This window comes from Rhinoraja longicauda, chromosome 5, assembly GCF_053455715.1.
Source record: "Rhinoraja longicauda isolate Sanriku21f chromosome 5, sRhiLon1.1, whole genome shotgun sequence".
Classification (NCBI taxonomy): domain Eukaryota; kingdom Metazoa; phylum Chordata; class Chondrichthyes; order Rajiformes; family Arhynchobatidae; genus Rhinoraja; species Rhinoraja longicauda.
In genome coordinates this window covers 57,364,742-57,425,689 of record NC_135957.1, presented here as the reverse complement: position 1 = coordinate 57,425,689, position 60,948 = coordinate 57,364,742, and the positions used below count along the sequence as shown (strand labels likewise).

General features: G+C 41.2%; 1 long non-coding RNA gene across 1 annotated transcript; it reads right to left on the bottom strand.

The window, feature by feature from the left end:
- Positions 1 to 972: 972 nt before the first annotated feature.
- On the bottom strand, positions 973 to 36,266 carry LOC144594019 (uncharacterized). Its single transcript, XR_013547319.1, has 3 exons — positions 36,050 to 36,266; positions 6,256 to 6,397; positions 973 to 1,583 (listed from the first exon to the last, which is right to left on the bottom strand). It is a non-coding gene; the product is annotated as an uncharacterized LOC144594019 (long non-coding RNA).
- Positions 36,267 to 60,948: the final 24,682 nt, after the last annotated feature.

Below are 60,948 nucleotides of genomic sequence, written 5' to 3'. Positions count from 1 at the left end.
TGTGATGCCTGTTTCACATCTTCATTGAAAAGTTATGCTTTGTCGCCATTGGACTTGCTACATTCAAATAATCACGATATTCCTTTCAATTAACCAGCACTGATGAGGCTTCACAGTCGGCATTCTCCCCCTTACTCCAGTCAGTCGAAAGAAGGGCCCAACCTGAATTTCCATCAGTCTATTCCTTCTACAGATGCTGCTGAGTTCCTCCAGCACTTTTTTTTTCACTCAAGACTCCAGCATTTGCAGTTTCTTGTGTTTGCCTGATCCTTTTTTCCGCGAGTGAACTCTCATGAGACATTGATTTGTGGTACGATGATGGCAACATCTGTAGAACCAATGAATGTATAGTCACGGATAAAACAGTTGTTACTGCAAATCCCTGAGTTTTGGCTTTGACTACTTAGCTGAATGAGCAAAGTGATATACAGCTCAGCTTGGCTTCCTCTGGGTTATTGGGAGGGCAAGTGTATAAAGTATGTGATTTGCTGGCGGCAAGGTCTTCTGAAATAGAGCAGCTTTATACAGCTTTAGCACCTTTCTCGGAGTCTAATCTTGAGAGATTGCCATTATACTAGGTTGTCATAACTTAAGATGAGTATTGTATTGTGGTGCCAATGACTTAATGAAGCAGAGACCTTCAGAGATATGTGGGCTCCACTGCTGAGGACACAATGCTCACTCCCTGGTATTGTTTTAGTAATTTACAGACCCAAGAGTAAAGGCAGAGAGGCTTGAAGATAAAAGCCAGTGGAAGATTGCATAGCTGGAAATTAGAAAAGAAATAATGAAATTCAAAAGGGAATTATGATGAGCAATGAAGCAAGTAATATGAATATTTTTGGTTGCGTTACAAAATGAAAGTTAAAAAATATACAATTCATTGACTACAAGATCAATCTGCTTTCAAGTAGTCTTCAATAATGGAGTATTTTCAAATTAAAGAAATGAAAACATATCGTATTTAAAGAGGTTTATTTAAAAAAGAGATAGGTGTATAAATTGTGGAAGATACAACCATCTGGACAATGAAATCTTTTAGTCAAAGAAGCTTAATCCAAGATGCAAGTAACTATAAATAAGCAATTCAATCCTCATCAAGCATTTTATGGCCATTTTATGTATTAAAAATAAAGGAGAAAAATTGAATGCCAAATTCTAAATGTATATTAATAAAATGGGTTTATGGTTATAACACAAGATTTATGGATATGCATATCTGCAACATTATATACCCATTCCATCTCTCCAGAGATGCTGCCTGTCCTGCTGAGTTACTCCAGCATTTTGTGTCTATCTTCGGTTTAAACCAGCATCTGCAGTTCCTTCCTGCTCATGTGAAATTCAGGATCAGGTTGGTAAGATGTGGAATAGGCAGAGATGGATGCTGAAATGCTGTGAAGCATTACTTCTCTTGTGCAGCTGCGTACTGTGCTTCTGATATCAGTCTGTTATTTGCTTCTTCGTTCTCTTATGGTGAAGCCATGTGTTCCTCAGCACCCAGTGTGCAATAAAGACAAATCAAGGTTCCTCTTGATGTTACATTTATTGAAAATTTTGATGAGCGTGGAAAAGAGCACGTTCTGAAAGGAAGGAATGTTGCTCAGAAAGAAATATTGATTGATAAGACGCATACAATTCAGGCTTTGAAAACTGCTAACATTTTTTCTACAGCCTGATGAATAGCAGGATTGGGGGCAGGGTAGCAAGCTGCAGCTGATAAAATCCTCGCTGGGCATTTCTTGTGTGGTCTTCAGCCCTTGCTATTTTCATTCCAGTATTTGAGGGCAGTCGAAGGACATGTGCCTTGGACAGAGGGATCCATATAGGATATGCCAGGGGAATTCCCTTGCAATTGCTTCAACTCTATTGCCACATGTTTAGTTTAGTTTAGAGATACAGCGCGGAAACAGGCTGTTCAGCCCACCGAGTCCGCTCCTCCCAGCGATCCCCGCACATTAACACTATCCTACACACACTAGTGACAATTTACATTTATAACAAGCCAATTAACCTACAAACCTGTGCGCCTTTGGAGTGTGGCAGGAAACCAAAGAGACCTAAAGGCAAATTTTACAAATTGCTTCTCTGAGCAGGCCTTTCCCTCCAGGAACTCAAGCAGAGGGATGCTTCATGGCTTCATGGCACATATCATTCAATCAGATTTAAAATATTCAGTGGGATCAGCTGGCCTGAATTTGTAACAGGCAATTTCATTGACACACCCCGTGTCTGCAGCATGAATTTTCAAGGTTACTTGCTCGTCTACTGTTATTTGGTTAAAATGTTTTGTGCAGACTTTACAGCACAGGCTCAGCCCAATAACACATTTTCGGAGTCTGGCAGTGGATTCTAACTGCATCAGTGCGATAAATAGATTGACAAAGGGCTCTATCGACTATGGTGCAGAGGAAGCCATAGTTCAGGCACAAGGCATTTCAGAAACTCGTATGAAAAGTCTTATTGTTGGATCAGTAATAGCAGAAATGAAGGAACCGAGAGAATAGAATGGAGTTGTTACATAGACTTGTGGGGTGGGATGAAACATAGTTGAGATATCTTTGAGTGTCAATAGGCTTGAAACAGATATTTGTCACTAACCTATCCTTTGAGAGAGATCCAGAAAAGTTTGTGTGAAACTTTCTGCAATGTGGAAATTATCAGACAATGTATTGAACTTTTTGTATTCTGAATGAGTGCACGAAGCTGCTTTAACATTGCTAGTGATGTATTGGAAAAAGTGTTGATGGAAGACGGCTGAGTAGGACTGAAACAAAAACTGTCCTCAGAAAAAGAGAAGCGTAGATTCCTTTTTCCTAGACAATGGCTGTCTCTCTACTATTGTATACTGAGTCCTCGATCACATCCCATCTACTTCCTACGTTGTACAGGGCCCTAGTGAGACCGCACCTGGAGTACTGTGTGCAGTTTTGGTCTCCAAATTTGAGGAAGGATATTCTTGCTATTGAGGGCGTGCAGCGTAGGTTTACTAGATTAATTCCCGGAATGGCGGGACTATCATATGTTGAAAGACTGGAGCGACTAGGCTTGTATACACTGGAATTTAGAAGGATGAGAGGAGATCTTATCGAAACGTATAAGATTATTAAGGGGTTGGACACGTTAGAGGCAGGAAACATGTTCCCAATGTTGGGGGAGTCCAGAACAAGGGGCCACAGTTTAAGAATAAGGGGTAGGCCATTTAGAACTGAGATGAGGAAAAACGTTTTCAGTCAGAGAGTTGTGATTCTGTGGAATTCTCTGTCTCAGAAGGCAGTGGAGGCCAATTCTCTGAGTGCATTCAAGAGAGAGCTGGATAGAGCTCTTAAGGATAGCTGAGTCAGGGGGTATGGGGAGAAGGCAGGAACGGGGTACTGATTGAGAATGATCAGCCATGATCACATTGAATGGCGGTGCTGGCTCGAAGGGCCGAATGGCCTCCTCCCGCACCTATTGTCTATTGTCTATTGTCTATGCCTACACCATTCCGCATGGACTATTTTCTTTAGAGGTTAATGTTCCATTGTTCCATCACTCACTCGCCATCTCACATTGCCTTCCAATGCAACCATGGGATATTCAACACCTTTCATGTCTTTGGTTCCAAATATCTCGGGACCCAAACAGGTGAAGCAGTGGTCCACTTGAAACCAAGTGTGTGCATCCAGTGCTCACAATGTGGTCTCTACACTGGAGGAACCAATGCAGACTGCAGGGCTGTTTTGTGAAACAACTTTGTTTGTCCATGGATGATCCTGAGGTTCCCATTCTGTTGGCCTACAATGTTAACTCTGTTCCTTTTTCCACCAATGTTACCAGACCTTCAGAGTGTTTCGAGCAATTTTAAAATGTTTTTTGCTTTATATGGAGATGGTCCTGGAAACAATATGCTATGATCTTATTGAATGACAGGGCAGGTGTGAAGGGCCAAAGTTTAAGAATAAGAAGTAGGCCATTTAGAATGGAGATGAGGAAAAACTTTATCAGTCAGAGAGTTGTAAATCTTTGGAATTCTCTGCCTCAGAAGGCAGTGGAGGCCAGTTCTCTGAATGCATTCAAGAGAGAGCTAGATAGATCTCTTAAGGATAGCAGAGTCAGGGGGTATGGGGCAGGGCCGTCTTAACGCATGGGCCTGATGGGCACTTGCCCGGGGCCCCACGAGCATAGGGGCCCCATGCTGATCTGTGTATGTTAAGTGACTTGCAATAAATAAATACTACTTTAAAAATGTAGGTTCAATAAGTGCTTTTTTCGCAACATTTTCGGTCCCTAAGTGTTTTTTTCGCAACATTTTCCATCCCTAAGTGCTTCTCACAGCGATCTGTTTCGCAACAATTAGCTCCCTAAGTGCTTTGCTTTTCCATCCCTAAGTGCTTCTCACAGCGATCTGTAAGTGCTTTTTGCAACAATGTAGCACCCTAAGTCCATCGCTAAGTGCTTTTTGGTAAGTGCTTTTCGCCGGCACGACAGGGGGGGGCTGGTAGGGAAAGGGGGGTGGGGGAGAGTAACGGTGGGGGCGACGGGGAGGGTGGGAGGAGGAGAGAGTGGGGGTGGGAGGAGGCAGAGTGGGACTGGGGATGGGCCCCAGTACACTGCTTTGCCCGGGGCCCATAATGCTGTAAAGACAGCCCTGGTATGGGGAGAAGGCAGGAACGGGGTACTGATTGAGAATGATCAGCCATAATCAAATTGAATCGTGGTGCTGGCTCAAAAGGCCGAATGGCCTCCTCCTGCACCTATTGTCTATTGTCGATTGTCTATTGTCGAAAAGGTCTGTTTTTTCATTCATAATGTTTGAATGTTCTTACGTACAATTTAGGCTTTCAAATGAGTTTTCTTTAATCACCTAACTTTGGCAAATTCGGTATGTTCATTAGGCTAAAGAAAGACAAGAGTAAAGCTTGGACGGAAACGTATTTGAATGGTTACATGTATTTTGCCAAAAAGCCACTGGAGAATAGAAAATGGAACAAAAAGACTGCAGCTGCAGGAAATTGGAAATACCAAAGTAAATGCTGGAAACACTCTGAGGGTCAGGTGGCAAACCCATGGATAGAGAAACAAAGTCAACATTTCAGGTCAATGACGCTGCAACAGATCTGAAACAAAACAACAAACATGATTTAAGTTGTGGAGAGAGGAAGATTGGACAGAACAGTGAGATTGTCTCTACTAAGGTGCAGTCCAAAATGGACAAAGTCTAAGCACATGGAAGTGGTGCTGGGATAAAGGAACACCCATGATCTTACTGAATGATGCAGCAGACACGAAGGATGAAGTATCCTCCTCCTGCTTCTATTTCGTGTGTTCTTCTATTCTTCACTTTTGATTCCAGTGCAACAATGATAAATTCATAGGAAATCTAATTTACAGAGAGATCTAGGTTGATAATGAATTAGATTAACGAACCTCGCTTTTCTGGGCCTGTTGTGAATTGGCTTTAAAATGAAGTTGAATCATAATCATGTAAGGTCGTGAACAAAATTACTGAATGAACAAGTTTATACAGAATTTGCCACAGACAGAATTAAAAGGAAAAAAATATATAAAGGTGTTCAGTGTGATTGTCGGATGTGACATTGGTTGTGTAAGCATGATGTTTTTGTCAAATATTTGCAGATTATCCAGCCGCTGATAGGCATAGACCTTTGTTTTCTTAAGAAACCTGAACCTTATTTGGTTTAAAGAAAGACAAGTTAAATTTACTATTTCAGCCTGTTGCCTTCTTTTCAAAATGCTTAATTCAATGCTTTGAATTAATGGGATGCGAGTGAAGTTACAGCTTCTTTATTGTTCTTTATGTTTGCCTGGCGATATCATATTAAATGATTCTGAATGTGCACTTGTGTTTAGATGCTCATGATTCACAGGGGACAGAAACTTAGCACTGTCTCTTTATTTGAAACAAAATTTATATTCCTGCAAAATAGAACAATAGTCCAAGAGGCAAAGGTTTCTGGAATGATTGACAACACTAGCAAATACCATTATAGTACAGGTCAGGTTTTGTTTCTTCTTTCCTGAAGGCACTAATTCAGAACGTGACACGGTGACTATTTTTCAGCTACAAGCATGGTCAGTGGTGGCATTTCCCCTGTGGTGCAGAAAGAAAGGAAAATCTATCACCACTCATTTTCCACTGACGCATGCAGTTTTGTGCACACACAAGCACGCACACATGCATGCAGACATGCACGCACACAACCTTAAAATATCTTCCTCCACTTTTACAAAGAATACCCTCACATCATTTACATTTGCTGATGACACTTGGGCAAAAGTTATTAGTTTCCTCAGAATCAAGCCTACACACAATGCCTCTATGTCTAGTCCATGTCGATGTCAGTCGATCCAATATACTAGACGAGTGTGTCCAACTGTGAAATGCTTATTCTCCCTAAGAAGAAAAACAAAGAAATGAGAAGACATTTTCCTTATACATTGGGAAATTATAAGCTTGGAGACATTGTGTTTGTTTCAGAGTGTTAACTAGATACTGATACAGTCAAGCATGATGAAACAACAACCCATGCTCAATCTTTGTTGTGCTGAACAGATAATGTTTACTCCCTTTTAGCTTTCTAACCTGCAGATCCACAGAAATGAAAATAACAGGCAAGCAGATGAAGAGGTTCACAATGATAAACTGAGGAAGAGTTACAGGAGATAAAGAGACAGGTGTGGCGGATCAGGCCACTCCTTGGGTCAGCCCCCTCGTTACGTGACGGACAGGCGAAAGGGGTTAAAAGCCAGACCAAGGGAAGGCGTATCTTATCCCTAGGAGAACTACGCTGTGGGCAGGAGCTCACAGCCTAATAAAAGAATCTTACTAAACACTGCCTGGCGTCTTGCCTTTTCTCTGGCCTCCGCCAGGCCACTACACAGGGCTATATAATGAGAAGGTTGAAGGTGATGAAGATGGCATGGAAGAAGGAGGGCAAGTGAAGGTAAATTGCACATTAAAATTCTGGCAGGGATGTCCTTTCCAATGGCTCTCTATTATAATGTTCCCAACCTTATTTCAAGTCATTTACTTTCATCCACTAACTTCCGTCTCCATCAGGCTCACAACATCCCTCCTCATCCAGATTCAATAGGAAACAATCGAGATATACATGATAAGAATGCTTCACTAGATGATTCATAATGCACCAAAGGAGCTGAGAGAGTGGGGGTGGGGAGGGGGGGTGGGGGGGGGGGGGGAGGGGGGGGGGGGGGTGGAGGGGTGGATTAGGTAGTGCACTTTCTCAGTGCAGACATGCACTTTTGGATCGGAAAGTCATTGGTGTTCTTATCGTTCTAAGACTGTCCCTTGGCTTCAAGAAATTTGTTTCCATTCAAGCAGTATAGGTTGTGAGGTGGCTAAACGGTGGCGCAGCGGTGGCGGAACGGTGGCGCAGCGGTAGAGTTGCTGCCTTACAGCGAATGCAGCGCCGGAGACTCAGGTTCGATTCTGACTACGGGTGCTGTACTGTACGGAGTTTGTACGTTCTCCCCGTGACCTGCGTGGGTTTTCTCCGAGACCTTCGGTTTCCTCTCACACTCCAAAGACGTACAGGTTTGCAGGTTAATTGGCTGGGCAAATGTAAAAAAGAAAATTGTCCCTAGTGGGTGTAGGATAGTGTTAATGTGCGGGGATCGCCGAAGGGCCTGTTTCTGCGCTGTATCTCTAAATCTAAATCTAAAAAAATCTAATGAGGAAAATGTGTGAACAACTTTCCACAGATGGGGCAGAGGTTTTTGAATGAATAGCAGGACATGTATTTCGTGAAGTAATGCACTCTTTCCGACATTTATGCTTGGCTTCTGCGTTCCCCTCAAGCATGCATTTGAGGTTATCAGTGCTACTCCAAATATTCCTACTCCATGAATGAGGAAACAAAGGATTGCAGGTTCTGGTTTATGTACAAAAGAACATAAAGCCCTCCCCTGTGGCCCCGCTGGTCTCCCTGCTATCCCCCCCCCCCCCCCTCCTCTCCTGTATTCCTCCCTCTGGCTTCACAATCTGCAACTCTTCAAACCTGCTTTATACCTTCTGCTCTCAGCTCTGGCCTTCGATTCAACCATTTTCCTATGAAAGAAAACACTCGTCTATGTCCACCTATTACCTTACACTTTTTGCACAGTCTCTATCCTTTTCCACCTTTCTTCTTCTCCCCCTCCTCCCCACCTCCCCACAATCAGCTTGAAAAATGGTCTTGACCTAAAAAGTCACTTATCCAATGTTCTTCAGAGATGCTGCCTGACCCATTGAGTTATTCCGGCACTTTGTGTCCTCTCTGAATGATTTTTGGTCAAGGATTTCCAGGCGTCGTTGTGAATGTTTCATTTTTTCACAGAGGCTTTGAAAATATCCTTAAAGCATTTGCTCTGTTCGTCTGCTGATCTCTTCCTGTGACAAAACTCGCAACAGTGGGTCTGCTTTGGGAATTAGATGTCAGGCACACACATATGATGACCTACCCAACAGAATTGACTGAGTGTAATTATGACCTTAATGCTACCAGACAACAGTGATCCCTGTCTCCTGAGACCTAAGCTATCTACAGTAAGCAATCAAGGCAACCAGCTTTGTCTCCACCAAATCGTCCAAATCCACTTGAAGGATAAATGAAACAATTAAGTCAAGTTGAGTATATTGTCATATGCCCAAAGTGTGATGAGGTACAGATATAACGAGAAGCTTGCTTGCAATGCATGACACCCATTGAAACTCTGGCAACACAATAAAAAAACATAAATTATACATAAATTGCACATGAATTTGACAATACAGTGTCAAGAGAAAGTCTGTGCAAAACAAAACCAGAATTTAATGTAAAAATGCATAATTAGAAAACAAGTCCATAGCTACATGTTGGACCTACACACTTGTGGCAATTTACAGGGCCCAATTAACTTACCAACTCACATGTCTTTGTGATATGAGAGGAAGTGCTTGGGGTCACAGCGAGAACATGCAAACTCCTCACAGAGAGCTACTAAAGTAACTAAGGTCAGGATTCAAACCAAATCTCTGGGCTGAGGTAGCAGCTCTATTAGCTATGCTACTATGTCCCGAAAATCCAAACATAATCTTCCAAAAGGTGAAAGAAGATGTTTACCACCAAACTAATATAATAAAAATAACCTCAGCTAGTACCAAAATGTTTTATTTTACAAATGAACTTTATTAGATATCTGAAGTCAACGTACTCCTTTTCATTACTCCAATGAACTCTTTCTAAAGATAAGATTGATGACACACAAGAATAATGTTTGCACTGATATTGAGTGTGAAATAGAGAGTGACTCAAAAATTTGGTGACAAAAACGTCAGAAAACCAAAAACTCTGTGGGTCATTCATAATAGTAGCTAAGGTTATCAATAATCATAATGATAAAACGTATAGCAGTTGAATGCAGAATCTGCAACTTTTGCATGTTAATGCCTCATCTGCATTAAAACTACAAATTTCATTACAAGAAGGCATACTTACAAATTGGGAGCAATAAGCAAGAGAGCTTGGGAGCAATTAAAAAAAAAACTAGCAGGTTTAGTAGTAGATATCATATCATATCATATCATATAAACATAGCACAAAAAGTAAGGAAATTTGTGTTTGGTAGATTATTTCTTTGTTGTAACAATGCTTCTTGGCAATAAATCTTATACCGTTGGAAAGCCTGTTTATTTCCCTTTTAAATGGTGCCACATTTCTAAGGAACATGCATTTGTGGGATGAGCAGCAGAGCTGAGTATATGGGTTGCGCCCATGAAAAATTTGCCAAATCTTCTCTGCCAATGCCAAACAGCTTATTCTGCTGTTGCTATTGACTCTTGTTTTGAGCTTCTGGTACCCCCAGGTGCTGACAAGAATGGGATGCCATCCCACAACAGTGTGTGACCAGGCTGGTGACCAGCATGAGGAGGAGGTGCCAGGCTGTTATGGCTGTGTATGGTTCTTCCACACGCTACTGTGGCTCCTGTTTATTAAATGAATAAATTGTTAAATTGCCAATATGTCTTGTTTCTTCAGACCTCAATCATCCAATCCACCAAACAACACCGAACAAGAGTCAATGGCAGAATAAGCTGTTTGGCATTGGCAGAGAAGATTTGGCAAATTTTTCATGGGCGCAACCCATATACTCAGCTCTCCTGCTCATCCCACAAATGCATGTTCCTTACAAATGTGGCACCATTTAAAAGGGAAATAAACAGGCTTCCCAACGGTATAAGATTTATTGCCAAGAAGCATTGTTACAACAAAGAAATAATCTACCAAACACAAATTTCCTTACTTTTTGTGCTATGTTTATATACAGCCGGAAACAGGCCTTTTCGGCCCACCAAGTCCGTGCCGCCCAGTGATCCCCGTACATTAACACTATCCTACACCCACTAGGGACAATTTTTTTTTTTTTACATTTACCCAGTCAATCAACCTACATACCTACTGTAGATACTGTAGGGTCAGAAGGTTTCATCCTGTGTGGAATTATTACTGATGCAAAGTGTAGAAGGTAATACAGGACATGCCTGTTGGGGTCAGGTAGTGGGGTAGTCATGAGGCGGTACACTCCTGCCACCATTTATTACAGGTTTCTGTGAGATCCTGACAAATAGACTCAAGGTTCTCAACATATCTTCTCCACTATGAGTGAATCATGGGCTAGTGATTCCCAGGAGTCAGTGAGGCAGTTGTATTTTTCAAGGAGTGTGAGAAAATCTTTACATCTTTTTCTCTGTCCACCTGTTAATATCTTCCTGTGACAGAGCTTTGAATAGAGTGATTAGATCGAGAATCTGATGTTGGCATGTGAATGATGTGGCCTGCCTGAAGGAGTTGTGTTTTCGGTCTTAATCTTTAAAAAACCATTTCCTTAGAGAGCCAAAGGCTGTGCTGACATGCTGAAGGTGATAATGGATTTCATCGTCAATATCTGCCTTTGCTGAGAGGTGGTTTCTGAAATATGGGAAGTGGTTCATATTTGCCAGGATTTCATCTTGAAACATTATAATCAGTGGGTGGTATAGTACAATGGTTGGTGTAAAATCTTTGTTTTACATGTGGCCTGTAATGGCAACTTTAGTCTTCCCAATAAAGTCCTTAAGCTTACCATTGACGAAGGAGGGGAACGATGGTTCTTGACGCAAATAATAACAACAGAAAGATCTTCACGACGTTGCAGTTAGTTAGTCATTTATTGAAGCAAAATACGAACAGATTAGTATATCTCCTGTCGTTAACTTATTTGTTTGACTGTCGTCTATCTATCTGGTAAGAACTTAGTATCTCACCGTCACTCCTTCGTATCCTGTTACAGACTTACTAAACCCAATGTTTAGTAGGCTTGGCTTGTATGGCTACTAAGACCCTATTATCTTAGCAGCTCCTGGTGTCACACTGAAGTATTACGTCAATGCTGAGCAAATTATACTCATAATCTGACTCCTCCCATGGCTCCTCCCAGTCCATATACGTAAGACTAGTATTACCTCACGACAACCCCCTGGTGTCCAAAAATAATGCAGCAGGATACAAAGTAATATAATAATATGCTAAGATAGCTAATAAACACAAAATGGCTCCAACACGGCCATATGGGTTAAGTTAAGGAACATGCCCTTTGGCACCAATTAATAAGATCATGGCTGAGCTGATGAGGTTTTACAGATGCGTAGGAAGGAACTACAGATACTGGTTTACACTGAAGATAGACACAAAGTGCTGGAGTAACTCAGCGGGTCAGGTCAGTCAGCATCTCTGGAGAAAAGGAAAAGGTGACATTTCGGGTCGAGATCCTTCTTCAGATTCGAAGGCAGTCCGATGAAATGTCTCAACCCAAAACATGACCTATTCCTTTTCTCCAGTGATGCTGCCTGACCCGCTGAGTTACTCATGGTTTTACAGATGTTTGTTTAGTTTATTATTGTCACGTATACCGAGGTACAGTAAAAAGCTTTTTGTTGCATATTATCAAGTCAACGACAAGACTAGAATGGAGGAAGAAGGAAGGGCTAGGAGAAGAAATATGGGTAAAGGAAGAGAGGGGGGCAAAAAAGACATGGAATGTTTGATCAAATGAAAATAAAAATCATTAACTAGGTAATTCATTGATCCACAATGAGTTCAGCCGATGAGGGGCTTAGACATACAGAATTCACAAAGCCTCCTTTATCCTTAAACTCATGGACTAAGATGCTCTTCAAGCCATCAATAAAAGCAATCAGTTGCAATATAAAGAAGTCTCGACTGACTGCACATCTTGCAGGTGAACATCTGAAATATAGACCTTTGAATTATTTGGCTTAAAGCAACTATTCATGTTTTCCTGAGGGCTAGATAACTGTGTGATTCAGTTGTAAAAACGATGATAATGTACAATGGACACATTCTTCTCATTAATTAATAATTAATCTCTTGGCTCATGATTGATCAAGGTGACATAATGACATGATGACATTAGAAGAATTAGATGAAAATGTCCCTCCAGATGTGTCAGGTTGTTCTTCATGTAATTTTTTTTCTGTAAGTGTTTAATCTCACAAAAGGAAAAAAAAAATTCTGACTTATAAGACCAATGTGATTGAAAAATAAAAAGGTGCTGGTCATTTCATGCCCTCAGACAGCCACACTCATGGATATCTAAGCACTCCAGCCTATTTCTAACATGAACCTGATATTGCTCTTTCTTCATTTAGCAAAGGGTATGGAGTGGCAGTGCTGTTTCTCCATGCCCACTCATCCACTCATGGCTGGGTTTACCTGTTATTCAAGATAGCGCCCATGCCAAGCTACTCTCTGCATGCTGGTCCCCGAAGTGGATCTGTAATCACCCATTACAATCGCTCCACCCTTTTAAACCTCTACTCCAACAGTTTGATGTATAACTAAAACCTTTCACCCGATTATCATGAAGCATTTTATTGTGAATATTCTGTGGGGCATTGACAATGTGACTCATTCTAAGATTGCTGGAAATACCGGAGACACAAGAGACCACAGATGCTGGAATCATAAGCAAAAAACTAACTGCTGGAGGAATTCAATGCGTGAGACAACATCCTTTTGAAGAGGGGTCCAAACCCAAACTCAGCCGGTTGGGTAGCATCTGTTTGAAAAAATATTGTTAGTCCATTTCCTTCCACATATGCTACCTGATCTGTCGAGTTCCTCCAGCAGTTTGTTGGAAATATTTCTGTGACCTGCAGCACACAGGGGGATGTGATGGAAGATTCTTCTTTTAACTATGTCATCCTGGATAGTGAAAAGATTACTCTTGATTACTGTAGTTTTCATCATCTGCAAGGTTAGTTATATGATGACTCTCCTTGTTGGACACAGCAAAATAATGCAATACATTTCACAGGGACTTAGTCAAACAAAGTTTGACAACAAGCCGTATAAGGAGATATAATGGCAGATGGCCAAAATGATGAGCTTTAAAAGAATGTAAGAGAGGTCACAAGGTGGAATGGTTTAAAGGGGGAATTCCACAGCTTAGACTCAGAGAGCATAAAATCAAAAATGCCCACGAGAGTTAAATTTGTAGTGCATAAGTCAGGGCTGGAGATTAAAAGAATGAGGGCCCATAAAATGTTTTAAAACTTGGTGTGTTAAAATTCTGTTTCAAATATGATAGAGGTGTATACATTTATGAGGGGGATAAATAGGGCAGAGAGAAAAAAATCTGTTTTTCCATGGCAAGGTTTTAAAAGACAAGAGGTCATCGGTCTAAGACATGAGGTAGAAATTGTAGAGGAGATCTGATGGGTTTTTTTGCACCAAGGGTGGTTGGAGTTTGAAATGTGCTGCTTGAAGAAATGGTAGAGGCAGATACACTCATGACATTTAAGAAACATCAAGAAAGCCACCTGAATCACCAAGACATAGAAGACTATGGACCTAACACAGGCAAATAAGGTATGTATAAGGGAGGTAAGGTGTACAACATAAACAGATAGACTAAATGGACTTTTTCTGTACTGTTCAACCTTATGACTGGCTCTTGGACTGACAATGATTGTAAATGCAATTAGGAGTTAGCTCAATGATTTTAGAATTTGTAAAATAGTCCTCTTTTGCTCAGACCCAGAAGCTTCAGTATGTGCATAGTGAATACAATTGATATGGAATATACAGTACAATAAACTGTATTCTTGCAATATTCTATAACAAATAGGGGAATTTACATGGTGTAAGGCTTGAATACAGGAGAAAGTGTTACCAAACAAGTAATGATCACTTCCTCAGGCACATTAAAGTCCCGGCTGTTGCCTCTGATGACAGATTCAAATGTGAAAACATAATTTTTGTTGTGGATGATAATAAGGTCAGCCTTTTGCAAGGTAAATCTATCTCTTATTTCTGGAGGAAAAGGCCTATGGTACCAATGATCACTGCTAGGACTGCCCTCCTCTGATAGCATGATATGTCAACAACCTTTGGAGGTATGTGGTGCCTGTATCTACTACACTTCAAGAGAGCAAACCTGTGCTAAATTAGCCTGACTACATGACAGGAGGTCACATAAGGAAGTTTGTGCTTCCAGTGTATCTTTAGGCTTAATGCATTATGTGCGCACATTTATAATGTGGAATTCAAAATCTTAGCAGGTGTCCATGCTTTGTACAACATGAATGTTTGAATATATCTCTTCTCTTGCCAGGACCAAAATTGTCAGTGGCCATCAGCAAAGAACCATCTCAATGATCAATTTCTGTCCCAATGGATGTTTTTAGGCATTAAAGAATTTGTAGCCCAGGACTTTCTGCTGTCAATGTCAGGAAAATCCAGGAACTGTACCCCTGATGTTCGTATTTGTTCTGTTTCCAGTCCAGCTGATAATCCAATTTGTTATATTCTAACATAAATTCTTCAGGATAACACCATTCATGATGTTTTGCTGTAGAAGACAACTTAATAAGATATTGCTTGGGGTAACATCTCTGTGGGCTGAGAGGGCTGACACCACCATCGTCACTGATCTTCACGAATCAACATAACAAATTCATGTAAATTATGATGATATTCTGCATGTACAAATGCCGGAGGACATGTTAGTGCCTATTTTGAAATGGGGGTGGAGAACAATTGAAATTCAAGCATTGATTATATCTGAAAAGTTCAGCCCAGAACTGCTATAATTAAAATTCAGACAACTAAATTAATCACTGGGGCAGATTTAACCTTGTTTAAAAAGTGAATAATTGTAAAATTCATAGCTTATCAATAAAGTGGTGAAGAATGAATTTAAATTTAAAAGTCATTCAATAAAATGTATTTTTTACACCTATTTGGAAGGCACAATGAAATTGCCTTTCGAACAGAAGTCAAGTTTTCATCTTCAAGAGAGCCTTCATACATTAATCATTCTATGACATTTTCAGTAAGTTCTAAATGTCAAGTGTTATTGGAGAACAAGCCTCAGTGCCTCAGTATTTGGTGATCTGTTTGTGTTTCAAGAACAAGGGTAGTCAGCTCTAACTAACTACTTTCATGTTGGGGTGGTGAACTTCAGAATACTTTCCAGCACTCACAGCATCTTATAGTAGGTTGATTATTTTGATTTCTTTCACCTATCGCAACAAAAGTAAACTATAATCAACTGATAAGAAGTTTTGGTTTGATTCATCTGGTTCGATTGACTTTCATGTCTCAAGAAGTATATCAGGACAATCCACATGGACAAAATGGCTAAGCAGTGTCGATAAATGGGTTTAATGAAAACCAGACCCTGAACGCCAACAATTCACTCAGATATTCCTGAAATCAATGTGTGTGTTCCATTAAGTTCAACCCTTAATGGCCCAAAGCACTCCAAATCATGTGGTCAATGACCCCAAATAAATATTTTCCAAACTGAAGCCAAATGAACTTGTCTCCCACATCAATAAGCTGTGATTTTTCTTTGCTTATTATGCAGGTTGGATATTAGTATATGACAGATTGTTTTAACATCTGGGTTAAATAACATCAAATGCAACCATGTTTTGACAATGCTCAAGAGACTGATAAATTTAGCACCTCCATTAAATTTCATTACATTTTTAATTGTAAGAAGAAAAAATCCTTATTATTAAAAAATATAACTTACAAAACCAGCAGGCGGGGTACCCTTAGCAGAAAAAAATACCACAAAGTAAGTGAAGTCCTGTGAGTGCTGTAGATGTGCATTTTCTTGATTCAGAAGACAGTGAACTTTTGTTAATTTATGCATTCTTCTGCATTAATTACTCCTTTTTAATTGGATAACTCTAGATATCAAACCAACAAGTCATATATCATATCATCATATATATACAGCCGGAAACAGGCCTTTTCGGCCCTCCAAGTCCGTGCCGCCCAGTGATCCCCGTATATTAACACCCACTAGGGACAATTTTTTTTAACATTTTACCCAGCCAATTAACCTACATACCTGTACGTCTTTGGAGTGTGGGAGGAAACCGAAGATCTCGGAGTAAACCCACGCAGGTCACGGGGAGAACGTACAAACTCCTTACAGTGCAGCACCCGTAGTTAGGATCGAACCTGAGTCTCCGGCGCTGCATTCGCTGTAAAGCAGCAACTCTACCGCTGCGCTACCGTGCCGCCCCAACGTAATTGAAAATTTTCAGCTGCAATGAATGCATAAACCAACTTGTGACTTATTCTTGAAGATATGTATAAACGCAAAATATAATAATCTTTAATGTTTATAAATACTGTAATTAAATATATCATGCTTCTCTAAATCACATTTTACATTCAGCAAAGTTTTTCTGTTGCAAGGTTCCATTTAAACATTCTCAATAGACAATAGGCAATAGACAATAGGTGCAGGAGGAAGCCATTCGGCCCTTCGAGCCAGTACCACCATTCAATGTGATCATGGCTGATCATTTTCAATCAGTACCCCGTTCCTGCCTTCTCCCCATACCCCCTGACTCTGCTATCCTTAAGAGCTCTATCTAGCTCTCTCTTGAATGCATTCAGAGAACTGGTCTCCACTGCCTTCTGAGGCAGAGAATTCCACAGATTTACAACTCTCTGACTAAAAAAGTTTTTCCTCATCTCCGTTCTAAATGGCCTACCCCTTATTCTTAAACTGTGGTCCCTGGTTCTGGATTCCCCCAACATTGGGAACATGTTTCCTGCCTCTAACGTGTCCAACCCCTTAATAATCTTAAATGTTTCGATAAGATCCCCTCTCATCCTTCTAAATGTAATGCTCCATTAAAAGCATCCTGCTTTTAGAAATATAAACAGAAAATGCTGAATGATGATTCATAATAAACAATGTATACTGAAAGAAACAGAATTAATGTTGTAGGTTGCAGGAATATTATCTTTAATCAGAAATGGAAGAACATAAGTCTATTAAAAAGCAGAATCAGGAGTGGTCAACTCTGTCCGTCAAGCCCACCATTCAATATGATTGTGACTGATCTGCCCTGGTTTTAGTTAAAACTAAAACTTAGTTAAAACTTAGTTTTCCAGTGTAAGCTAAATGCTCACCTACTTCAACTGGGACTCCCTTGAAACCAGATGCCAGATGCTCAGATTGACTACCCTTCACAAGATCGTCAACAAGAAGATCGACCTCGACGTTGACTTATACGTCAAAGAGACTTATACGTTCAACAACACACATCTACACCCTGCATCCAGTCCTTTTTCCCTGAAGCAATTTCCCTCTGGAATGCCCTCCCACAATCCTCTGTTGACATGCCCACCTACGCAACCTTCAAGACCTCCATCCAGGCCCACAGACGGCACAGCCCCCATGAGACCAGACCCACTCTCGTCAACTTCCAGTATAGTCCCTGGTGGACTCTTCGGAAGTGATGACCACAAGATACAAGTTATTCTGTAGTTTTAGATTTGAGAGATTCAGCGTGTAAGCTCACCAAGTCTGTGCCGATCAGTGGTCACCTGTACACCCAAGGGACAATTTACAGAAGCCAATTAACCTATAAACCTGCACGTCTTTCAAATGTGGGAGGAAACTGGGGCACTCAGAGAAAACCCATGCAGGCACAGGGAGAACGTACAAACTCCACACAGTGAGCAAATCGTACCCAGATCTCTGGTGTTGTTAGGCAGCAAATGTACCACTGCGTCAATGTGTCACCCTAGAGTGTCTCACCTCCAATTCATGCCAGTTCTACATAGCCCTTAAAACCCTATTCTTCCAAACAAAAATCTAATTCTTCTTTAAATCCCCCGATGATCAGCCCTCTCCAACCCTCCAAGATGAATATCAGTTCTCTCCAACCCTCCAAGAGAAGATGTTTTTTTTCACACCCAGTTATAAATGATTGCCCCCAATCTTGTACCCAAGTCACTTCATTCAAGATTCTCTCATTCATGGAAAAGACATCGACCCTCTTATACCCCTCAGGATCATAAGTGTTTCAATAAGATCGCCCCTCAATCTTTGAAACTCCAACGAGCATGGATATAATCTCTTAAACTGTGAAATGACAACCCTTTTATACCGGGAAGTAGCCAGATGCAACTTTTTTGAATAACCTCTACTACCGGTATTTTCTCTTAAATATAAGGATTTAAACTGCTCTGAATGTGGTGAAACAAACACTTTGCACAATGGTAATAATCAATGCTTCCCCATTTCTAACCTCCAATGTTCCTGGGAAAGGCACAATATGCTATTTGCCTTCTAACCACTTTCTTCTTCCGAATTGTGATTTATGCACTTCTTGATCCCTTTGTACTTTGCTCATCTGCAATCTTTCTCAATTTAGATAATAATCTGTCTGTAGATTTATTTTACCAAAGTACATGACCTCACATTGGCCACATCTCACATTGGACTCTATTTGTCAAGGTATTGCTCTTTCTTTTAACCTATCTATATATCTTATCGCAGAGTCCTTATAGGTACGCATCACCACTTGATCTCCTCATATGTTCCATGTCAACTTGGATACTTCACACTTTGTACCCTCCTCCAGGAGATTAATACCCAACATCTACAGTTTACACTTCATCGACACTGCTTGTTACATCTTTGAAGAGGTCTAGCAAATTTGTCAAATGTGATTTCCCTTTCATAAAACCGTGTTAACTTGGTATAATTACTTTATTTATACACTCATGTAGATATTAAGATTTAAAAGGTATATAAAAGAAAGGGTCTCGACCAGAAATGTCACCCAATCCTTCAATCCAGAGATGCTGCCTGTCCCGCTGAGTTATTCCAGCTTTTTGTGTCTATCTTCAGTTTCAACCAGCATCCTGGTTCCTTACATATAAAAGCCATTTGATGGCTTGTTCACATACTTAGAGTCATAGTCTTACAGCATGGAAATGGGCCCTTCGGCCCAAGTTGCCAACACTGGCCAACATGTCCCATCTAGTCCCACCTGCCTGCATTTGGCCCATATACCTCTAAACCTGTCCTATCCATGCACCTGTCTAAATGTTTCTTACATGTCGCAATAGTATCTGCCTCCACTACCTCCTCTGGGAGCTCGTTTGATACACCCATTACCTTCTGTGTGAAAAATGACCCCTCAGGTTCCTGTTAAATCTTTCCCCCCAATATTTCACTTCAGGCATCAAAAAGCTTCGAAAGAACAGCATTAATGGAGGCCGAGTAAGATTAATCCATGTCAGGTGTTATTTTTCAAGTATTTCACACGGAGCCTCATGTAGTTTACTGATAATGGTGGCCCACCAAGATTAAATAATACATTCCTTGATGTGGGTATTGAAAAAGTGAGCATTAGCTTTCATGGCAAGCTGTACTCCAACAGTTTTTGTTGTATATCAGTCTGAAAAAAACCCCAGCTATTGCCTTTCCTTACCATAAAGAATTAGCAACACTTCAAATCAAATCAAATCAAATTTCTTTATTGTCATTGTAATGGTACATACAAAGAAATTCAGGCGCACTGCCTGAGAGGAGCTCAAATGTACAAGATTAAAAAATAACAATAAAATAACAGTAAAAGAGTGAGGAAAATAAAAACTGTTCACACACTTCATGGGCACACTGTGACACATACACACAGATTCACACACGCATACACATTATGCCTACGTATAATGCCAGTAACTGTAGGATAAAACTGATTGCCTGGATATTCATCCTTGGTTGGTGGTGCTAATCATGCCATTTTTTGGAAAGTGGCACCTTTTTACATCCCTACTATTGCCACTGAAGCCCACATCCTGCAAAATTAATAAATAGAAAATGCACTGTGCAGCAATTTCTAGACTCATTACTCGAACCCAAATTACAAGGTATTTCAGAATTAAACTTTTAAGGATCTCTGTTGAAGTTACTCATCTTTGTATTTCAAAAGGTTTTTGAAAAAAATATTTGCCATTTTTTAAATTATCTATCTTTCGGACAAATTTACTCTCATTAAGATAAGGCATATTACTGTTGGCAAACAATTGATGAAACTCAATGTCAGAATGATGGGATGCAGAAGAGGTTTGTGAATTAGAAAGTATTAGCTACAAGGAAAGGTTGGACAAACGTGAATTGTTTTCCCTGAAACGTTGGAGGTTGAGGGGAGACATTATAGAAGTTTATGAAATTATGTGAGCCATAGATAGGGTAGGCTGACAGAGATGGTTTCCCAGATGGAAATGGCAAATGCTCAAGACCAAATCTTTAAGGCAAGAGAGGCAACATTTAAAGGTGAAGCGCAAGGAAAGATTTTTTAACACAATGGTAGGGGAGGTGATGAAATGAGATGCAATTGTGATGTTTGAGAGGCTTTTAGACAAGCCTCTAATATGCAGGAATCAGTTGTGGGCAGAAGCAATTAGTTTAATTTGGTTCATGTTCAGCAATGACACCAGGAGCCAAATGGACTGTTCCTGTGTTGTATAGTTCTATATATGTGATAGCGTCAAAGAATCAGAGGATCATACGCCACAGAAACAAGCCCTTCAGCCCATACTGACTAAGATGCCCACTCTACATTTATCCTAGCTGTCCACCTTTGGCCCATGTTAACCTTTCCTATCTATGCACCTGTCCAAATGTCTTTTAAATGTTGTTATATTACCTGTCTCAACTAACTGCGGTCCATAGAATAAAGCCCTAGTCTGCCCAACATCTCCTTATATATAGCTCAGGCCATCAAGTCCTAGTAACATCCTCGTAAATCTTTTCTGCACTTTTTTCAGTTTAACAACATTGTTCCTATAGCAGGGAGACAAAAACTGGACACATTACTCTAAATGCTGTCACACCAACATCTTGTACAACAGAAACATAACATCCCAACCTCTATACAATACCCTGATTGATGAAGACCAATGTTGTGAAAGCCCTCTTGATCACCCTATCTTCCTGTGATGCCACTTTCAAGGAATTATATACCTGCCCTCCCAGAGCTCTCTGCTCAATAACACTCCCCAGTTCCCTGCCCCCTGCCATTTACCTTGTACTTACAAGCAACACCTTGTACATATCTGCATTAAACCCCATGAATCACTCCTCAATCCAGATGCCTAACTGATCAAGACCCGTTCTAATCTTTGATAACCATCATTGCTATCCATGATACCGTCCATTTTAGTGTCATCTGCAAACTTACTAATCATGCCTTTTACATTCTCATTCTAATAAACAGCAATGGGCCCAGCACTAATCTATAAATCTGGCGAACGGGAGGTGTTAATTAAATAATTGCATGAATGAAGCTTTCATATTCAATCCTGAAAATTGCATTTCCCATTTAACAAAAGAAGCCAGTTCCATTCAATGACCTCTTGGTAGAATATTGCCCAGTAGAATTTAAATAATGCTTCCTCTACTCTGTCCAACAATGTGCTGCTATAGCCTCAAGGGAGCAGCAAACAACTTTATTGGTTTTGTGAGTGAGATTGCCAACATAAACCTATAATGCTGCTGTTGTAAAGATTGCCGGCCAACACTTGGGGGAATCCATTGTTTTGTGAGATTCATACCCAGTTTCCACATTTTAAAATTGCACTGTTGAACTTAAAGCGTGCGATAGTGCCCATAGCCAACTAAATTCCAAACCCATGAAGCAGACTTTACAGCTGAGACATATTCAAGCATGACAGAATTCAGAAGGGAACTTTCTTCAATGTTGCAGTTCATGCAAAACAAAAATCACTGTATTGGGAATTACGTACAGTATTCCTCTCTCACTTGGCACAAGAGTACAAGACTAAGAGAAACAGGAAAAGATTCTGAAGGATGTCATGAAGCTATAATGTCTTAACCCTGCATAGTAATTGAGCAATGATTCAGGCACTGTTTCAACCACTTATTCACAGTACTCTCTCGATGTTTTTTGTTACTTCCATAATTCCTGTTATGCTACTCATCACGTCTATAGATCATGGCACAGCTACAGTCATTTGGTGGTGAGTGGGGAGCAGTAATGAAGCTGTACACCATCTGCACCATCTGCTTTAGGAAGTGTGACTATGGACATATAAAAAAAAGAGATGTTGGTGTCACATGAAGCTAACAAAGATCATGGCTCGCAATCTTTTATGTTTTTCATCCAGGATAGATGTCAAGAACAGCATCCAGGAATAGAAACATAGAAACATAGAAAATAGGTGCAGGAGTAGGCCATTCGGCCCTTCGAGCCTGCACCGCCATTCAATATGATCATGGCTGATCATCCAACTCAGTATCCCATACCTGCCTTCTCTCCATACCCACTGATCCCTTTAGCCACAAGGGCCACATCTAACTCCCTCCTAAATATAGCCAATGAACTGGCCTCAACTACCTTCTGTGGCAGAGAATTCCACAGATTCACCACTCTCTGTGTGAAAAAAAATGTTCTCATCTCGGTCCTAAAAGACTTCCCCCTTATACTTAAACTGTGACCCCTTGTTCTGGACTTCCCCAACATCGGGAACAATCTTCCCGCATCTAGCCTCTCCAACCCCTTAAGAATTTTGTAAGTTTCTATAAGATCCCCCCTCAATCTTCTAAATTCCAGCGAGTACAAACCGAGTCTATCCAGTCTTTCTTCATATAAAAGTCCTGCCATCCCAGGAATCAATCTGGTGAACCTTCTCTGTACTCCCTCTATGGCAAGAATGTCTTTCCTCAGATTAGGAGACCAAAACTGTACGCAATACTCCAGGTGTGGTCTCACCGTCTCACAATGTTCTATCTAAGTTGCATCAATCAGTTTCATGTGCTCCTTTTCCACCACCATCCGCACCAACAAGATGGCAGAGATTCTGAATGTTTAACTTTTATTATTGCTTAAAACAGAAAGTGTTGGAGGAACTCAACGTTCATAAGTTCACTAGTGTTAGGAGCAGAATTAGGCCATTTGGCCCATCAAGTCTACTCCACCATTCAATCATGACTGATCTATCTCTTCCACCTAACCCTAATCTCCTGCCTTCTCCCCCTAACCTCTGACACCCCTACTAATCAAGAATCTATCTATCTCTGCCTTAACAATAACCATTGACGGCTTCCACAGCCTTCTGTGGCAAAGAATTCCACAGTTTCACCACCCAACGTGCCAGGCAACATCTGTGGAGTAAATGGATAAATAACGTTTCGGGTTGGGACCCTTCTTCAGTGGGATGGGGGGGGGGGGGAGAGAAATCTGGGGAAGGGGCAACACCTGACAAGTTATAGGTAGATACAGGTGAGGGCAATTTTAATTGGCAGATGGGTGGAGTAAGTGCAGAGATTGGAGATGAAAAAGAGACAAAAGATGTAGTGAGAGTGGGATGTAGGTGGTAGGGGACAGGGGTCAGGGGACAGGAGTCAGGGGTCAGGGGACAGGGGTCAGGGGGCAGGGGACAGGAGGGGAATATTTCATTGGTTTGGCATGTATCTGATTGTTTAACAGTAAAAACTATGAAACATAATAATCAAGCTGATTCATAAATATCCAAGTGAGGTTTTGTAGGTTAATTGGCTTTAATAAAAGTTGTAAATTATTCCCAGTGTGTAGGATAGAGTTAGCATTTGAGTATTGCTGGTTGGTGCGGACTCAGTGGGCCGAAGGGCCTGTTTCTGCACTGTATCTCTAAACTAAACTAAACTCAAGAAAGAGAATAGGTCATCCTTATACTGTTTGGCCTATGGATGAGTCCAGTCTTATCAATGTGGTTGACTCCTTACCTGCAGCAGATGGATATGGAATAATACCATTGGTAAAAGTGACCACTGCAAATTTCTATTGTGGGGAGGAGGACACAGTCATGCCATTCATACAGATACAATAGTGCAGGAGAAGCAGGACCAGGGAAAGATTGTGAGAGATATTATGGGATAATAAAGCTATAATATATTAACTTGCTGTCAAAGTGCACTCTTCATCATGCACAGCAATGCAATTTTTTACTCCCAATTCTTCTACCAATTTCCTTTATTCTATGGCCCCTAGTTACAGGTGTCCCAGTTAATTTCCACCTATCTCGATTCTATCCTACCCCCCCTGGTCAAATCCCTCCCCACCTATGTCCAAGACACCTCACATGCACTCCGTCTCCTCATTAACCTCCGGTTTCCCCCACTCCCTCATCTTTACCATGGATCCCAGTCACTCTACACCTCCATCCCCCACAAGGATGGTCTTGAAGCCCTCCGTTTCTTCCTCGACCGTAGAACCAGCCAATCTCCATCTACGAACACTCTCCTCCGCCTAGCCTCCTGCCCTCCCAGTTAAGGGAAATGCTGTTCATCATGTCGAGTTCTCGCATACCTTTTTGCACTTTAATTAAATATTTGTTCTAGAAAAAAGAATCAAATATGAGGCTCTATTTACTCCTAACTATAATTCAACAATCCTGGCATTCTCTTCATAAGTCTCTGCTGTACTTCATCCAGTGCTCTAATATCCCTGTTAATGTGGTGGTCAAAATGATACACAAAAATCTCACTTTGGTCCCACTATCATTTTACTAATTTCTGGCAAGATCTTCAGATATTTGCCTGCACATATACTCTTTTGTTTCCCTCTGATCCTTGGGAACTAAGTTGTACTGAAAACAATGTCATTGTTTGGTTTTTGATTCTCAGTTCAACAGATAATGCCTCACTTCTTGATTTTTCTAGTATCCCATCTCACTCGATAGCTGTGTTTTATTTTCCCGTCATAAAATATCTTCTATTATATCCTGAGTTACTTCACTCTGCTCGGTGTAATCTACTATTCTTACACTCTTATATGATTATCATACTTACACTTAAGTATGATTATGCTCAGGTACAGTAAGATTTTTTTACTGAAGTGTATGAATAAAAGGAATTTCACTGCTCAATAAAGTATCATTGAACCATATTTTCAACTGAAAAAAGATTGTCCAGGGATATCAAATTGTCATCCTCACATCCAGTTTTACGCCATGTTTCTGTAATGGCTATTTCCCCTGCTCGTATTTGTTCTTCTGTGCTCTGATTTTATAATATTTGCTCCCAAAGCACCATGTTTTAAAGTAAAACCATTTAGTACTACAAGCTAAGTAGGTTTGTGTCTCTTTTCAGTATCCACTTCCTTTCCTTTCAAACTCATGCCTCTGTCTTCCAGGATCGTTTTGTAAATGCCTGCTTTTCGCATCCACTTTGACTGTGTCCTGCCTGCTGTGAGATCCATTTTCCATCCCAAACTTATTTAAACATTTCCCCACAAGGAGAGGTGGTGCAGTGGTGTAGGTGGTAGAGGTGTCACTGCACAGCACCAGAGGCCTGGGTTTCATTCTAATCTTGGGTAATCTTGAGCTTCATGAGTTGACGGAGCCCACGGCCAACGGTCCCTGGCTCTGTAGAGCCCACGGATGGGACCTGGGTCGGCGCCACGGAGGCGTCCGGAGAGAACCCGGCAGTGACTGTGGAGAGGTCGGTGCAGCGGTCGATGAGGGAGCCAACCGACAGACGAGGATGGACATGTGGAAGTGAGATCGCCGCTGCCGGGGGAAAGAACAGAGGAGGGCCCGGCATGCGGGGACCGCTGTGAGGGAGGGGGAAGATCAATGGGGACTTGGCTTGGGGGATCCGGCATGCGGAGGGGAAGAGGGGGAAGAACAAATGGGGACCTGGCGCGTGGGTACTCTGTAACTTTATAAGCGCCCTTTATGGGCGACTATTTGCATACCTTGGGTATGCAAGCAAAGAATTTCACTATGAATTGGGTGCTATCTGTGTGGAATTTGCACATTCTCCCTGTGACATTAGCAAATTTGCAGATGACACAAAGCTGGGAGGCAGTGAGAACTGTGAGGAAGATGCTATGAGGTTGTAGGGTGACTTGGACAGGTTGTGTGAGTGGGCGGATGCATGGCAGATGCAGTTTAATGTGGATAAGTGTGAGGTTATCCACTTTGGAGGTAAGAATAGGAAGGCATAGTATTATCTGAATGGTGTCAAGTTAGGAAAAGGGGACGTACAACGAGATCTGGGTGTCCTAGTGCATCAGTCACTGAAAGGAAGCATGCAGGTACAGCAGGCAGTGCAGGAAGCCAATGGAATGTTGGCCTCCATAACAAGAGGAGTTGAGTATAGGAGCAAAGAGGTCCTTCTGCAGTTGTACAGGGCCCTAGTGAGACCGCACCTGGAGTACTGTGTGCAGTTTTGGTCTCCAAATTTGTGGAAGTATATTCTTGCTATTGAGGGCGTGCAGCGTAGGTTTACTAGGTTAATTCCCGGAATGGCGGGACTGTCATATGTTGAAAGACTGGAGTGACTAGGCTTGTATACATTGGAAATTAGAAGGATGAGAGGGGATCTTATCGAAACGTATAAGATTATTAAGGGGTTGGACACGTTAGAGGCAGGAAACATGTTCCCAATGTTGGGGGAGTCCAGAACAAGGGGCCACAGTTTAAGAATAAGGGGTAGGCCATTTAGAACGGAGAAGAGGACAAACTTTTTCAGTCAGAGAGTTGTGAATCTGTGGAATTCTCTGCCTCGGAAGGCAGTGGAGGCCAATTCTCTGAATGCATTCAAGAGAGAGCTAGATAGAGCTCTTAAGGATAGCGGAGCCAGGGGGTATGGGGTGAAGGCAGGAACGGGGTACTGATTGAGAATGATCAGCCATGATCACATTGAATGGCGGTGCTGGCTCGAAGGGCCGAATGGCCTACTCCTGCACCTATTGTCTATTGTCTATTGTGACGGCGTGGGTGCTCTGGGTGCATTGGTTTCCTCCCATATCCCAAAGATGTGAGGGCTTGTAGGTTAATTGGTCTCTGTAAATTGACCACAGTGTTTTGGCAGTGGATGAGAAAGTGGGATAACATAGAACTGATGTGAAAGGTGATCGCTAGTCGGCATGGATTCGGTGGGCTGCAGGGCCTGTTTCCATGCTGTATTTCTAAACTAAATTAAATGTGGGTCCTGGACTTGTTGAGCTACAAACCTGCTTCCACAAATCCCACATTCTTCACCACAAGTTCTAATATGTTTAAGTTTGGGTTTATTATTGTCATCTGTACCGAGGTACAGAGAAAAGCTTCATTTTACAAGCTATTCAATCAAACCAGATAATAGTGTACATAAATGCAATCAAGTCAAATTCAAATGCAATAGGTAGAGCAAAGGGGAAGAAGATACAAAGTGCATAGTTCTCAGCATTGTATACTTCTCAGCATCTCTGAGGGAGGGTAATAGTAAAACCCTTCCCCATGATCCATCCTTTCATCTGTGCCTTCATTAGCTCTATCCAATGTTGTAGTCACTGTTATACTAATACGAGGCATAACACAGACATTACCACCTTAGAGGTCATGCTATTTAATCTATTCCATAACTCTCTGCAGCTACCCTGCAGGACCTCATCCCATCGTTCTTTCTACTTTTATCATTGCTATTGACATTGTCCATGACCTCTGGCAGTTCATGCTTTGTGCTCAGAAGATCTGAGGTAGAGGGCAGAAACCATGGCTCCCATACTGTGTGGGTATGCAATCAACACTGGAAATCAAGATTACTAGAGGGTGTGAAAGAATGGCAATTCCTTCATAGCATGTGGCTCTGTATTTCCAGATTTCTTTAAAATCAAGTTTATCAAGCAACTGTCGGCTGTTGAACTGGCCGAGAACTTGCTGGGCAGGGAAAACATGCAGCAAAGGGCCATGGCTGAGTAGCAGGTAGGGAGTTAGTCAGGGAAAAAGTCTATGTAAATGCTGGGCAGAGATTAACGGGTCAGCTCATGGTGATAGGGTAATGGTAATATTGAGAGCCCATGATGTCATGTAGTCAGGGGCAGAAAATTAAGGCACAAAATGATATTTGGGGCAGGAACTATAATGATTGATGGTACGCCATCCCTTCCTGATGGCAAGAAGGGCCACAAAGGTTCTGACCTGATTAATATAGTCTCTTCGTCTTGTTTCATTATCTGGTTTTCAAAAGTCCAAGAAAACAGTTGAAATATGGAAATGGAAGAGGATTTTGAACAAATATTTCAATTGGTCTTCACAGTTATGTTAAAAGCACCTTGTGGGATGCTTCGGGGCAAAAATGCAAAAGGAACTTAAAATATTTATCGTCAGTAAAATAAACAATATGAGCCCACCTAATGGGACTAGCGGCCAATGAGTCCGCTGGAGATGGTGACTTGCTTACTAGATCATAAACAAAATGGTTGCTGGGTTAGTGCATGTATTGGATGTGAATTTTCTAAAACATCTAGCATTTGGAAAAGTCACAGTGTTGTAAAACTGTAACTGGAGCACACAGTGAAAGAAATGAGGAAGATAAAACATTCACGACTTTCGGTCAAGCAGACTAACACCCGCAAGTGGGACATGAATGGGACATGCATGAGTTAATTATTAAGTCATTAGTAACAGAATTGTTCGGAAATCGTAACATGGCATTATGAAAGAAAGCTTGCTTTTGAGAAAATGTATCAGGTTCTTTCAGAATGGAGTAAACAGGATAGATAAAAGACAATAAAATGCAATTAAAAGGAACAAAAGATGCTGGTTTATACAACAATGATACAAAATGCTGGAGTAATTGAACACGTCAGACAGCATCTCTGGAGAAAAATAGATAGGTGACATTTTGGGTCAGGACCCTTCTTCAGATTGGTTGTAGTGGAGCAGGGGGGGTGGGGGTTTGGGGGGAGGAGGTGAGGAAGTGGGGGGGTTGTGGAACTGGAAGCGAGAAATGAAACAGGGCAAATCGGACCCGCTTACAGATTACCTCAGGCAAGGAGAGTCACTTTTAGGCTGATTGGTGGCTAGAGATGGAGTGAACCCAAGAGAGATGCATAGCTGCGAAATGTGGAACTGCTTAACGGACTTTTAGTGAGCACTTGCTCTTGGTCCGCCAAGACCTACTGGATCTCCCGGTTGCTAAGCACCTTAACTCCCCTTCCCATTCTCACACTGATCTTTCTCTCCCACACCTTCTCCATTGCCAGAGTGAGGCCACATGCAAATTGGAGGAACAGCAGCTCACATTTCACCCAGTTGGCTACCAACCCAATGGTATGAATATTGAATTCTTCAATTTCATGTAACGTCTACAAACACCTCCTCCCTCATCCCCATCCCCTTCTCTCCTCTTCCTCCACTAAAGGTCCATTAACCAGTTCCAGAGTTTGCAACTATGTATCCCCCTTGCTCTCACACAATCTTTCGCCAACAATCAGTCTATCAGGTAATCTCCATACCTAAGGTCATCTGTTACTGGCTCCGATTTGCCCTGTTTTTTTTCTTGCTTCCAGTTCACAACCCCCCTCCCCACCCCTTCCCCACCTCCTCCCTCCCATCCCCCAATGCCCATCACTACAATCAGTCTGAAGAAGGGTCCTGACCCAAAATGTCACCTGTTCATTTCGTCCAGAGATGCTGCTTGACCCGTTGAGTTCTGCCTCCAGAGATGCTGCCTGTCCCACTGAGTTACTCCAACACTTTGTGTCTATCTTAGGTCTATACCAGCATCTTCAGTTCCTTTCTATACAAGTTGATTTTAAGCCTGGATGGAATCAGCATCATCTCATTGAATGGCAGACATCATCTTGCTTACTCTTGATTCTTTTGCTTATGTTGTAATATTCTTTGATATGAAACTGATGTTGATGTTGCTACTTTTATTGGGATCAAACGCTCATAAAATAGGTGACAAATTTAGCATGTGGAACTGGGCTTGGAATGCAACCACTTAGTACAATCAACATTATATCTCAAACATTTGTATTTGCCACCCCATTATCTGCATCAACTATGCTACGCTACATTGGGTGATTTAGGGATTGTAGGTCCAGTTTGGGATAATCTTGAACAATGGATCCATTTCTATTTGAGGTTGTATTCAGTCTATCTAAACTTCTTTAAATACTAAAGTTATGTAGGCAAAAGATTATTACCTCTCAAGAGTCTAGGCCTAATTTATCCCAAAAAGGTAACCTGTAAAATCCTCTACTATTCAATATCAAACTTTATAATGACATTAAGTGGATTAAATAACATTTTTTTCCTAACAGCAAACCAATACATTCAAAGGGACATTGAAGAAGGAACCATGGGAAAACTACTGCATTTTTTGAAAACGATGGAAAGTTGAAGAGTGCAGAACAGTTGAAGAGTAAGCTAGTGAGATATTCATAAAGGAAACAAGTCAGCAAGATTAGGTGATCAACTTGGTGGGACAGCTGCATTCAGTCCGCTGTTGCTTGCATTGTAATTCTCTGTTGTACTCGAGTTCTGTTCTATCTGTCCATGGCCTTCTGCACTGTCGCAAACGTGACAACTGAGATCAACAATCAAATAATCAAGGATGAGTCGGACCCTGGCCACTCCCTCTTTTCCTCTCTCCCATCAGGCAAAAGGTATAAAAGTGTGAAAATGCACACCACCAGATTTTGGGACAGTTCCTTCCCAGCTGTTATCGGGCAACTGAATCATCCGACAACAACCAGAGAGCAGTGTTGAACTATTAACTTCCTCTTTGATGACCCTGGATTATCCTTGATCAGACTTGACGGATCTACCTTGCAGGAAACAGTATTCCCTTATCATGATCTATACACTGGAAATGGATCGATTGTAATCATGTATTGGCTTTCTGCTGACTGGTTAGCATGCAACAAAAAGGTTTTCACTGTACATTGGTACGTGACAATAAACTAAACTGAACTGAACTGAAATCATTTTTCAAAAGCTCGGGAGTCTTGAAACTCCTGTGCAAAAGGTAAAAGGTTGCAGACATAGCTTTGAAAGGTAGTACCCTCGTCTCGGAATCAGAGGTTGTGGCTTCCACTCTGAAGGTTGAGCACATCATTTGGGGTGACATGTGAGTACAGTGCTGATTGTGTGTTATGATGTCCAGGGATGCTGCCTGAAGACGGCTTAATAAAGTGATGTTCCAGCTGCCATTATATAAAAGATCCTATGGTGTTATTCAAAAGTGAGCAGATGAAGATTGCTGATAAACAATTCTCTCTCAAAAACTGAAAACGGACTATTTATCTCACTGTTGCAAATTGGACCTGACCATACAGGAAAATAGTTACTGCATTTTTCTACATTATAGCTCATTCCAAAAGTTTCTTAATGGCTGTAAAACATTTTGGGATCTCTGGGGATTGTTAAAAATGCCATCCACTTACAAATTACATTTTAGTGGTCAAAGTAAAACGAAGGATAGGTTTTATTAAAATAAAATTGACTATAGCCTGAATCATTTGGGGGGGTTCTTGCTCTGTTTTAAGGAAGGAAAATGTGAAAAAGCAGAATTTTCCAGGCAAGCCCAGTGATAGTGTTACTGACTGCCCCATGAAATCACTTATTAAATGAAGAATGTACCAGAGGTGTCTTAAAGGCTGAATGCTTAGCAGGTATTAACTGCATGCAGATGGCTCAGTTATAACTAATGTTCAGGTTTCACAAGTACTAAGACAGTGCATATGTGTTCACATTTGGGAAAAGGACAATATTTAATGAAAAGATAACAAAGCTTGACTGACAAATCAAACATGAGCACAGTGAGAAAACACCAGGTGGGGACTTTAAAAGTCCACAATAATTAAATGCAGAAGGCAGAATGTGACAGTCCTGCAAAATATAAAATATTACATCAGAATAAAAAATAACAGTCAGAACAGTCAGATAAAATATCGCATTTATTTATATTACTTCATAACCATAAATAAATCTATTGAATAAGCTGATTCTAGATCCCACCACTGGTTGCATTTTCTCCTCCCCTCTCCTTTCCATCTTCTGCAGGAATGACTCCGTCTGTGGCTCCATGGTCTGCTAATCCATCCCCACCCATCCATCCATCCCTGACCCCTGGCCCTTTCCCATGCAACTGAACGCCTACTTTCTCATAAGCATCCAGGGGCCTAAAAAGCCCTTCCAGGTAAAGCACAGATTCGCATGCACTCACTCTAATCTTGTCTACAGCATGCGGTCCTCCCGACATGGCCTCCTCTACATTGCTGAGACCAAGACCGGATCATGCAACCAATTTAGAGAACACCTGCACCCTGTTTGCAGTGGCATTCCCGAGTTCTCAGATGCGTGTCATTTCCATTCCCTTTCTATTCCCACACCGGCCGGTATATCTCCACTGCCAGGATGTGTCCCAATGGAAAATAGAGGAACAGCACCTCATAGTCTGCCTGGAAAATCTACAACCCAATGATCTGAACATTGAATTTTCCTATTTTAGATAACCCTCGACTCAGATGTGTTGCTCCGTCTCCCAACCTTCCTTCCAATCCCCTCCCCGGATCTCCCATTTCCGTTCCCATTGCCACACTCCACTCCTCCAGCCCCCTATCACCCATTTCCATCCCTTACACACCCCGCCCCCATCTACTGGTTCCATCCACGTACTACGCACACATTTCATCCACAGGCTTTTACCCCCATCCCCATCTGCTTCTGCTCTGCCATGGAATTCATCCCCATTGCCTCCTGCCATCAACTTCCTTACTTATCAGATTCTAACATGGGCTAGAATTTGTTGATGTATTCCTGCTTATCACCTACCAGCAGCAGTCTCCACCTTCACCCTTCCCTTACCTGACTACATCTGCCCCCATTTGCAAGTGTGAGATCTTGAACTTTGTGAGAATATAAGGGGGATATACATAGTTAAAGTTAATAGGCAAGGTGATTAGGGCGGCATGGTGGCGCAGTGGTTGAGTTGCTGCCTGAGCCAGGATCAATCCTAACTCTGAGTGCTGTGTGTATGGAGTTTGTACATTCTCCCCATGACCGCATGGGTTTCCCCTGGGTTCTCCGGTCTCCTCCCACACTCCAAAGACGTACAGATTCATAGGTTAATTGGCTTCGGTAAAAATGGAAAATTGTCCCTAGTGTGTAGGATAATGCTAGTGTGTGGTGATCGCTGGTCAGCATGGACTTAGAGGGCCGAAGAGCCTGTTTCCATGCTGTATCTCTAAACTAAACTAAACTAAACTAAACTTAAAACCCGTAATAGTATTGATGTACAAATGTTCACCTAAAACCTATGTCCTCTGATCTTTTATTCCCTCGCTCTGGGTAAAAGACTGTGCCTCTACTCTATCTATTCCTTTCATGATCTTGTACACCTCTATAAGAGTATCTCTCATCCTTCCACGCTCCAAGGAATACAGTCCTATGCACAACCTCTCCATATAGCTCAGGCCCTCAAGTCCTGGCAACATCCTCGTAAATCTTCTCTGCACGCTTTCCAGTTTAGCAACATCTTTCCTACAACAGAACGACCAAAATTGAATTAGCCAACTGTGGCATCACCAGTGCTTTGAGTATAAGAGTCAAGAACTCATGTTGCAGCTTTATAGATCTTTGGTTAGGCCGCATTTGAAGTACTGTGTGCAGTTCTGTTCACCCATTACAGGAAGAATCTGGAGGTTTTGGAGAAGGTACAACAGGGGTCTACTAGAAATGAGTCTGAAAAGTGTCCTGACCTGCAACATCACCTATCTATGTCCACCAAAGATGCTGCACGACCCACTGAGTTACTCCAGCACTCTGTCTTTTTTTTTAAACCAGATTGTTGCCCTGGATTAGAGGGTATTAGGTATCAGGAGAGGTTGGACAAACTTGTATTGTTTAGACTGGAGCAATGGAGGCTGAGAGAAGACCTGATAGAAGTATAAAAATGATGAGTGGCATAGATGGGGTAGACAGTCAAACTTTTTCCCTCAGTGGAAACGTCAAAGTGTAGAGGGCCTAGCTTTAAGGGAAGAGGGGCAATGTTTAAAAGAGATGTGCGGGACAACATTTTTTACACAGAGTGGTGGATGCCTGGAACCTGCTGCCTGTGTGGTGGTGTTGGTATGTACAATAGTGGTATTTAGGTCGCTTTTAGATAGCGCATGGATATGAAGGGATTTCAATCAAGTGCAGGCAGAGGAAATTAGTTTAACTTGACATCATATGTGGCACGGACATTGGAGACCGAAGGGCTTGTTCTTGTGCTATACTGTTCTATGTTCCTTGTTCAGTCTGCCTCTATTCATCACCCACCTGCCCTTGTCTCCCAACCTCATCGCCTCCTGCTCCCCTATCTGGCTCCATATGCCCATTATTCTTCACCCCTCCTCTGTCCACTGATTACCTCGAGCTGTTTTGTCTCACCAGCCTCCTCCCCCTCCCCCTTTCATTTTTATACTGGCTATGTCCTCTCTCCACTCTAAGTCCTGATGCAGGTCTTTGACCCAAAAACTTAACCATTTCTTTCCTCCCCACAAATGCTGCTCGACCTGCAGAGTTCCTGAAGCATTTTGTTTGTTGCCCCAGATTCCAACATCTGCAGTCCCTCTTGTGTCTTCTAAACGTTGATTTTGTTCAATTAACTACTTGGGAAGCTTATAATTTAATTTCTGATTGTGCTCCTTCAAAATGCCTTCAGATATTTGACTAATAATGGTCCTATATAAATGCAAGTTGTTATTTTTGCTAATGATATGCATCTGTGGTTTATGGCTAAGTCGTTGAATATGATTAAAAAAAACAGTTGCAAATATGTTGGTAAAATAATGATTGGAATCTCAAGATGTTTTATTCATCATTTAAATTCCACAAGATAGCACATTCCTGTGAATATTTATATGTGGAGTGTGAATAGACAGTTTGCTGCTCTGTACAAAAGGGGGCAGAGGATTTCTTTGCTTCCACATTTAAGTGCTAACAGGGAGAAAACACTATTTTCAATATTACTTAGGGGCTTGTTTTATGTTTACATAAATCTCACGTTGATACCTGCAGTTGACTATATGCTTGATACAATTTATAGTAATCGTATTGATCAAAAATGGTTTCAGATAAGCCATGAAAATGTTAATGGGAATGAGTTACATGATTTCAATCAGTTAAGGCATGAAATTAAATAGCATGAGACCAATTCGAGAGAAGCTTATACAGAAAACAACCTCACAAATTCAATCAAATCAAATAGCAAGACTTAAATAATTTTACCGAGCACCAGCTACTCTTGAGTTATGAGGGTGTCTGTATTTGTCTGCACTCAGGGATGGGCTGTTTGGTGGGTGGAGATTTCTGAACATGGAAGCTTGTGCAGGAAGCACAACTCGTGGTTTGCTTTACACACCAGAATGAGGTGGATTTTAAAATTGCACAGCATCATACATATTTTCGATTGATATCAAAAGAATTCAGTAGGAAAGTTACCATGACCATTTCAAAGCCTGCATGATTTTTCTGTGGGTTATAATAGGGCTTTCTTATTTGACCCCAAGTGAATAGTTAAAAAAAAAGATCAGCATTCCAACTACATAATGCCTTTTTGCCAACATGCAATTTTAAAGATGCCTGGCCAATGCAAATGGGGCATTTCTACAGTGCAGGACTGTTACACTAAAAATCTTAATCTGCAGGATTGTAGGAAAAAAAAATGTACATTCTTCGCTCTACTGGGTGTTACCTTCAAATTAAAGGGCGAGGTTGTCTAAAAAATTCACTCTCGACGATGAAGGGATATACGTGAGAATGCACACCCCGACCCCCTCTGACTCAAGGACGCTATCTGTTGCCAAGCAGTCAGCACATTTAGCAAAGACAGGCGAAGGAATCATGCGTTGCATGTAGAAAGATGTTCAGTAAAACTGGGGGAAAAAAACAACAACAGGGTTTTCATAACCTACCTGCAAAGGTTTGCTGGTTACACTGATAAATATTACTTCTAACAGTGAACATTTCGAAGGGATTTGTTTAAAAAGGCATGGCTTTTCTTCTCATAAGCTGAAAGATAATATCGGAGCAATCCTGCAAGATACTAGTGTTCTGTTTCGGGTGGTCCGCATATAACATAAGGATTGTACTCTGAGGTTTTCTTCCTCATTGTGTTCACATCCTGCCATCTTGAATCTATTTCAGTTTAGGCCTCTGGGGATTGCTTTTCCGCAGTCAGTATGTTCGCATTCATGGCTGCTGCAGACAACATTGTTGCCATGGAAATTTAACGACCCACTCAGTTACCTTAGCCTGGAACAAAACATGCATCATTCATAAGGCTCTCAAAGGATATTTTTATGTAAAAATTATCTCCTAGATTTTTTGCTACACCCATGGAAAATGCGGCTTAATTAATATATTCTTGCATTTTGGCGAGGAAGGAATATTCCCTGCAGGACAGATAATTGATGCATCATGCAGACTGAACTTTAATGACATTTTTCTCTCCCTCCCCACCCCCATCCTAACGCACCATAGCCCAGTTGTATAGTTAGTAGCATGACTGACTGACTGACTCACTCACTCACTCACTCACTCACTCACTCACTCACTCACTCACTCACTCACTCACTCACTCACTCACTCACTCACTCACTCACTCACTCACTCACTCACTCACTCACTCACTCACTCACTATCGTAAGAATAAAATTATCAAGACAAACAAAAAACATTTTTTTTCTTGCATGTTTGCAACTGAGCTTGGAACAGGATTTAGACTTTCACAAATCCATACTGTACAGCACAACAGTGCAATAATTCTTCTCTCCGACACTTCACAATGAAGAAATGGCATCATGCACTCTGTGGTGATGAATATGTGCACCCACTTTGTGAAAGAATTCTATCCATTGTTTCTCCAAACTGCACGGTATTGCAAGCATGCACAGCAGAACAACGGATCCATATCCTAGTTGTAATCCACAATTGTAACAGTCTAGAGGCCAGCCATGCTGTCACCATCACAAATTGATTTAAACATCAATTGCAGCAGCCATTATAGTTGCTGGAAGACCTCGCCAAGCTGATGAATTGGAGCTGAATGTGAAATGAGCCTCTGACTCTGTTTCCCACCATCTAATATCAAGCCTATTGTGTCACGATAAAGCAAGGGTCATGAGTTCAGTCTGAAGTTCAACAGTGCGTCCAGCCAGAGAGAAGAGCACTATTCACACCGTTTTTTCAATTATGGATTACTTTCCAGTGGCATTTTAAACAATTTAATGTGAAGTGTTTGCTTCCCATTTAATTCCTGAATAATTGAAAAAATATATCTAATGTCAGTGAGATCCGTAGTTCAATGTGATCCCAAATAGCAAGAATTCTCTAATCTTGGCATTTCAGTTCCATTTCTTGCAAAGCAGTGCCCTTAGCTGGATAACCAACATGATCCCCTTTTATTTATTTCTTCTCAGTTTATCTCCTAAGGGATCAGTCCTGTTGCAGAACAGGATTCATTTAAGCAAAATCCACTTGTTTAATAGAACCATGTTACTATGGAAACCTGGATAAATTTTAGCCTTTGCAGGAATCAGAGCTTGCAGGTGGGTTGTTTCGATTAACAGAATTCAGCACATTCACTCTCAATGAAATGGCAAGCAATTACATTCTTCATTACACTGTTTATGTTTTCTATACACAATTAGATGAAGACCTATTAATGTATTGTTTATATATTAATATTGTTAAAATACTTCCCCCACTCCTGAGGAATTAGATTCTCCTGTATCGATCCACTGCCGTTTAGCTCAAAGATGTTAAACAGTGATGCCCTCTTCATAAAAAAGCATGAAAATCTAATTTAGCTTATCATTGTCAAATCATTCTACTCTCAATCATTAATAACATTATGAAACCTCTTGATACTAGTGCTATCAAGCAGTATTTACTTATCAATAAACTGTTCACCATTGCACACTTTGCATTTCACTAGGGCAACAGCTCCAGACCTCATCATAGCTTTGTTAAACCCTTGATCTGGAGTAGTAACAAGTGGCTCCTGGTAAGAAGTCAATGAGCATCAAGGGGAAAATACTCCAGTGGTTTGAGTCATTGCTCATGCAAAGAAAGGTGGTTGTGGTTGTTGGAGGTCAATTAGCCCAACCCCAGGACATCATTGCAGGAGCTCGACAGGTCAGCGGACTAAGCGTCTTAAGTTGTTTTAAGTCAGAGTAGCTCTTTGCCGATCACCATTGTTCAAGTCCAAATTGCAGATGAACCAATCCATGCCTGTTTATGCAAGCTCTCTAAGCATATATTTTACTTGGCCTCCTGCCGTGAGCAGGTAGCCTGTTCACTTCATAGATGCAGGATACAGTGCTGGAGTAACTCAACAGATCAGGCAGCAGATCTGGAGGACATAGATAGGCTTAAGATTCCAACATCTACAGTTTCTGGTGTCTCCACTTCATAGAAGCCCTAAAATTCATTGATTGTGTCAGCGAATGCCAGTTTATTTAACAGAATATCTTTCTACAAGTGTCTGCATTGTCAATTTTCAAAACATACCTGTTGCGTAGCCTCCCATTCTGAATTATGATCTGCACTCATCACAGACAGTTGTCATTATTTATATAGCAGTCCTTGTATTTCAAAACTGCTTGTGTGTTACATTAGAACAAAGTTGAAAGGCTGGTTCGCTTGTATTAATGGCTACCATACCTTCTGTTTTTTTTAATACTCTTTGACAATGGCTGCTATCTCTAATAATGGAATACCATTGTGTGGGTGAATGCAACTCCGTAAGCTCTCAGCAAGCTTTGCATCATGCAAGACAAAGCAACGGGCATTACTGGCATTGCATCAACCGCCCTATAACTTCATTCCCTTCATCACGGGGCAGAGTGACTGCAGTGTATTGTATCTACAAAACATTCTGCAGTTACTTACCGAAGCTCCTCCAACAGCACCTCTCAAACTACGTCCTACCACCAAGACAGACAAAGGTGCACAAGAACACCATCACCTACAAGTTCTACCACCAAGACAGACAAAGGTGCACAGGAACACCATCACCTACAAGTTCTACCACCAAGACAGACAAAGGTGCACAGGAACACCATCACCTACAAGTTCTACCACCAAGACAGACAAAGGTGCACAGGAACACCATCACCTACAAGTTCTACCACCAAGGCAGACAAAGGTGCACAGGAACACCATCACCTACAAGTTCTCTTCCAAGGCACCTACAATCTTGACCTAGAAATTCAATACCAACAATGCTTAGTTTAGGTTAGTTTAGAGATAGAGCGCAGAAACTGGCCCTTCGGCCCACTGAATCTGCACCGGCCAGCGATCCCCTCATATTAACACTATCCTGCACACGTTGGGGACAATTTCACATTTTTACCAAGCCAATTGACCTACAAACCTATACATCGTTGGAGTGTGGGAGGAAGCCGAAGATCTTGGAGAAAACCCGTGCAGTCGCGGGGAGAACGTAAAAACTCCGAACAGACAGCACCCATAGTCAGAATCAAACCCGGTTCTCGGGAACTGTCAGCGCTGTAAGGCAGCAACTCTACCGCTATGCCACCTTGCTGCCCCTAGGAGCACCGTCAACAAAAAGACCACAATGGTTAAAGAAAGTGTATTACCAGCACCTTTGCAAGGATGATTCAGCATTGGCAATAAATGCTGGCCTTACCAGTGGCACCCGGACTCTGAAGTATAAATAAATAAATGAATAATGCTTTTGCCTAGATGAGTGCATTGGTGGCATTTATTCGCAATGGGTTGATTTTGTCATTTCCTTGTCTGCTTCACTGCTGTGTATGGGTCTGCTCATTCCTTGCATTAGTTTCATACTGGAGATTAGGCAGTAAAATAAACTGACAATGTGATTTATTCAACAAAATAACTTCCAGCGAGGGAAAGAACATTTCTTTAAGTATACCTATTATCACACAAACCACACAGCCCGAGCCCATTCAACATAATATGATGTATAAAATACTATAATAAGATATACACCTGGAGAGCAGTTTATTAATTCCTAATGGGATTCACACTCAATATTACATTAGCAAAAATACATTATATTCCTGATTTGTGTGCCTGTACACTGAGATGCAGAGAACGTGAACTAGAAGGGAGGCATATGTCACTGCAGCTACTGTCCTGCTAGCCTCTGGTTCAGGGCACTGCTATGATGGGCTGATGGATCAGATGTGTAATCACATCCAGACCCTCAGCTTTATACCAGCAGTGTTTTCCCACTCAGTTTAGTTCAGTGTAGTTTAGTTTACAAATACAGCATGGAAACAGGCTCTTTGGCCCACTGAGTCCATGCCAACCAGCCATCACCAGCACACTCGTTTTATCCTAACCACTCGAGGCAATTTACAGAAGCCAATTAACCTACAAACCTCCATGTCCTTCGAATGTGGGGGAAAAATGGAGCACCCAGAGAAAACGCATGCAGTCACAGGAAGAATGTACAAACAAACTCCATACAGTCAGCATCCATAGTTAGGTTCGAACCCGCATCTCTGCGCTGTAAGGCAGCAACTCTTCCACCGCACACTGTGCAGAATTTGGTCGCCAACCTGCATTGAAAAGCTAAGTACAGGCATGTGTTTTTCTTTAATGTAAATCAATTTGCCCCAAATGTTTTTCAATTGATTTTTTATCATTAGGTTTAATTATTTTAACTGTTTTTCAATATTTCTGATTAACTGGGACCAGTGGAGTTATCAAAAGTGATGGTGGCAGCTGGACTATTATATACCTACTATATGTGCATGTCATACTGTCGGAAGTCAGATTATGGTGGCTGAAACCAGGCAAGGTATTCTTGTTTTTCGGTTATTAATATTAACATCTCAAAGAGCAATGGACAATGGAGGGCTCGGCGTGGGGGGACTACTGTGACGAGGGGGAGGGGGGAGGAACAAAGGGGGTCCTGGTGCGGATAACTTTGTCAGTGCCCTTTATGCGAGACTATTTGCATACCTTGGTCATGCAAGCAAAGAATTTCACTGTAACGTCACATACCACAATAAAGTATTCATTCATTCATTCATTCATTCAAATTTAAATTTAACAATTAAAAAATTAATTATGGACACTAGCAGAGGCTTGCTTCTATTGTTTTTTGTAACCCTAAAAGATGCAGAGGAGGTTTACCAGAACGATGCCTGGGTTAGGGGGCATTAGCAATATGGAATGGTTGGCTTATTCTCACTGAAATGTCAGAGATTGAGGGGAGATCTGATAGAATTATATAAAATTATGAGAGGCATAGATAGGGTAGACAATCAGAACATTTCTTCCAGGATGGAAATATCAAATATAGAGGGCATAGCTTTAAGGTAAGAGGGGCAAAGTATTAAGGAGTTTTGCCCAAGCATGTTTTTGTTTCCACAGGGGGTGGTGAGTACCTGGAATGCGTTGCCAGAGGTAGTGTTGGAGGTGGATCAGAAAATATCATTTAAGTGACTTTCAGATAGGCACATTGATATATAAGGAATGGAGTCTGAAGAAGGGTCTCGACCCGAAACGTCACCCATTTCTTCTCTCCCGAGATGCTGCCCGACCTGCTGAGTTACTCCAGCACTTTGTGAATAAATACCCAAGAGTATATACTGACAGGTAAGTAAGTAAGGTAAGTAAGTAAGGTAAGATGACAGGTCTTGTCATCACGTTCAGCACAAACATTGTGCGCTAAACGGTCTATTCCCGTGCTGTACTGTTCTATATCAAATGTTCTAAGGCTGACCCTTGGTTAATTTAGATTAATGCATTGGTGCAGTACAAATGGCTTCAGATTCTTGGAGCATGAGGGCCAGTTCTGAGGTGAGAAGGAACTATTCAAAATTGTCAGGTTGTACCCAAGTATTCACCAGAGGGAACTCTCAGATTTTATTTGAAATGGTAAATTCATATCTTGGTTACTGTCTCATTCAAAATACTACACTTCCTACAATGCAGCACTCACTTAATACTCTTTAATATTAGAGCAACAACCTTAATTTGACACCTGAAATATCTGAGTACAACATAAGTGCACAAACGTATGTTTAAGGGAGGAGAGAGTTATTACTTAATAGAAATAAATTTGTTGAATTAACTTCTCAGAGTCAAGTCAATGTAAACATCTGTCCATGCATACACACCTATGCATTTCAATAAAGGAAACAACGTGTCCATGACAAGACCAGCTTTGTAAATTTTTGTTGGAAGAAGTTGGCAGAATTAGATTAATTCCAATTTCATGCATTTTAAAATTATTGATTCATCAAAATGTTGACTACTTCAATTATTACAGCAATGTTCAATGCTGATAACTGGTGTTGTCAGTGAGGAGTTAGAACTGCGAAGAGGATGTTAGGAGGTTGCAGGGTGACTTGGACAGGTTTGGTGAGTGGGCAGATGCATGGTAGATGCAGAATAATGTAGATAAATGTGAGGTTATCCACTTTGGTGGCAAAAATAAGGAGGCAGATTATTATCTCAATGGCGAAGAGAAAAAGATTAGTTAAGACAAATGTAGGTCCCTTGCAGTCGGAAACAGGTGAATTGATCATAGGGAACAAGGAGATGGCAGACCAATTGAACGAATACTTTGGTTCTGTCTTCACTAAGGAAGACATAAACAGTCTGCCGGAAATAGCAGGGGACCGGGGGTCTAATGAGATGGAGGAACTGAGGGGAAATCCAGGTTAGTCGGGAAGTGGTGTTAGGTAAATTAAATGGATTAAAGGCAGATAAATCCCCAGGGCCAGATAGGCTGCATCCCAGAGTGCTTAAGGAAGTAGCCTCAGAAATAGTGGATGTATTAGTGATAATTTTTCAAAACTCTTTAGATTCTGGAGTAGTTCCTGAAGACTGGAGGGTAGCTAATGTAACCCCACTTTTTAAAAAGGGAGGGAGAGAGAAAACGGGGAATTATAGACAAGTTAGCCTAACATCGGTAGTGGGGAAAATGCTAGAGTCAGTTATTAAAGATGTGATAGCATCACATTTGGAAAGTGGTGAAATCATCGGACAAAGTCAGCATGGATTTACAAAAGGCAAATCATGTCTGACGAATCTTATAGAATTTTTCGAGGGTGTAACTAGTAGAGTGGATAAGGGAGAACCAGTCGATGTGTTGTATCTGGACTTTCAGAAGGCCTTCGACAAGGTCCCACATAGGAGATTGGTGTACAAACTTAAAGCACACGGTATTGAGGGTTCAGTGTTGAGGTGGATAGAAAATTGGTTGGCGGACAGGAAGCAAAGAGTAGGAATAAACGGGTCCTTTTCGGAATGGCAGGCAGTGACTAGTGAGGTACCGCAAGGCTCAGTGCTGGGACCCCAGTTATTTACAGTGTATATTAATGATTTGGACGAGGGAATTGAATGCAACACCTCTAAGTTTGCGGATGACATGAAGCTGGGTGGCAGTGTTAGCTGCGAGGAGGATGCTAGGAGGCTGCAGAGTGACTTGGATAGGTTAGGTGAGTGGGCAAATGCATGGCAGATGCAATATAATGTGGATAAATGTGAGGTTATCCACTTTGGCGGCAAGAACAGGAAAGCAGAGTATTACCTGAATGGTGACCGATTAGGAGAAGGGGAGATGCAACGTTACCTGGGTGTCATGGTGCACCAGTCATTGAAAGCAAGCGTATAGGTGCAACAGGCAGTGAAGAAAGCGAATGGTATGTTGGCATTCATAGCAAGAGGATTTGAGTTTAGGAGCAGGGAGGTTCTACTGCAGTTGTACAGGGCATTGGTGAGACCGCACCTGGAGTATTGTGTGCAGTTTTGGTCTCCTAATCTGAGGAAAGACGTTCTTGCCTTAGAGGGAGTACAGAGAAGATTCACCAGATTGATCCCTGGGATGGCGGGACTTTCATATGAAGAAAGACTGGATAGACTAGGCTTGTAATCGCTGGAATTTAGAAGACTGAGGGGGGATCTTATAGAAACATATAAAAATTTTAAGGGGTTGGAGAGGCTAGATGCGGGAAGATTGTTCCCGATGTTGGGGGAGTCCAGAACCAGGGGTCACAGCTTAAGGATAAGGGGGAAGTCTTTTAGGACCGAGATGAGAAAACATTTCTTCACACAGAGAGTGGTGAGTCTGTGGAATTCTCTGCCACAGAAGGTAGTTGAGGCCAGTTCATTGGCTGTATTTAAGAGGGAGTTAGATGTGGCCCTTGTGGCTAAAGGGATCAGGGGGTATGGAGAGAAGGCAGGTACAGGTTACTGAGCTGGATGATCAGACATGATCATATTGAATGGCGGTGCAGGCTCGAAGGGCCGAATGGCCTACTCCTGCACCTATTTTCTATGTTTCTATGTTTCTATGTGTCAGATTAGGTAAAAGGGAAGTGCAACGAGACCTTGGTGTCCTTGTACACCAGCCACTGAAAGTAAGCGTGCAGGTACAGCAGGCAGTGAAGAAAGCTAATGGGATGTTGGCATTCATAACGAGAGGATTTGAGTACAGGAACAAGTAAGTCCTTCTGCAGTTGTATAGGGCCTGGGTGAGACCACATCTGGAGTATTGTGTGCAGTTTTGGTCTTCTGATTTGAGGAAGGATGTCCTTGCTCTTGAGGCAGTGCAGCGTAAGTTTATGAGGTTAATCCCTGGGATGGAGGGACTGTCATATGAGGAACGATTGGAAAGGCTAGGCTTGTATTCACTGGAATTTTGAAGAATGAGAGGGGATCTTATAGAGACGTATAAAATAATAAAAGGACTAGACAAGCTAGATGCAGGAAAAATGTTCCCAATGTTGGGGGAGTCCAGAACCAGGGGACACAGTCTAAGAATAAAGGGGAAGCCATTTAAAACTGAGGTGAAAAGAAACTTTTTCACCCAGAGAGTTGTGATTTTGTGGAATTCTCTGCCACAGAAGCCAATGGAGGCCAATTCACTGGATGAATTTAAAAGAGATTTAGATAGAGCTCTAGGTGATAGAGCGATCAAGGGATATGGGGAGAAGGCAGTCCCAGGTTACTGATTGTAGATGATCAGCCATGAACACAATGAATGGCGGTGCTGGCTCAAAAGGCCAAATGGCCTCCTACTTTCTATGTTTCTATTTGTTTGCATGTTCTCACAGTGACTGTGAGCACCCAAAGGTGTGCAGATTGATAGATAAACTAACCACTGTTGGTTGCCCCTGATGTGTTAGAAACACAAGAAACCGCAGATCCTAGAATCTTGAGCAAAAGAAACAAAATGTTGGAGGATTCAGTGGGTCAGGCAAGACAAAGGAGGACCCGGTGTGGGGGAATTGGCGTGAGGGAGGGGGAAGAACAATGGACAATGGAGGACCCGTCTTGGGGGGAACTGCTGTAAGGGAGGGGGGAAAGGGGGAAGAACAAAGGGGGACCTGGCGTGTGGGGGGGAAGGGGGATTTGTAACTTTGTAAGCTTCCTTTACGGGCGACTATTTGCAGACCTTGGGTTTGCAAGCAAAGAATTTCACTGTGACTTGTCACATGTGACAATAAAGTATTCATTCATTCATTCATTCATTCATTCATTCATTCATTCATTCATTCATTCATTCATTCATTCATTCATTACTGGAGGGAATGAACAATGTTTCGGGTCAGGGCTCTTATTAAGACTGAGGTTCCCCTCTCACCTTAAACCTATTTCTTGATTCCCCAAGCTGAGTAAAAAAGGCTCTGTGCATTTATCCTATCTATTCTCCTCATGATCTTATACACCCCAATAAGATTACCCCTCAGCCTCCCGCACACAAGGGAATAAAGTCCTAACCTGCCTATTCTCTCCCTGTAGCTCAGGCCCCCGAGTCCTGGCAACATCCTCGTAAATCTTCTTTACACCCTTCCCAGTTTAATGGCATCTTTCCAATAGCAGGGTGCCCCAAACTGAACATGGTGCTCCAAGTGTGGCCTCACCAATGTCTTGTACAACTGCCTAAGTGTTCAATGTGTATTCCGATCATGATCACTGTTTGCAGTTTACAAGTGATTTTCTCTTGAAAATTATTATCTTGGTGCTGAAGAAACACCATATGATTACACTTTGGGCCAATTTGTCTGTTGAAAGGATGAATAGCTTCTGTTTCTATAGAATAACATATTGGAAAATGTCATGTTTTTTGTCATGTGGGAATTACTTCAGCCTTAAGAGATGCAGTGAAAGTCGCTTTTGTCTGTTCTGGTGAGGGTAACATGCTTTTTAACTTTTGACTATCGTACAATTGTTAACATTTTTCCAGCAGTTTAGATGTTTCACGTGTTTCACATACTTTAGTGTCACAAGACTGTTTCCTTTTATTAATGCAACTAATTCATTTTGGCAAAAAAAAGGACAATTGTTAAAGAAATGTAGATAAAATATTAAAGGTTAAATTCTGTACAATGTGGGCTTTCTAATTATGGACTGTACTCCTTGATTCTCTTTTAACATCAAAACAATGTGAAGTAGTTGGAAAATGATATGCTGGTGTGTTTAATTGCTGCTCAAATACAGAATTAAACATGAATTTCCTGTTTTGGATATCAAGTAAACATTGATAATTTCTGTAATTACTGAAGTTAATCAAAACTTTCCAAGCAGTTTACGCCAATCTGTAACAATTAATGTAAAACACAAACCATGTTGCATCATCAGCTGGCAACCTCTTGCATTTTTTAGAAAAAAATTCCCTATAGAAAATAAAGACCATTTCTGCATCAATGGAATAGAGTAATGAGATGATTCAGAGTTGTAATGTGTGATTTAATAGTTGTAAAATCCTCAAATTCTCTGGAAGCATAAGTGGATCAATGTTACCTTTTCCTGGACTCATGCCCTCAGTATTGAGGCCCCAATTACATTCAGGCCGCTGCGCTAGGTGGTACACATCATTCATGTGCCTAATACCCAGTGGAGACTCTCGGTCCATTCTGAGCTTCTTGGAGGAGATTATCAGGCGGACAGAGAAGATTAAAGGATGTACTCATACCTGGCCTGTGACCACTCAAAGTGAAGAAAGGATGGTATTGACAAATTCACACCCTGTGCAAGCAGTGAAACAATTGCATCACCATAACACTACCATTCTCCTGCCCCTTTGGTCCCCCCCTGTGGAAGTGTTTCCGGACCCCATGTTAGCCTCATCAGTTGCCTCAGAACCACAATATTGGAATGGAGGATAATCATCCTCAATCTTTAAGGGACAGCCTAAGAAGAGGAAGAAAAAAACAATAACAATTGAACCACAAATCGAAGAAAACATGAATAAAATTAATTAAAATTTAAAATGCAGATCTTTAACTTCCTTTGTATTTATTTTCAAGCTAAAGGCCATGTGGTACCAAGAGCCAAGGTGTGTGAATAATGAATCACAGAATACTGTGCACAAATGAACAATACGGAAAAACAATTACAAACAGCATACTTGTGCCAATAATGTTTATTTATTTTTGTAAGAATGTAACATCCCTTTCTCTTTAAATTATTTTTCCTTTCCATGTTCCAGAAACATTTTACCTGATGATTTAATGAGGATGAACCCACACAAAGCAACTGGCCCAGATGGATTCCCTGGCTATAACCTCATAACCTGCACAGATATGCTCTCATAGTTAGCAGTTAGCAGAAGTATTCACAGACTTCTTTAACTTTTCTCTACTCAAATTTGACGTTCCCATCTGCTTTATGAAGACCACTATTATGTTATTCTGGTGTCACAGCAAGAAATGGTGGCATGCTTTAAAGACTACCATCCAGTGACTGACATGCACCATCAAGGAGTGTTTTGAGAGGCTGGTATGGTGCACGTTGTCTCCAGCCTTCTAGACAGCTTTGATCCATTACAATTCTCCTAATGCCACAACAGGTCCAGGCAGACGCTATCTTCCTGGCTCATCCCTGAACCATGTGGATAACAAGTAAATCGGTATCAGAATAGAAACACAGAAACATAGAAAATAGGTGCAGGAGTAGGCCATTCGGCCTTTTCAACCAATATAATCATTGGGTGATCATCCAAAATCAGTACCCTGTTCCTCCTTTCTCCCCATATTCCTTGATTCCGTTAGCCCTAAGAGCTAAATCTAACTCTCTCTTGAAAACACCTGGTGAATTAGCCTCTACTGCCTTCTGTGGCAGAGAATTCCACAGATTCACAACTCTCTGGGTGAAAAAAACTTTTCCTCTTCTCAGTCCTAAATGGCCTACCCTTTATTCTTAAACTGTGACCCCTGGTTCTCGACTACCCCAACATGGGGAACATTTTGCCTGCATCTAGCCTGTCCAATCCCTTAAGCAGACCATAGCTCTGCCTTCAACACAATAATTCTAACCATATTATTTTCCAAAGTCTTGGACCTTGAAATCAGCATTTACCTTTGCAACTGGATCCCTAACTTCCTGACTCAGACTGCATTTAGTAAGAATAGGTGACAAGAGATCCTTCACGATAATTTTCAATACTGGAATTCTCAGCCCTTTACTATACTCCCTATATACTCCTTATACCATCACCACCGTGCAGCCAAATTCAGTTCAAGCACCATTTACAAATTTTCAGATGACACCATGGTAGTGGGCAGATCACAAACAAAGGCCAGACAGAATACTGGAGGATGATAGACAGCTTACCAGCATGGTGCTAGGACAATAACATACCTCTCTGTTTCAGCAAAATAATGAGCTGGTTATCGATTTCAGGTAGCAAGATGGAATGCACACCCCGATCTGTATTAATGGTGCTGAAGTGTCTCTCACTAGTCGAGAGCTTCAAGTTCCTAGATGTAAATATCAGCAATAATGTGTCTTGATCCATCTGCAAAACAGCTTCCCTCTTCCATCGACCCCTTCTGTACTTCACGCTGCCTTAGGAAAGCAGCCAACATAATCAAGGACCACTCACTACCCTGTTATTTTCTCCTCTCCCATCTCCTGTTGTGCAGAAGGTATGAAAGCTTGAAAGCACTGACCACCAATTGCAAGGACAACTTCTTCCCCATTATTATCAGACTTTGGAACAAACCTCTCATATGCCGAGGATTCATTCTCTGAAATTCCAATCTAATGGAAGAATAGATTGTTATCCATGTCTGTTTTATCTCCACTTTCTTCATAGCTGTGACATTATATACTGCACTCTTTTTAAAATCTTTACACCACCTGATGTACTCATGTATGGTATGATTTGCCTGGACAAATTTAGATTTTAGTTTAATAAAGTTTTTTCCTCTATCACTGTAAACGTGACAATAATAAATGGATACCATTGTTGGCACAATAGTGCTTGATGATCTTATTGTTTTAAAAGTTATACTCAATATATACTCAACATTACAGGTTCTTTGATGATACTCCAGTCGTTGTGGAATTTATATTCAATATTGCAGGCTATTGATTTTCTTTCTTTTGCCAGTTGTGCTGTAGGCCAAAGATAGATCCTGTTTCATCTCTTCTTTGGGCCTGTCTCTTGGAATATCAACTATAATTGATCATTTTAGCTGTGATCCGGATTTCCTTAAATGGATCCCACAAATGTGGTGCAAACCCTCTCAACAACGCAGGTTCTCATTAGGCACGGTTGTTACAAAGTTCGCTGCCTCTTACCGGGGCAAGAGTCAGCCAGTGTCTTGCTTTTCATTGGTTTTGTGGAGGATACATTTCCTTTTCAAAATTGTCTTTACGTTTTCTCTCATTCAGTAACTGGGCTGGAGATTTTATATCATTTGAGAGGAATGTCTTCAAGACAAGATCTGTGTCCCACTTTGTCTTTGCATTTGTTATGGGTTACTTTGTCTTTCCGGAGAGCCACAATGTTGAGCCGCAGTACCCTGTAAACTTTAAATTCTCTAGCTGTGAATTAGATCATGTACCAGTGTCACAGGAATCTCTTGCTCGGCAAGCAGCTTTCAAACTGCTGTGGTTAGTGTTTTGGCTCCTAAGTCATGTATCCTTTTGAAGAAACGGAAGCTTGTAGTGGTCATCCAAAACTAATTTGGGATTGTGGTTATGTACAGTGATAATTTACTGATAAGTTCATAAGTTGTAGAAGCAGAATTGGGCCGTTCGGCCCATCAAGTCTATTCCGCCATTCAATCATGGCTGATCTATCTTTCCCTCTCAAACCCATTCTCCTGCCTCTCTCCATAGTCCCTGACAACACCTGACATCTATATGCAAAAAAATAATTTCACTGTATCTCGGTACATGTGAAAAGGAACCATTGAAAAAGGTGTAATGCACAAATGATCTGTTAAAGGTATTAAAAGTAAAGTCTGTATCATGCATCACTTTTCAGCAGCAGTTTCTCATATCCGATTTGTTGAAAACATTATCCTCTGCCAATACTCCTGTGATTTCTGCAAGAGCTGGTTGGGAATCACTTGATTACCCAATCCAAGTGTTTTGGTCCTGGATGTATCATTCTCCATCCATTTGGCTGCTCTCTTGCACAATCCAGTTCATCACAGTAGTTTCAGTGGCTTTGGTCATCACCTGCTATGTTCCATCTCTTAGAGTTCTACGTCAAGAATTTTGCTTCATTTTGACTGGGACGTTGTATCACAATTGTGCAAGATGTTGGTAAGGCCGCATTTGGAGTATTGTGTTCAGTTTTAGTCACCCTGCTGTAGGAAGGATGTCATTAACCTGGAAAGTGGTCAAAGAGGATTTATGAACATGATGCCTGGACTCAAGGGCTTGAGATACAGGGAGAGGTTGGGCAGAGGAGGACTTTATTCCTTGGAGTGCAGGAGGCTGATAGGTGGTCTTATCAAGGTGTATAAAATTATGATGGGAATAGATAAGCTGAATGCACAGAGTCTTTTACCCAGGGTTGGGGAATCAAGAATCAGAGGACATATGTTTAAGGTGTGAGGGGCAAGATTTAATAGGAACCTGAGGGACACACAGAGTGTGGTGGGTATATGGAAATGGGTGCCAGAGGAGGTACTGAGGCAGGTACTATAACAGCACTTAAAACACACTTGGACAAGTAAATGGATAGGAAAGGTTTAAAGGACCAGGGGCCAAACACAGGCAATTGAGGCTCTCTTGGATGAGGCATCTTCATCGAGTAGGGGTAAAGGGCCTGTTTCCATGCTGTATGACTCTATGACTGGTACCTTACATGTGGAGTGGACTACTGGTGTCAGGTGTGGGTTAGGAGTGAAGCTATGATCAGAATCTGCAAATAAATTATTAACTTCATTCTGGTACTTGGAAAAGGTCTATTTTGCTTCATATTGGAAGATGTCACTAGATCAGCATTTTGCTTTTATTTTGCATTGCTTTCTCCATTTCCTAGTTTATTGATATCTACTGCAGTTCCGCACAACTCAGACAAAGGATGGGAAGTCTTTCAATTTCTGTGACATTGGACATGCATTTTACATTCTTCCACTTCCTCCGCCATCTACATAATATAGATTTTTTTTGGGATGCCCATTTTCCTTCATGCTTGCAGGGATGATCTGTCAGAGCAAGCTAAGCACCAAGATGTTACTTTGTGTTGCCACGTCCAATCGGAGCTCAAGACTGACGGCTGTGGTTTGTTTCTGATCTGAATGGCAATGTGAATCTCATTTCTTTGGAACATGCCACATGCAGTCACTCCTTACAGATGGGTTGTTCCATTATCTGGTGTGTCTGCAAACTCTGTCATCCTCCGTGATGTGGATGATCTAATGTTACACATCCCTGCCTGCAAGTGTCCTTTTTGACACTGAACGCAGCCAACCACACCTCCGCATTTGCATGCGTAACCTGCTAACCCTTCTTACTTCTAATGCAAACCCACTCTCCACTGTTTTTATAAGATGCTCTTGGCAACCTTTGCTGTTAGAAAACATACTCCACTTTTAATTGACAGCAGTCTTTTAAAGGTTACACTGATATAGAATTGTTATTTCTGCCGGTGTCACTAATACTGCCAGGAGCAGGATCATAGCTCCAAACCTACACTGCATTCTAAATTAGGATGTCAGGAGGGAATAGGAAGGGATTAGCAGCAGAATACTGTGGCTGTTTCATAATCCTGTTTAGGTGCTAACCTCTCAGTGGAGAATTTAACCAACACCTTTAAAAAGCAGGAGTCTCACAAAAAGAAAGAAATTATGATGTGGTAATTTTACTAAACAAATCTGAATGCATTTACACAACATTGCCCTATCTTCAGTGTTAATGATAACGTTAACCTGTTTAAACCATGGATTAATGCCTTTCCAAAATAGCATTAAATATGTTGTTCACATGTATATTTTAACCATTTGTCTACTTATATCGTGGAGTAATAATCATCAGGTTAAAAAAGACCATTACAGTTTTGAAAGTAATTGTGTTCCCTCGCTTAATGAAATAATTTTTTATATGCTCTTCAAATATGAGGTCTGAAAAAAATAAGAACTTAAATTTTTCAGACGATGCTTCTTCGGTTCTTCTGCCTATTAAAATATGAAATCTAATAGCTGATTTTCATCCCCCTCCACCCAACACTTTGCTGTAGGTTGGTTGGTTGGTAATCGGAACTAATAATATTTTTAAGTTTCCCTTTAAGACAGACTGAGGTTCCACTCAAAACCATCAAGGGCACTGTAAATATATTATAATTAATTTGTTATGATGCACTGAAGGTTTATATCATTGTAGACATCTTAATCAGACCACATCATGTTACTACACATAAATATCAGGTAGTATTTTTTAGTTCAGAATTAAAATAAAATATTTTCTAATATACTGTCTAATTTCACCAATTAAGGAAATATCTTACAATTAGTAAGATGCAATTAAGTTGGAGGGAAACTTGAGCAAATAAAAAAGTTCAGAAAATTAATACAATTTTTTCAGTGCATATTTACACAGAACCGAAATGGAATCTATTTTATAATTTTCATAGACACCATGTAGACGGCCACATAATTTTCATAGACACCATGTATACGGCAGCTATAGAAGGAACAGCATATTTTCCATTAGTGTGAGAGTTGGCCATGCAGCCTTAGCTCTCTTAGCTCTTTGCCATCGTCCTTCTGTTGTGTGAAAGCTCATCGTTCAAGATCAGTAATGGTTTAGCACATAGAGAAGTGTTTATGGAGATGCATTCGGCTCCTTAGAATACAGCATATGCTGAGAGGATGCAGCAACATACATATACATCAGGTGGGGAAGTTGATAGATGAGAGAATATGCATAGAGTGTGAACTATTAAACATCTTAAGAGAAATAATCCAAGTTTAAACAGATAAGCCACATGGTGTTCGGACTGGCTTTGATGTGCTACTACAGCTGCTAGGTAGTCCATGTGTTGAAAGTTCTTTCTGCTGTTAGGCATCATGCTCCAAGATTTTGAACCACTGAAAATGAAGGAAGGGAGATTTATTCCAAGTCAGTGTGATTGAAGGTGATCTTGCAGCTCATGTACTTATATCCAATTTTCCCTTATCATTTCAGGAGGTAGATGCCGTGGGTTTCAAGGGTTCTGTCAGTAAGTGTTAGCAAGTTACTACAATGTATTTTGCGTAGGGGATAATCTGCAGTGGTTTAGCAAGTATTGGAGAGGATGAATGAATGTCTAAAGTGGTGGACAGGGTTCTTGATGATTGAGTTGTTTCGCTCTGGACGTGCTTTGAAGTCACTGTTATAATAATAATAATAATAATAATAATAATAATAATAATAATAATAATAATAATAATAATAATAATAATAATAATAATAATAATAATAATAATAATAATAATAATAATAATAATAATAATAATAATAATAATAATAATAATAAATATTTGTCATATGTAGTTTGGCACGGGGTCAACGGTACAATTAAATGTATTTGACAAGACAACGGGTCACCTCAGCAGTAATATTCCAAGGATAAATAAGATTACAAATTACATTAGTAAGGTAAAAAGACAATATTAAAAATAGGTAAAAAGACAATATTAAAAATAATCAACATATATGATTTGAAATGTGTTCATGAGTTCAGAGGCCTGATGGCCTGATGGTAGAAACTGTTCTTAAGTCTGGTGGTACGCTCAGCCATACTCCTGTATCGTCCGCCTGGCGGTAACAAGGAGAACAGCCTGCGGGCTGGGTGGCTGTGGTCCTTGATGATGCTGCGTGCCTTCCGCAGGCACCACCGGCAGAAAATGTCCTGAATGGCCGTGAGACAGTTGCCAGTGATGTGCTGTGCCGTCTTCACCACTCTCTGTAATGATTTGTGGCTGTGGGCCGAACAGTTCCCGTACCAGACTGTAATGCAGCCCGTCAGCAGGCTCTTGATGGTGCATCTGTAGAAGTTTGTGAGGATGATGGCGTTCATGCCAAACTTCCTCAGTCTTCTCAGGAAAAAGAGCCGCTGGTGGGCCTTCTTTGTTATTGTGTCCGTTTGCAGTGTCCAGGAAAGGTCCTCAGTGATGTGCACACCGAGGAACTTAAAGCTGCTGACCCTTTCAACCTCAGCATCACCGATGTGGATGGGGAGGTGTCCACTCCCCTGCTGTCTCCTGTAGTCCACGATCATCTCTTTAGTTTTGCTGACATTGAGAGAGAGGTTAATTTCCTGGCACCAACTGTTTAGATTTTTATTTTTTTAAATTTAGATTTCGAGATACAGCGCGGAAATAGGCCTCTGGCCCATCGAGTCCGCGCCGCCCAGCGATCCCTGCACATTAACACTATCCTCCACACACTAGGGACAATTTTTACATTTTACCCAGTCATCCAAGTAAGCGCAAAGTATTCTAACATAGTCATGAATTGTAATTTGTAGCTGTTGAAGAATAAGGTGTGTTAAACCCGATGCAGGTCCTGCCCTGATCTTGGCAAAGAAGCGAATTTGCCCTTGTTAAAGCTTGTGGCTGGTACGAGGAAGAGGTGAGCAAAGTCATCCATACCGATGGCATTGGAGAGGGGCTTGCACAAGACAGGGAACAACTGGCAGAACATTTGGTGTTGCAGGGTTAAATTCAGAATAAGAGGGACGTGATGTATGTATAAATGGAGGGACTCTTCCTCAGGCAGCACTTTAAGCAACTCCTAGGAATAACACCACTGGCAGAAGTATGGTCAGGCAACTCGCTCCATGATAGAAACAGAATGCTGGTGTAACATCATGGTTTGCTTGTCATAAACCTGATCTACTTGATGAGGGACGCAAGGTCTACTTCCTTGCTTTGACTTGTTCATTAAGTACTTTCAAAACAATAGTGCAAAATTTCCTTTGCAATTTCCATTGAACACACTTGAAAGCTTAAGCAGTGAAGTCAGCTTTCAGAAATTTATCCATGCACAGAGATGGAAACAAGTCATCCCATCCAATCAGTTTCTATCCAGAGTGTGAATAAATCTCCAATTGTATTTACCATTTTGGTATTGGTAATGGTATTGGTTTATTATTGCTTCATGTACCAAGATACAGTGAGAGATTCTGTGTGCAATCCAGTCAAATTTTTGGGAAACGTAAGTTCAATCAAGCCATGTGCAAGTACATTAGTCAGTGCAAAGTTCCAAATACTAGAGTGCAGAATATAGTTTTGTAGCATAAAGGCTCTGAAAACATGCAAAATACCAAAGTGCTTTTTCACACAAAGGGTGGTGGGTGTATGGAACAAGCTGCCAGAGGAGGTAGTTGAGGCTGGGACTATAACATATAACATATAACATATAACAACTACAGCATGGAAACAGGCCTGTCCGGCCCTACCAGTCCACGCCGACCATTCTCCCTGACCTAGTCTCATCTACCTGCACTCAGACCATAACCCTCCAATCCCCTCCTATCCATATACCTATCCAATTTACTCTTAAATAATAAAATCGAGCCAGCCTCCACCACTTCCACCGGAAGCCCATTCCATACAGCCACAACCCTCTGAGTAAAGAAGTTCCCCCTCATGTTACCCCTAAACCTTTGTCCCTCAATTCTGAAGCTATGTCCCCTTGTTGGAATCTTCCCCACTCTCAAAGGGAAAAGCCTACCCACGTCAACTCTGTCCGTCCTTCTCATAATTTTAAAAACCTCTATCAAGTCCCCCCTCAACCTTCTACGCTCCAAAGAATAAAGACCCAACCTGTTCAACCTCTCTCTGTAGCCTAAGTGCTGAAACCCAGGCAACATTCTAGTAAATCTCCTCTGTACCCTCTCCATTTTGTCGACATCCTTCCTATAATTTGGCGACCAGAACTGCACACCATACTCCAGATTCGGCCTCACCAATGCCCTGTACAATTTCAACATTACATCCCAACTTCTATACTCGATGCTCTGATTTATAAAGGCAAGCATACCAAATGCCTTCTTCACCACCCTATCCACATGAGATTCCACCTTCAGGGAACAATGCACAGTTATTCCCAGATCCCTCTGTTCCACTGCATTCCTCAATTCCCTACCATTTACCTTGTACGTCCTATTTTGATTTGTCCTACCAAAATGCAGCACCTCACACTTATCAGCATTAAACTCCATCTGCCATCTTTCAGCCCACCCTTCCAAAAGGCCCAAGTCTCTCTGTAGACTTTGAAAATCTACCTCACTATCAACTACTCCACCTATCTTAGTATCATCTGCATATTTACTAATCCAATTTGCCACACCATCATCCAGATCATTAATGTAAATGACAAACAACAGTGGACCCAACACAGATCCTTGGGGCACTCCACTAGACACTGGCCTCCAACCTGACATACAATTGTCAACCGTTACCCTCTGGTATCTCCCATTCAGCCATTGTTGAATCCATCTTGCAACCTCACTATTAATACCCAACGATTTAACCTTCTTAATCAACCTTCCATGTGGAACCTTGTCAAATGCCTTACTGAAGTCCATATAGACAACATCCACAGCCTTGCCCTTATCAATTTCCCTGGTAACCTCTTCAAAAAATTCAAGAAGATTAGTCAAACATGACCTTCCAGGCACAAATCCATGTTGACTGTTTCTAATCAGGCCTTGATTATCCAAATAATTATATATATTGTCCCTAAGTATCTTTTCCATTAATTTTCCCACCACAGACGTCAAACTAATAGGTCTATAATTGCTAGGTTTACTTTTAGAACCTTTTTTAAACAAAGGCACAACATGCGCAATGCGCCAATCTTCTGGCACCATCCCTGTTTCTAATGACGTTTGAAATATTTCCGTCATAGCCCCTGCTATTTCTGCACTAACTTCCCTCAATGTCCTAGGGAATATCCTATCAGGACCTGGAGACTTATCCACTTTTATATTCTTCAAAAGTGTCCGTACCTCCTCTTCTTTAATCATCCTAATTTCCATCACTACTCTACTTGTTTCGCTTACCTCACATAATTCAATATCCTTCTCCTCGGTAAATACCGAAGAAAAGAAATTGTTTAATATCTCCCCCATTTCTTCCGGCTCAGCACATAGCTGTCCACTCTGACTCTCTAATGGACCAATTTTATCCCTCACTATCCTTTTGCTATTGACATATCTGTAGAACCCCTTGGGGTTTACTTTTACATTACTTGCCAAAGCAGCCTCATATCTTTTTTTCGCTTTTCTAATTTCCTTTTTAAGATTCCTTTTACATTCTTTATATTCCTCAAGAACCTCATTTACTCCCTGCCGCTTATATTTATTGTATATCTCCCTCTTTTTCCGAACCAAGTGTCCAATTTCCCTGGAAAACCACGGCTCTTTCAAATTATTATTCTTTCCTTTCCACCGAACAGGGACATAAAGACTCTGTACTCTCAAAATTTCACCTTTAAATATCCTCCATTTCTCTATTATATCCTTTTCATAAAACAACAATTTCCATTTCACTCCTTTTAAATCCTTTCTCATCTCCTCAAAATTAGCCTTTCTCCAATCCAAAATCTCAACCCTTGGTCCAGATTTGACCTTCTCCATAATGATATTGAAACTAATGGCATTATGATCACTAGACCCAAAGTGCTCCTCAACACATACCTCCGTCACCTGACCCATCTCATTTCCTAACAGGAGGTCCAACACTGCCCCTTCTCTGGTAGGCACCTCTACGTATTGCTGCAAAAAACTATCCTGCACACATTTTACAAACTCCAAACCATCCAGCCCTTTAACAGAATGTGATTCCCAGTCTATATACGGAAAATTGAAATCACCCACAATCACCACTCTGTGCTTACTACTAATATCTGCTATCTCCTTACATATTTGCTCTTCCAATTCTCGTTCCCTATTTGGCGGTCTATAATACACCCCTATAAGTGTTGCTAAACCTTTCTCATTTCTGAGTTCCACCCAAACAGCCTCCTTAATCGAGCCTTCTAGTCTGTCCTGCCAAAGCACTGCTGTGATATCCTCCCTGACAAGCAATGCAACACCCCCACCTCTTGCCCCTCCGATTCTATCACATCTGATCTGTCTATCCCAGCGGTTGAGAGACAGTTAGACAGGTACATGGATAGGACAAGTTTGGAGAGATATGGACCAAGCGCAGGCAAGTGGGACATTGATGGCTGGTGTGGGCATGTAGGACCAAAGGGCCTGTTTCCACACTGTATCACTCTATGACTCTATGACTCTAATATAGCATAAAGACTGTAAAATGTTCTAAATTCTCTGAAACCAACAACTGTGAACTCTCCCAGACCATCATCCCCAACATTGAAGCTCAGTTGCACTCAGTCATCCATGTTGGGCAGGTCATTGAGTCATAAAGCCATACAGCACAGAAACAGGCCCGTCAGCCCAATTCGTCCCCGTCGACCAAGATGCCGCATCTAAGCTGGTCCCATTTGCCCGTGTTTGGCCCGAATCCCTCAAGACTTTTCCTATCCACATACCTGTCGAAATGTTATTTAAATGCTGTTTTTGTACCTGGATTCCTTTTGCATGCCAGACACCAGAGTCCTGAAACACTTTATTCTACACTCTGTAATGAGAAGTGATTACCAGGCGAACCAAAGAAAAGATGCAGCCATACACACAAAGTCTTCTTCAACATCCCCACCAACTCTTGGGAGTCTCTGGTCCATGATTATTCAGAAAGAAGAAGCATTCAGGATGGTAATGTGAACCTCAAATCCATGCGTCAGGAGCACACAGAAGCCCAATTAAGCAGCAGATAAAGTGGAATATTTCTCAAATTACCCACACATCTGCCCATCAGGCTGCCCCATCAGTTGTGAAGGCTGAAGTCCTCACATTGGTCTCTGCAACCACTTCACAACCTCACTACCCACAAAAATAGAGCAGAAGTGCATTTCCCCAATCCTATGAGATTGCCTGATAAGAAATTTAACAGCAGCACAAAAAAAATACGGACACTACAATCTAGTTTCTGCATGAGCTAGAATTCTTTTTTATTGTCTGTTATTACAATTAATTTCCAGTCCTCAAAGGTTACTTTAATTGTACCTAATATATTAGCTGGTTTCCATGATTGATATAAACCACCCCCAGCCGTACATGCTTGTCTAGAATCGGATTCTATCACCCACTCATGACGTCAAAGGATTGCAAAGCGTTGGTTGGAACATCTTTGTTTTGGTTGAAGAAAATTACAATAATTAACTACTCCTATCTGTGAGATACTTTGTATCAGAGCTTGTCGTGTTATAGAGGGGGAGAGAGAGAGAGCTCTGTACCATTGCAGCATGCGTTTGCGACTTTGCAAGAGACTTTATCAGGCTTCAGTGTGGCACCAACAGCCATCAAAAGTAGTACAATATACATTATATTTAGATTTTGAGGAAGGCAGGAATTGATGATGCCATCGCATCGTTATGTTGTTCGTAGTACCATTCCTTTCCTTTTAATCATCGATAAACATATGGCATACTAAACAAGTGTATTTTAAGAGCATGAAAATTAGAAATTCCACCATGGCACATCCATGCTTTTTCCTGTATTCTGCATAGAAAGTCAAACCACCTTTGCTATCTGAGACCCTGACATGATTATTCTATTAGTATAGACCTACAATGTGAAAAACACCACTTTGCTGATTTAATTTAATTTGACAATTCTTTATTTCATTTCCATTGTTTTAAATTAACATTAAAGCAAAATAAGTTAAAAAAATTGAGCACTCTTAAACAGGTAGGGAGGGGAAGCAAGGAGAAGAAATAGTGTAACCATAGAGATTAATGTATGTTATGGTCCTTAAAACATGAATTGACACAGACATTAACGACACATGATATTGATAATGTTTGAAAAACTGGGAGAAATAGTCTCTTGATAACATGGACCTTTTTCCTCATGGAACCATTTTAGCCAAACTCTGATAGCATGCTCAATTATTGTGATATTTGGATTCTCATTTCATTCTCTTTCCAATGCACTGCACTTTATTTTAAAATGTGATGCAAAAAACAAACAAAATTTGCTGTCACGTTTAGTAAAAAAATGACATATTTAAGAATTTCAAGTGAATACATAAACATGCAACTTCTTACTTGCATATTATGCTGAAACATCATTATTTTAGTAGGCCAAGCATAATATTCTTGCTGCGATAAAATGGACAGGAAACAATGCAATCTGAAGTTCCTCCGGGCATAGCATCAATGTGATTATGCTATTGGTCCAAGATTCCAGAAGTCTAGGCTGACAAACTATAATTGTGAATTTGATCTTATCATGACAGCTAATGATTTGATTAATTCATTAAATAGCTGTGGAATAATTTGCTAGTGTCACAAACTAAGAGTGTGATGTTATCAGGTCATAATAAAAACTCAATAAGCTCATGACTGTCCTTTAAAGAAGAAAGCTGATTGAATCTTTGGCGCATTGTGAAATGGATTACAACCTTGCAAGCATCATCCCATCAAACCCTTTTCCCTCGCCTGTGTCTATGTATCACCTGCCATGCTTTGTACTGCTCCCAGCTTTCTTCAACTCCCC